Raw genomic sequence first — 72,089 nt, forward strand, 5'->3', positions numbered from 1 at the left:
TCACTTGATTAAAGTTTGTATCTTAATGTAAATTAACCAGAATTAATTCAGGTCAAGGTGACTCTTTTTTCATGGACAATCGTTACTATCCAATAATAGTGAATCATTCTTTTTTACTCACAGTTTGTTTCACTCTTTACCTAAATGCAAAACTTAGATGCATGATTTTTTTATTAGTTGTTAGTGGCTTGGAAGTAGCTGTCAGTAACTGCGAGTACTCTCATATCAGTACTTAGTGTCTTTTTGTTGTTGGGATATACAAGTACCCGGCCACGTCCACTCTGTTTTTTGTTAGATGTATTTATATTCCATCTGATGAGTTAAGCCTTTTTCAACTGATTTTCATAGTTTGTTCTTATGTTGTTCTGTTACACCACTGTCCCAGGTTAGAGGAAGGGTTTGGATCCTGGTAACATCCGCCACATTCTGTATATAGGTGTCTGTCCCAAGTCAGGAACCTGTATTTCAGTGGTTGTCGTTTGTTAGTGTGTTACATGTTCGTTTTTCGTTCGTTTGTTTGTACATTAATTAGACCGGTAGTTTTCTCGTTTGGAATGTTTTACGTTTATCATTTCGGGGCCTTCTATAGCATAGCTGACTATGCGGTATGGGCGTTGCTCATGCTTCAAGGTCGTACTGTGGCCTATAGTTGTTAATTTCTGTTTCATTTGGTCTCTTGTGGAAAGTTGTTTCATTGACCACTTTTTTTTCATATATTAACCAGACTGACGAACAAACGTAGTAAACGTTTTATTCACTCCCACAAACTCAGTTTTCATAAGAGATGATTGCTATAAATGAAAATGTTAAACTGGGTCTTGAAAGGGTATATTTTTCTTATGAAAGTTTATATCTCTATACAAGACTGCTGGTCATATTTAAAAAAACGAACTGATGGGCGTGCTAAGAAACTGGTAAAAAAAAATGGAATAATTGATGTAAAGTTATGTTAAATACCTACAATGCAATGCTTTAAACTGCATTTTCCACATCTAGCTGTTAGATACTTATTCATGTAAAAATGCCAAATTCTAAAAGTCGAGGCCAATAATGAATCTATCATGACATATTTAAGCTAGCGTAATATGGTACTTAGTTGTTATAGAAAGCTGACTATTTTATTTAAAAGGTACAAATGTAATTAAGCTTTTTAAAACAGAGTACTGACTATAAAGTGACACCTTTCTAAAGTTCGTCAGTAGAAAATGAGCTTGAGGCATATATCATATAAATTTTCCTTCGATGTTTCATTAACTAAAATTTTCATTATTTAACTTACATTATGCCATGCGTATTTCTTACGATGAACATAGCTAGTTCATTTATTCACCTCTTAGTTTCATATTTACCTTGGAATGAACTTCCAATCAATTAATAAAATTATATCTGTCCAATTGCAGACAATAGTAGGCGTTATTTTTTTTCTGATATAGTTTTCAATCGAACTGCCTTGATAACATGACTTCAACAACTGTTTCAATTTGTTTGCCGGGCACTATCAATTATGACTGTACTCGGTAATTTCCGCTAAAAAAACCCGAAGTTTACCGAATCATTTCATCATACATCAATCTCATCATACATCAAACATCATCATCACTATCACCGATCATCACCTTCATCAACAAAAAACGTATAATGTTGTGAGCACTTCATATAATGTTGTGAGCACTTCATATAATTTCGTGAGCACTTCATATAATGTTGTGCCCACTGCATATAACTGTTGGACCATTGCGTATAATGTTGTGAGCACTTCATATAATGTTGTGAGCACTTCATATAATCTTGTGATCACTGTATATAATGTTGTGAGCACTGCATATAATGCTGATCATTAACATAAGGCAGTTACGGCGTTCCATTCAAACGTTTATAGTATGAATGGGTAGCCACGGGGTTTCATGGTTTAGATATATATATATATATATATATACAACTCGTCTAAACATCAACCCAACAATGTTAGATATATATATATATATAGATATATATATATATATATATATATATAATTAGTTCATGACCTTGAAAATGATCTCAAGGTCATAGCTTAATTTGACGTTCTAGATTTTGACCTTTGCTTTTATTGCATATGTTTACATGATAAAGCTATGAAACTTTTGGAAAAGGTATCAAACCATTTAACCTTGAAAAAATCAACCGGAAGCGACTTTGTGTAAACCGGAAGTAGCTATTTTTTGTACTTTATATAAGGCAAATAGAACCAGATATTTTTGGAATCAGTGTCAAGTAAATATTCAAATATAATCGTAAGTAACATTTTTAAAACCGGAAGTAACAAATTATATCCCTTATTTTAAAAAAAATGTATGAAAACCATATATTTTTGGAATCAGCGTACTAGAAGCTATCATTTGACGATTGAAATGACATTTTAAACTTAGTTTCACAATTTTTTATATCAAAATACATTGTTTTAATGGAAAGACCTACGTTTTTGTAAAAACGCAGAATAATAAGAACTCTGAAGGGGATAAAATCAGCCGAGCGTGATAATTACTTTCTATTTGTCCGGAGAAATCGACCATTTTCAACGATGAAAATTAGTATTTATCAAACTGGCAGATAACCATCACAATTATTTCTGTAAATTGTGCGGGTAAAATTTCTCAACATTTTCATATTTTTGTAAACAGGTCCAAGTAAAAATTTGGTAAAATCTTTAAAAAACTGAACAAGTCACGTCTAATTAAGCAAAAGTGTTGGGTATCCCCTTCAGAGAGGCCGAGATGAAACGATGGTATACTGGTTTTTGTTTGTTTGTCTAATTTAGCTAACCAATACAAAGTATTGGCCATAATTGTTTCGAAAAGGCATGACAGAGTGATGGGGTATGATCTGTTGTATGCATGACAGTTGTTGCCCTTTCGATTTTGATGTGTTTTGTCCTTTGATTTTGCCATGTGATTAGGGACTTTCCGATTTTTGTGAATTTACTTTTCACTATGCAACTTACTGTCTAGCGCACGGACTTAAATTAAAATTGAAATCATAACAATGACCGTGTACTATACGTATTTACAACATACAACTATTACAGTGCTGGTTGCTTTGTTGGCCTGTACATATACAAACCGTTCTGTAAGTGTTTGAAGGTTAATTCTTATTGTAGAAATCTGCGTAAGATGCACTCTTTTTTATTTATAAATATCACTTTTATACCATCATTCTTTTATTTATTAATATTACTTTTACTTATGTATCTTGGTCCGAAACAACAATTATTTCGTAGTGCATTTCCTTTGGAACATAAATGAAAATTTTTAAAAATCCTCCTGCGCTTTCTCAATGAAATTTTTACAATGTTTTGTACTACTTTTGGGACAAAATAAATCAAAATTTAATATGTTGTATTGTTGTTCTCCTCTCATATTTAATGTGTTTCCCTCAGTTTTAGTTTGTTACTAATTTTATATATTTATAAATAATTATTATAAAGACCAACCTAAAAGCAAATAAGACATAAAGTACCAATGAAAGAGTATTCACAGACCCTGAGATATATTGAAAACAAATAGGAATACATACATATGTTCATTTAAGATATTTGTTTTATGGCGCTAGCTCAGCATACGTTTTCTAAGGTAATTAACTCTCTGCACGGTGAGATTGTTTAAGACATTATCTATGAGGGCCTGAATATTTCGTGATTTTACCACGGGTCGGCCCTTTATTGTCAATATTTTACTCTGAGCCCCATGAATTATTTCGATTCTAATATGACAAATACGGCCATTCGTTTGGATCGAAGCGCTATATGGTGAATCAAGTATTTTCCATCCCAATAAATAAACGCACTATTAAATTGGCGTAAAAATGAGGAGCTAACTGAATTAGTGACATGCTTAAAATTTTTCGTTTTGGATGAATTCAAATGATAATTCACATGTATGTCTGATGAGTTTTCAAAAATGGCTAATACCACATTTCAGCATTGCTTGTTAACGTTTCCTTGCTTTGATGATTTTTGGTGTCAGAAGCGTGTATTTTACTGTAAAATGCTTATATTTTTCACGTCATCTTTCTGTGACGTCGAGAAGCACATTCATAAAAAAACATATGACGTGGGAGTACGATCGGAACAGCCCTTGAAATACATTTATATTTACCACGGGTGTGTACTCAAAGCGTTTGAAGGATGTCATGTTAGAATTTATATTGTATTTTTATAATCCTCATGTGTATGTTCGATAGACATCTTTAATAGCTAGGAACGTCTCTTTGAAATACTTTTTTCTTATCCCCAGTCGACAATCAAGTTCAGCGTCGAATGTTCTTTGCATTGTACATATTAAAAAGGGAAAAACTTTGAGGAAAAAAATCAAAAGCGTTAACACATCAAACGAATGGATAGCAACTGTCATATTCCTGACTTGATACAGTCATTTTTTTATGTTGAGAATAGTGGACTAAACCTTGTTTTATTTCTATCTAAACCCCTCCCTTGTAAAACAGTTGCATCAATTTCCATCACATTGACAACGTCGCGTGAACAAAACAAATAGACGCAATAGGTAAAAATTTCAAAAATTGGAGTATATGAGTGAACATTGCGTATTCATCTTAATCATTCATCATATACATAAGTTTGTTGTTGATCTGATTGTCATTTGTATTTGTGTATTCAATATACACCAGTTCCAGATTATGATATCAAAATGACATTGGAAACCGAACTGCAGTACTGGTCATGCATCTCATGAAGTGTCGTCTGATTTTCAGAACCAGTTTGATTATTTTTGGGTTTATGCAAAAAATAAAAGACATTAACGAGAGGCAAACTATACCAGGGAACACCAAAACTAATTGATCGAACAAAAAAACGGACAATGCAATAGCTAAACAATAAAAAGACAGAGACAAATAATAGTACAAACGACACAACATATAATACTACATACTAAGCAACGCGAACCCCAACAATACTGGAGGTGATTTTATGTACTCTGGAAGGGTAAGCAGATCTTGCTTCACATATGGCACCCGTCGTAATGCTCATAATATTAAAAACCCGGTAATTCTGTAGGTAAATTCATGGTGAACAGGGAAGTGGATTGTAGTTACGACATACGAATCATATCCGATATCATCTGTGAAAGGGTTATTCCATAAACGGTGATGCCGTTCGTAAGAAATAGAAAATAACACGTTTAATGATTTATTGCGTCCGAAGTCTTTTCTGGATTTACCTTCATCAGGAACGCTGAAAGCCAAACATTTGAAATCCGAAGATAGATAAGTACCGAAAATTGTTGAAGAGCTATATGTAAAAAATACCTAAATTAATAGGAAAATTCATCTAAAGTCAACTTTGCCTGATGGAGTTGAAATGTAAACTTTACCAAGGGATGATTTCAATTTCACCATTTGTAACTCTTTGTTGAATACCTTCAATGTGAGCAGCAACACTCTATCAAAAAAAGCATGATAGTAAATCCATGCGAGGGAATATCGTATCAATTGGAAAAATGTATACGCCGTATGCAGGCGATGTTGAATTGTTTCTTCATAAAAATGGAAACTTCACAATTGGGAAGCTGAAATCATCTCTTTTGTCGTAAAGTTTTATATTTTTTGCTGTATAAAATTTTAATCGTAATTAAAATTAAAATTAAAACTGCCTTAACTCACTGAAGAATATTGCAATTTTATGAGGATATGATGACATAAAAGTGACAATCATGATTTAAACATAACATCATCATTTCAGTATATATTGAATCAGATATACGTTTGTAGAATTTCACGAATTTTTGCGCCAGTCCCAATTCCAACAAATGGTTTCCAGTTGCAAAGTTTCAAGTTTCTTTAATTATATGGATTTGAATTTTATCAATGATAGGATCAAATTAAAAATAGCATATATAACAAATCCCGAATGTGCCATTAGTTTCTTACATGACAACTTAACATATTTGTCATTTCTATTACAATAAGTAAAAATCTGTCATTCAATAAACTATGGCTGATGCATTGTAAATTGAAGATAACCGTCTCCGTTATATCCATCTAAGCAGTCATGACGTCCTATTGTTCGACATGACGTAAATGTCTTTGATTAATATTTTTCAGTTTCATCTATTTTCTGAACCCACCAGTGTTCAGTATGGGCGTACAGTTCGTTTCCAAATTGATTTCGAAAATAGTTACCCGGATTTCTAGGAACCTGAATCAATTGGCCATCCAAAAAGACTTTTGTTGGCTTTATTCCATTTGTTGCTAGTAATCCTGAAGTCAGAGTAGATTTCTCATACATTTCAAGTAACCAGTTTGTGCTATTTATAAGCAAACACCGCCATGGTTTACTAACAATTTTCACTTTGTATTTTTCTTGAGATTAACGGCCCAAGCTGCTCCAGAGACAAAAAAATTGTTGATAGGAATTTAAAATCTGCATCCGTTTCCCAAGGAATGACTTTATTGAATTTTACAGGCCCAAGTATAGTCCCACCATCTGCCTCAAAAACAATATTATACCTCTCACAAAGTTTCACGATGAATTTGATCATATCAGTAAGTTCTCGTAGACAGCAAGGCGATGCCATGAAGCCTGTATTTAATTGGCATTTTTGTTTTTGATCTTTACAAACAACCTTGATGTCAACTTCGTCAGCAATTTTCAAACGGAAAAGATGCCATTTATTGGTAAAAAGTGACCAGCTAGTCGCTTCTGCTGACTTCTCTCGTTTTTCCACATAAAACATTGAGTCTGGACAAACAACAGACTCAAACTTATTTTGTGAAATACGTAAAAAGAAATCATGAAAAACTGTTATAGCGGTCATGTTAGTGTCAAAATTATATTTTTTCAAAAGATTTGTCTTTAAAATAAATGGACCACTTATATAATCACAGAACACACATTCATGCAATGATTCGTCTTACCCCTTATGATACACTAACGAATAATTTGCATATGAACTTTGATAACAAACTAATTTCTAAATGCCTTTTTGGTCACGTGATGCTCCGCCTGCTATAACAACGTCTAATGATTCTATTTCCCGAAATAATCGTTCTAGCCGAGCATCTATGATAAATGAAGTCACTTTTCTCGCAATAAGAGTGTACTCTGTTTTTACATTTTGTATAAGTAAGTTACAAAGTTTTCCTTCTGAATCTGTTTGTGTATAATTGACAAAGATGAAATTGCTGTTTCGCTCTAACCTAGACACGTTTAAGCCTCGGTCACACCTTACCGGATAGCTCGAACGGACGCCTAACGGATAACTTTTTTTCAATCCGTTCATGTCCGTTATAAGACGTCCGTTCTTATCCGTTAGGCGTCCGTCCATATCCGTTGCATGTCCGTGAAGCGTCCGTTTTATCCGTTGACGTCCGTTTTGTCCGGTGGAAAATTTTGAGCATCTTCAAAAACTTGAACGGACGTCCAACGGATAAAATGTCCGTTGAATGGACGTTCGGCGTCCGTTTTGTATGGTACTTGTCCGTTTTGTATCCGTTACGTGTCCGTTATGCATCTATTTGAGATCCGGTAGACCAATGCACCAACGGACGTCTACCGGACGCCTAACGGACGCCTAACGGATAAAACGGATGTGAAACGGACATTAACGGAGGGATAACGGATAAAACGGATGCCTACCGGATGTAAAACGGACAAATGCCAATTGAAATTTCGCATGGTTTATTGCCTTTAATTTTTGAATGGTTTATTGCCTTTAATTATCAGATTATTTTGTTCATCCGTTTTATCTGTTACGCTTCCGTTAGGTGTCCGTTTATCCGGTACTCGTCCGTTGGATGTACGTTCGACGTCAGCTCTGTCCGGTACGTATCCGTTTCACGTACGTTCAATGTCCGTTGTGTGTCCGTTGGGCATTCGTTACATGTCCGTTAGAACACCAACGGACTCCCAACGGATAAAAAATTTGTCAACGGATTATTTTTTTTTATCCGTTAGGCGTCCGTTCGGGCTATCCTGTAAGGTGTGTCCGAGGATTAACATTGTTAATTTTTCCAATTATAATTTTGATATTCTTATTGATTTTACATACGCTTTCAATAGACGATTGTAAAGAGTGTTCCTCTGGTTTTAAAACGATAATTATTGTCACTAACTTAACTAAAGATGTCGAATATGAACATTTATCTGTTTTAAATCCTTTATCTAATTGATAAATGTCGTTACAAATATGTTTTGAAGTTTTTGTCTTTCGTTTTAACTTCTGTTCATTTATATTTGTTTTCTTTAGCAAATATTTCATAATTGACACTGCGTTATTAATGGCGTCTCTTGTTTTTGATCCTCGGACATGCATTTTAGCTTTTTGTATTGCCTTGAAAAGTTCAATTAGATATCCTTTGATAATTGACGAGTCAATCCACAATTTGCCTGTTGTACTACCATCATTTATTTCGTCATTGCGATGAGTGTCATCCGTTTGTCTGATGGTCACATTCAAGTCGCTGTATAATTTAGTATACAGAACATACAATAGATTGACATATATAAGACTGAACATGATATATCGTATAATACAGCCATCGTTGTGGTCAGTTAAGACCTGAAAAAAATAATCTTATAGCAAAATGAATATGCCAAAAAATATTTAAATAGTATTCCGAAATCATACATCTGCAATGCATTGAGGATAATAACATTACGACCAACTGTAACATTGTTCGATCTGAAGAAGATCTTATAAGAAATCGATTAATATCAACCTATACATGCTAAATGTCTGTGCTTAGTGCGTTAACTTATGATCGAGGTACCTTTGATAACTATTTATGACAATGATTACAATAAACCAATCTTTCAATGTTACCACTGTCGTACTTTCTTAACACAAAATAAAACGTACATCAATTAATGTAATCTTTAACAACTAAATGTTTTTTTTTTAATTCCAAAGACTTGACATTTGATAACATTTTAATTGCAAAATTTCTCATTAACACACATTTTGTGTTTTATGTTAGATATGCTAATTAAAATTACCTGTTATAATAGGCCAATAGAACATTAGAAAACTCGAGACTCATACATTATAGGTTATATGGTTTGCTACTGACCCCCCTACGGATCCATAGAGGGTAAGTATAATCCATAGGGGGTGAGGCCGTAGGGCAAGTCCCCTATGGATTTTATTTACCCTCTATGGATCCGCAGAGGGTCAGTAGTTAACCGTATAACGAATTTATCGCACGCTAGACTTTTTCTGCTTCGTTTTGTTGAAAAATAAACAATGAAACACAACAACATTAATAGATGAAGTCACCATTAACGCGTCATGAACCCCGTATGAAATTTCCAAACCCATTCAGTCGCGTAGGGGGTCACCACGTGACGGCGTTAAACCAATCACAACGTGATAATTTAACGGCGGTGTGATAAACAGACATATCGAAAACAGAAAAAAAAATGTTACAATTGTAACTGCACTTTGTTTGTATCCCCTTTTTTTAGAGATACTTACCTTATTTGATGAATTACTTATTTTAATGGAGTAGGGGAGATTTTCACTTTCATACACTGTGTGCAAAATAAGTATTAAATAAACTAATCATAGATACCAGGATTAAAATTTCATATAACGCTAGATGCGCGTTTCGTCTACAAATGACTCATCGATGACGCTCGAATCCAAAACGTTGAAAAGGCCAAATAAAGCATAAGAATGAAATTGAAGAGCATTGAGGTACAAACATCCTAAAAGATTTGCCAAAGACACCTAAGGTAATCTGTTCATAAAAGACAAGTAGCTATCAATATTTTGAGGCCACATATAATATCAGAGACTCGAACAAAGTCTCGGAGGAATTGTCTTTATTAGAATAACTGAAATGCAGCTACAAATACATTTATACTTTATTAATTTATAAATCATATAAATTAACTATAAATATAAGAAGATATATATAAATATTATTCACAATGTATTTCACAAAACATTATGTGTTTACATTCACATTTTTGTATTGATATATTTCTATTTACAGGCGTTTAACATCAGAATCATAGTAAGTATAGAACACCAAATCAAAAGAAATGATGCCATTTCATATGGCTTACATACTATTTGATCTATCGTAGCTGCTTTACTTGTTTACAAGCTTATATATATAGGAAGATGTGATGTGAGTGCCAATGAGACAACTATCCATCCAAAAAACAATTTAAAAAAGTACACCATTATAGGTCAATGTAAGGTAATGTCAATTATAAGTTTGATTTATAGCATGTCATGCATTATTTTCTTTTTTATATGCGTTTGTTCGTGGTAGCCAAATACTATACACAGTTATAGTTATATTGTATACTAAGCTTTTCACCTTTTTACCATTTTGCATTTATGGTCTGCTTTTATTCTTCTGCTTTTTTCAGTTTAAACATATTTTATTGTTCAAAACAAATGGATTAGACACAAGATTTTCTGCTTCTTTCGTTCTGCTTTTTTATAATTGGAAATGCATGTATTTATATGTTGCATTATGTATTGTAGTTTATAAGATCATCTTTTTTAAAAGATGTGTAAATAAACTCTTGGAGAATAGATACATAGCTTTTGTTTTAATATAATAAGTTTGGTAGCTCAAGATGACGGCAATATTTCCCATATTTATTTAAAATACTGTACCGTTATATAAAATCAATTGCTAGTAGATGGACAATAAAGGCATCAGTAGTATACCGCTGTTGAAAATTCAAGAATCGATTGAGAGAGAAAAAATCAGGGTTAATAAAAAACTATGTTCATATGCATCAATTCCATTCAGGGGAAAAGTCACTGAGCTTTGAAGGTTAATTAACAGGTTAGCAGGTAAGTTATATGTAACTAGCCTGTAAATTGTAGGTAAATTGGACAGGTAATGCATCAAATTAAAATAAGTTGGTTTTTTTTGTAAAAAGAAAACTGTGAAATGTAAATGCAAAGAACACTGAATTAAACTAAAATCATACAATGTATTGGTAGAAAGCGATATGCAAGTTTACGTCTGATCTTCTGATTTCTATGAATTAGTACATTCATGTGAAAAATAAGTTTGCTCATTATTATTTAAATCATAAAATTCTAAAATCTATTTATTACTTCTAAAAGAGGGACGAAAGATACCAAAGGGACAGTCAAACTCATAAATCTAAAACAACTGACAACGCCATGGCTAAAATCAAAAAAGGCAAACAGAAAAACAATAGTACACATGACACAACATAGAAAACTAAAGAATAAACAACAGGAACCCCACCAAAAACTAGGGGTGATCGCAGGTGCTCCGGAAGGGTAAGCAGATCCTGTTCCACATGTGACACCCGTCGTGTCTAAACTGTTGAGCAAGTTATCTTGCAATTCTTCATTTGAATATTTGTTCTCGCTATATTTTCCCCGAAACAGCTCTATTGAACCCTTTGAGAGTAAAACAACTTTACAAAATTTGATTTGTGCCAATAGTGCCTCTCTAATTATTTCTCCTTTCAATGTACATATTTATTGTTTTATTTGAGATTATCCCAGACACAACCAAATTTTAGAATTTCTCAATTCAAAGACACGTTTCTGACAAAAAGTTTCTGGGCACTTTCAAGAGCTGCATGCCTCTCAGTAACATGTGAATTGCATAGCCATTCGGAGAGTGTGTTTCTTGTCCACATTTGCAATAAGAAGTTCCTGTATGAAGTAAGCCTTATAATATTGAAGGAACAAGTCGACAAGAAGAGGGACACAATTCGTTCCATTTGAAAGTCGACAGTCTGTTACAAAGCACGTCCTTCAAACGTAACAAATATGTTTTATATCTACGTTGGTATTTTTTTATATACAAATATGTATAGCCCGTTTAATATGTGAAAAAATAAATATCAGTTTAGATTGTCCAAACATTATTTGAAAACCTGTTTGAGCTGTGTCTGCCAGCCTGTACGACATACAGACATGTATGAACAGAATGCATACTGTACATTTTCAGGAACTTTTATGTTTTTACAATGACAATTAACAAGTATAATAAACAGCAGACACTCGGATTAATTATACATGGGATTAAGTAATGCTTATTTTATCATGCATAATAATTTTTTTGCGCTCATGTTCATATTTAAATTATACAGTTTTAAATATTTTAACAGCTGCATTTACGGTCGCATTACATAGAGGTGATAAAATTTACCAGCAAGATAGTATCATTAAATACAGCGTAGTCATTGATAATGTTGGAAATGCATACGACCCCTCTACGGGTATCTTTACTGTACCAATGGACGGTATTTACTCGGTGTCTATTAGCATGATGTCAGGCCATGTAACCCCTCACACTACGCTAAGGAAGAACGGAGCAATTTTGGTGTGGTTATACACTAATAAAAACAATAATATGGCATCCCAAACTATCAACATGCATATGTTAGCAAATGACAGGATTTGGGTACAAATGAATATCAAGACGTCGAATCTATTTGATGTTTATAACACTTTTAGTGCAGTGTTACGTTCATGCTGCCAAATACAAAATGATGATATTGATTTTACTGATGTAATAATAGATGATCCTAAATAGTCATTAAGTTTGACATTTTGTTAAAGGTAGTCTTGTTTTAAGCAATAGAAATAAGTTGTTATTGTTAGTCTTATTTAAGAAGTAATAATCTTACAAAGGCATTCAATTTTTTTTTAACGACCTTATACCTTATACCTAAAATTGCATTCGACTTTTTTTTTTAAATATCATAATACTTCTACTATGACTTCAACATGACGATACATATCAATCTAAACGAATATTAAGTGGAGTATGGGTCAAATGTCAATGAGACAACTAAAACGACACACACAATCGATTGGTGTTATCATTATAATTTTTTTAATTAATTAATTGATAGTTGAATTAACCTTAAAAAAAAACAAAAAACATAAAGACAAATTACGATACCAACATGACAGTTTGATGTGAATATTTCCTGCTTTGTATTTAATCTTGTGATTAGTCTTTTTTAAAGCATGTTTGCAAATTCAAATTTTGCAGCTTATCTACTTATAATATGATACTTGCATTTGCTTTGCGTAAAAACATGTTGTTTGTCTATTGTTTTCTTCTCTTGCTTGACATCGAAACCACATTCGTAGAAACCAAAAACAAGCACATGCAGAATATAAAAAACAATTGTTCAGAAAACAATTGAAGGTCTTCCCACATCAAAGAAATTTTTATAAGTTTCTTAGACTGATGCGATAAATAATTGTTTTTCATATGCTTTAAAGTGAACTAAAGGAGATAACGTGCTACTTCCAGTGAAATGTTACTTCCGGTTTCATAAGATAGCTTCTTCCAAACTGATTCCAAAAATATATAGTTTTATATACTTTTGCCTTTAAACCCGGATATGATTGACCACTTCCGGTTTACAGAAAGTCATTTCTAGTCTTAAGTGATAAGTAAATGTATATAAATTACAGACTATATAAATTCTAAGTACTTTTATATTTAAAAAGTACGAAAAAAAGCTATTTCGGGTTTTCTAAAGGTCACTTCCGGTTGTCCTTTTTCTAGGTAATATGTCACTTAACCTTTTGTTAAAGATCATAAGGCTTTATAATGCAAAGTTAATAAGTTAAAGTAATGATAATCAATTAACCTTCTAATTAGACATTTCATGGGCACTAACTCCTATAAGATGCCATTTGATTAGTTCAGACCAAATGTAACATATCTTCATTACAATTTAGCAAACATTTTGCACTTGTTTTTTTTAAATATATCTTTTAAAGTGTTTGAGAAAATGAAGAAAAAAAAAGGAAAGTCAAAATTTAGAATTTGACCTTGACCTTTGACCTTGACCTCATTTTCTGGGTTAGGACCCAGGGACCTCAGGTAAAAAGGTTCAAGGGTTATATGGTTAAAGGTTTATGAGTTAAAAAAAACCATACCAACAAATTTATTTTGTTAAGGTAGATAACTCCTATAAAATTTCGATCCAAATTAGCCAAAAATTCATGAGGATGTAACGAACAATTTAGAAAAAGAATTTTGTCAATATCTTATTTTGTTACGAAGGAGATGCACTCACTTGATAAACAGTGAATAGGGGGATAACTCTTACAAAGTAAATGGTTCGTGTGAAATTTAAAAGCGTATAAACTATACGATACAATATGAAAAATATCTAAGTGACATCTTGCGAAACAAAAATTTCAGAATGTGGCGGGAAAAAAATAAATAATAATCAGAACCAATACAATAGGTCTATCAACAGAGAAGTCGAAGGACCTATTAATGACATTGTTGTTTTTGATATCGATTAAGTATCAAGCATACCGGCCAATTTTGTATCAACAAATTCAATATTATATGAAATGAAAATAAAATAACAATTTTACGCTTACAAAACTTGGTTTTAGTTCATCGGTAATATGAATGCAGTTTTTGATAATTCATTGATAAATTGACGTGGACTGACATGAACATGGCAAAATGTAAAGTCGTTGCAATGATTCATGATGGCAATACTTAATATTTTAGAACAGTAAGAAAACAAGTTTATACCTTACAAAACTTTGTCAAAGTTGTTGGGTTTTATGAATGTGGTATGGATAATTCATTGATAAATTGACGTGGACTGACATGAACATGTGAAAATGTCAAGTCGTTACACTGATTTATGATGACAATGCCTAATATTTTAGAATATTAAGACCTGTCTATGATCTAGAAAATATCAGAAGTGAGATAAGAGAAAAAATAAACGAATTGCCAATAGATAAAAATGTTCCTGCACTGTCAATCCTCTAATTTCATATATCGGTTATGTAAAACCAGATCCAGTTCCGTCCCAAAAATGCGGGAAACACATCATTTAGAAGAGGAACACAACGGAACAATAGAAACACTGAAATGCAACAAAACAGACGCCAACATACATAGACAGAGATAGCTTATGACAACTGCCATTTTCCTGACTGGATACATAAACCAAATGGAGAACGATACAAAATTGACTTTAAAACTACTAAGTTGAACATAAATTGAAAATTGAAGGATAAAGAGAAAAATATAGGCAATGCAGACCATGGTTTACCTATCAACTGATACATTGTAAAGTATATTAAATAGTTGTATAAATGATTTAACATATAATCAGTAGAACTATCAGACAATTCAGTTTTACGTTGCTTAAAATTTATATAATGGTTTCGAGAAATATTTATTTGCATTCGATTTCAGCATCGGTTGCGTTTCGGAGAAAAGATGGACAAGGCAAATATCTTATTTTGTAGAGCTGTGTACACTCTGCTTTGTGACAAGTTGCAATTAAACAACTGACATTTTTTTTGATAAATACGGAATATAGAAATTTGTAAAAAGATTGCAAATAAGTGTTCAGAAAAGGGATCGTCAAACCAGTAGCAATATATCGTTGTATCGACCTCATACAAAGGCTATATTTGTATAATATCAATTAAACTATTTAGGCGGTAGTTCGGATCATAAGTTTTTAATTGTTGTATGCTGTGTTGACCTTTAAGAAGAATTGTTTTAAAATCTTTTAATATTGCTACTGGTTTGACGAAGTCCGAGGTCGATATACCTCTTTGGGTCGATATATCCTGTATTGACCTCATAGAAAGGCTATATTTGTTATATTATTAATTTCAGACCATTATGCATATTTGTATCAAAATAGTCATTAATAGTCATTAGACCGTTGGTTTTCACGTTTGAATGGTTTTACACTAGTAATTTTGGGGCCCTTTATAGCTTGTTGTTCGGTGTGAGCCAAGGCTCCGTGTTGAAGGCCGTACTTTAACCTATAATGGTTTAATTTTTAAATTGTTATTTGGATGGAGAGTTGTCTCATTGGCACTCACACCACATCTTCCTATATCTATTTGATTTTGTTTGAATTTTATAGATATCATAGTGTCTGATGACAATAACAACATATTAGTTGTTATTTTTTTATACTTTTTTTGTTTGTTTGACATCTTATGTATTTGAAGATTTTTTTTCGTCAAATAATCGATCACAATTAAATATCATTTCTTTCAAAACATTTAACGATATCATGAAATTCATTACATGACGTCACAAATTAAATCGGGTTTTAGATATTCTAAAAATAACCGTGCAATATGCTCTGTGCAATATGCTTTTTGCTATCCGCCGTTTTTCTCTACCTTCGAAAATATAGTTTAACATGTGACTATCCCTAAACGAATCAAATTTGTTAAAATATACGAATTAATAATATACGGATCTATAGTCAGAGTTATGCGGATGGTTACGGTGATGATTGTGTTAATTATCATTTTGTCTGTAGATATGACATACATTTTGACTTTCATTTACCATAACGACCTGATGGTTTCATAGTTAATATGTATCAACAATCGATTAAGTTAGAAATGTTGGTTTGATAATTTTATAATGACGAGTCACTAATGTTCAATGTCGGATGACTAATATTGCAAGTTTACAAGAATGATAAACATAAAGTGTAATGAGAATGTTTTACTATACTAAATTCACACCTAGATGTCAATGTGACACAAGGTTACCGTACGGATAATTATAGATTATCGTTGGTCATCTCAACAATATTAATCTTCTCGCTTGAGCCGGTACATCGAAGGTGAGAAAAGCAATCGAGATAAAAATTAATGATAATATGGTTATCGCTTTTTTACCTATGAAGACGTTGTTAATTATATCGACAACGCACGTGCTCCCTTAGTTTAAAGTGATACATTTTCAGATCACTCGACTCCGCTGAGAAATGATATTATTAGTCAGTGAGATCAAAGGAAAATTTCGTAACATAGCGATTATGATATTTAACACTACATTGATACATTATGAAAGCGGCAAACTAAAAATGTGTATTTTAGTTAAAACAGGCGAATGTCTAGTGAGGAAGCAGAAACTTATTACCAATGTGCCAGGAGTCGAAACTGGAAGTAAAATTTAACTGTCTCGTCTGTGTTTTGGTAAAATGATTTTTGTATCGCTCCACTGTTGCGTTGTTGTTCTATTGTCAATTTCGAATATTTGTTTCTTTTTTCTGCTTATGTTCTTTGTTTAAAGAACGTCTGTTTGATATTTCCTTTTTTTGTAGAAAAAAATTTGTGTTTTCAAAGAGATTATAATAATATTACAATGTTGACCATTTTGACTGCTTTACCCAATTTCAAGAATTTATTTGGACATGCTCACATATGGTCGGTTTCTTTTCCTCATATATGTCTGTCATTTAAATGAAATTATATTCGACTTGACGAGTCACTAATATTCAATTTCGCATGGCAAATATTGCAAGTTAACAAAAGTGATATAATAAAATTGAAAACGGAAATGGGGAATGAGTCAAAGAGACAACAACCCGAACATAGAAAAAAACAACAACTGAAGGTCACCAACATGTCTTCAATGTAGCGAGAAATTCCCGCACCCGGAGGCGTCCTTCAGCTGGCTCCTAAACAAATATATACTAGATAAACATACATTTGAGAGATGAAATTTGTTATCAAATTCGATTGCAAGTAAGGAACATGATATTTGTTTTCCATTTGTTATATGGTTTGCTTAAGGTGCTGACCTGCTTTTCAGGACTTTCCCTGCAGTTTGGTGTTTTTTTGTTCTTTTACTTTTTTCAACTTTTTCACTTGTTGTTATTAAATGCAGTAGACAGTGCTCATACGTCATAAATCGTTTAAGAGAAACCAAATTTGGATAACAAACTAACACTGAGGGAAACACGTCAAATATAAAAGAAGAGCAACGAAAATCAAGTACACAGAATTGCAACAAAATCAAGCAGCAATGCAACATAGTTCTTTTTTTATTTTTTGAAACGCAACCTTTGGTATGATTTTGTAAGAAGGCAACTGTTTGTTTGTCCAAATTATTGGAAACAACGTGGTGTAATCAAACTTTATCCGTTGTTAGATATAACAAGATGCCTTGTGAATGCCACTGAGAAAACTCTCCATCTAGGTCACAGCTTGTAAAAGTCGACCATTATATGTAAAAGTATAGTATTAAACATTGAGCCTTGTCACTAACCGAACAGACGGCGTGCACAAAGCTGAGTCCACAAATCTAACGTCTTCAAATTACAAAAAACATTTACGACGTCGATATTTTCCCTCAAAAAACGTAAGCGTAACAAAAACACTGGACACTTAGTTTATCACATAATTCTTAACATTCACGTTCAAATATTTTATTTTTTTCGAACAAAAAAGTGCAGTAAATGCACATTTTGAAAATATAAATAAATATTTGCTACGAGCAGTGAAATGGAAATAATTAGCGATTATGACGTGGACCATTTTCAGAAAACAGCGTTAAAATGCCATTTCTGTAAAATGTAACATAGGACATTTAAAAAATTCAGGTGTTCAGTTTGGACAATCGAATTATTCATACGTTGCAGATTTTATCAAACCTCTGGTTTTGCACATTTCGAAAACGAAGTTATTTTGAAAATAAAAAGATAGCAATTACATATTTTTCTTACCGATTCTTCCATTTTGATTATTATTCCTATCAAATTACTACTTCTTACACATAACGAAGATCATTCCAAGGATATCTACAATGGTCGTTTTTGATTTTTTTTGCGTTAAATTTTATATAATGTCAAAGTCCGAATCTGAACAATACTATCATACGAAAATTTGGGATACAATGTTTTTGTATAAGTTTTAGGTCAAAAACTCTATTTTATGCTAATTTAATGTAACAAGTTACACCTTTTTTTTGCCGTTTTCTATATGTCCGTTTCATGCTTTATAGATTAAATATTAATTTACTTTACTAGTAATGTGGATTATTATGGCGTTCATTCATCATTTTATCAATAAAAAAAAAAAATTCTTTAAAAAATATTATAAATACATATAAATATTATATATATAAAGCTATTGATAAAGCGCATTTGACAGTTGCCGTCAACTTTGTGCACGTCGTCACAGCAAGCTATGAAGGACACCATAGTTATAAGTACTAAACCGATCAAACAGGAAACCAACGGTATATTCTATGTTGCAATGTTTATCATCGGTATAAAGACATCATTCGTAAATATAGCTCAACATGCAGACTTTTTATACGTTCAGGTATTTCACATCCAATTTTTTTATTGAAATATTCTTTATAAAGCACAAAGGTGTCAGTATTCACCTCATAAACTTAAAAAACCTTTGAATAGACTTATTAAGAAGGGATATAATTACGATGCTGTTGTCAAGTCATTAAAGATTGCATATTTTGGCGTTAATATTGAGTCACTGATAAGGTCTTTGCGTCGGAACTAAACACATTTATTCTAAAAACAGTTGATGGCATGACACGGGTTATGTTCTTCTCATATATGTTATGATGGTATGATACTAAACCCCTTACGGGAAGGATTGTGCCTGATGTTCATATGATGAAATCATAATCTTTCAGTCAGTTTAATTCAAGTCTGGAGCTGGCATGTCAGTTAACTGCTAGTAGTCTGTTGTTATTTATGTATTATTGTCATTTTGTTTATTTTCTTTGGTTACATCTTCTGACATCAGACTCGGACTTCTCTTGAACTGAATTTTAATGTGCGTATTGTTATGCTTTTACTTTTCTACACTGGTTAGAGGTATAGGGGGAGGGTTGAGATCTCACAAACATGTTTAACCCCGCCGCATTTTTGCGCCTGTCCCAAGTCAGGAGCCTCTGGCCTTTGTTAGTCTTGTATTATTTAAATTTTAGTTTCTTGTGTACAATTTGGAAATTAGTATGGCGTTCATACTCGTATATTTGTTTAGGGGCCAGCTGAAGGACGCCTCCGGGTGCGGGAATTTCTCGCTACATTGAAGACCTGTTGGTGACCTTCTGCTGTTGTTTTTTTTATTTTGGTCGGGTTGTTGTCTCTTTGACACATTCCCCATTTCCATTCTCAATTTTATAACGAGAAACGAGAATCACTTGTGAACCACATCAACAAACGACAACCACTAAACATCAGGTTCTTGATTTAGGACAGCTGCAAATAATTGCAACTAGTTTAAATACTTTTATAGGTGCCATCTTCACCTAATTTAAAACAATAACTTTAAATCACATCAGAGAAAAAACACACTGAAAAACTCAAATGACATAGTATCAAAACCAACTTAACTTAAACTGAACGAATACAATTGATCGATGACACAATGCATATATAAAATTGATAAAGCATGGGGTTAGATGTTAAACAATGTCGGAAAGACAGCCATGCAATCGTTTTGCATGTTGGTGCTTGATCTTATATAGAATTTCACGAGTTTATCGGGGCCTGTTATAGCTGACTATGCGGTATGGGCTTTGCTTATTGTTGAAGGCCGTACAGTGACCTATAGTTGTTAATATCAGTGTCGTTTTGGTCTTGTGTGGATAGTTGTCTCATAGGCAATCATACCACATCTTCTTTTTTATATATATAAAATTGATAAAGCATGGGGGTTAGATGTAAAACAATGTCGGAAAGGCAACCTCTCGATCGTTTTTCATGGTGGTGCTTGATCTTATTTAGATTTTCACGAGTTTGCCATGTTTGATATTGCTTAGCTAATGTACAATTGGTAATACAATCAATAAAATGAAAATAAACATAGTTACGAAAGTTTTTTTTTTACCAACACATTGATTATGATTGAGTTAACTACACATGGATTATTACACCTGTTACGCAGTATCAACATTGTAACTTTCATTGATTTGTTTTTCGCTTATAGTTTCTATCTATTTCACATTTTGTATACATTTTAGATGATTTACACACATGATAAAAATCGTTTAACTACCAGCAATTAATTGCTCACAAATACAAGAATAACTTTAAGAATTACTTTGAAAATATCATGATGGTAGGAAATTTAATTCGTGGTTTAATTTTATTTTTGAATATATAATGTTTTTGATGTGTACGTTTATTGATATCACCAAGTTTTTATTTGGAATTATGTTGCTCAGTCTTCAGCTGTCTATGCTGTGATTATTTTCGAGTTATTAGTTTGAATATCCTATTTGGAATTCTAGCCTTTATTAATTAAGGAAGATAAATATAATCGGAGAAATATTTGTCCTTTTTTGCAAAAGAGTATTCAATATATACAGGACTTTTTATGTAAAGATACTGTTATTCACCCAAATGTCATCAAATTGAGAATGGAAATGGGGAATGTGTCAAAGAAACAACAACCCGACCATAGCAAAAATAACAGCAGAGGATCACCAACAGGTCTTCAATGTAGCGAGAAATATATAAAATAATTTATACTATTTCAGTGATAATGAACTCCATACTAATTTCCAAAATGTACACAAGAAACTAAAATATTAAAAATACAAGACTAACAAGGGCCAGAGGTTCCTGACTTGGGACATGTGTAAAAATGCGGCGGGGTTTAACATATTTATAAGATCTCAACCGTCCCCCTATACCTCTAGCCAATGTAGAAAAGTAAATGCATAACAATACGCACATTTAAAATTCAATTCAACAGAATTCCGAGTCTGATGTCAGAAGATGTAACCAAAGAAAATAAACAAAATGACAATAAAACATAAATAACAACAGACTACTAGCAGTTAACTGACATACCAGGTCCAAACTTCAATTACGTGTTCAATATTAGGCACAATCTTTCCCGTTAGGGATTTAGGTTTTTGTTGTGGTGGCTTTCTGAAGAAAAAAATTAATACAACGTGAAAAAAATCTTGATATGATCGTGTTGCAGGCCGCACAACGTTGATTTTTTAGGTTTTTTCCCAAAAGAAAGGTAAATAAATTAATAAACAAAAAACTAAGTCAGTGACTGTTTGATTATTTTATATTATCCAAATCTTTTATTAACAACATATAGCTTTTTAAGAAAAATCCATGGAGTAGAATTTGAGATTGTACGATTTTAAGGTCTGCCAATTGTATGTGCTTAATATACAAACATTTGACAATATTAAAAGAAATCTATCTGTTATATTTCAAATGTCCTGTACAAATTCATGAAAATGGCAGTAGTTATCTTATTGTTCGTTTCTGAGTGTGTTGAATTGTCGTTTTGGTTTTTTGTTTCTTTTCAGGGTTTCTGTTGTTTCGTTGTTTTCCTCTTATATGAATGTGTTTCCCTTCTTGTTAGTTTGTAACCCGAATTTGTTCTCTCTCAATTTGTTAATGATTTTCGAACAGCGGTATACTACTTTTACCATCATTCGTCAGATAATAAAAGATATACATGCATAGTTTTTTTTATTTGCTTTAGTTGTAGTTCAACGAGCCAAGGTTTCATGCAAAATTTCTGCAACATTTAATGTTCCTTTACCTTAAGCCAATATCAGACCATTCGGTGATATCTGATATGTATTGTTAACTTACACTACACAAAAACCCGTAAAATATTGTTTCATCTCGGTCTCTGTTGAGTGATTTATTAGAGCGTCACTGATGAGTCTTTTATAGACGTAACGCAAGTCTGACTTTTTTTTATCTTTTTCACCTGTTATTGTTTAATTCAGTAGACAGTGTCATACATCATAAATCGTTTAAAAGAAAACAAATTTGGGTAACAAACTAACACTGAGGGAAACACGTCAAATATAAAAGAAGAGCAACGAAAATCAAGTACACAGAATTGCAACAAAATCAAACAGCAATGCAACTTAGTTCTTTCTTTATTTTTTGAAACGCAACCTTTGGTATGATTTTGTAAGAAGGCAACTGTTTGTTTGTCCACATTATTGGAAACAACGTGATATAATCAAACTTTATCGGTTGGTAGATATACGGAGATGAGGTATGAGTGCCATTGAGAAGACTTTCCATCTAGGTCACATCTTGTGTAAGTCGACCATCATATATCAAAGTATAGTATTAAACATAGAGCCTTGTTTCAAACCGAACAGCAAGCTTTGATAGACACCACAGTGGTTAGTGCTTAACCGTTCAAACAGGAAACCAACGGTACAAATACAAGAATAACTTAAAGAATTACCTTGAAAACATCATGATGGTAGGGAATTTAATTCGTGGTTTATTTTTATTTTTTTATATATAATGTTTTGTTTTGCAACAATACATTTTAGACAACTGTCTATTAATTTGATGTGTACGTTTATTGATATCACCCAGTTTTTAATTGGATTTATGTTGATCAGTCTTCAGCTGTCTTTGCTGTATTTTGCATTCTGCTGTTTGTCTTTTTCGTTTTTAACAATTGCAAATTCAAGTTTATCTTCGAGTTATGAGTTTGAATATCCTATAAAGAATTTTTGCCTTCATTAATTTAGGAAGATATATATGATCGGAGAAATGTTTGTTCTTTTTGCAAAAGAGTATTCAATATATAAAGGACTTGTAATGTAAAGATACTGTTATTCACCCAAATGTCATAAAATTGAGAATGGAAATGGGGAATGCGTCACAAGACAACAACCCTACCATAGAAAAATTAACAGCAGAAAGTCACCAACAGGTCTTCAATGTAGCGAGAAATATATAAAATAATATATACTATTTCAGTGATAATGAACTCCATACTAATTTCCAAATTGTACACAAGAAACTAAAATAATAAAAATACAAGACTAACAAGGGCCAGAGGTTCCTGACTTGGGACATGTGTAAAAATGCAGCGGGGTTAAACATATTTATCAGATCTCAACCCTCCCCCTATACCTCTAGCCAATGTAGAAAAGTAAATGCATAACAATACGCACATTTTAAATTCAATTCAAGAGAATTCCGAGTTTGATGTCAGAAGATGTAACCAAAGAAAATAAACAAAATGACAATAAAACTTAAATAACAACAGACTAATAGCAGTTAACTGACATACCAGGTCCAAACTTCAATTACGTGTTCAATATCAGGCACAATCTTTCCCGTTAGGGATTTAGTTTCATACCATCATAACATATATGAGAAGAACATAACCCGTGTCATGCCACCAACTGGTGTTGTTTTTTTTGTGGTGGCTTTCTGAAGAAAGAAAAAATCAATACAACGTGAAAATAATCTTGATATGATCGTGTTGCAGGCCGCACAACGTTGATTTTTTTAGGTTTTTCCCCAAAAGAAAGGTAAATAAATTAATAAACAAAAAACTAAGTCGGTGACTGTTTGATTATTTTATATTATCCAAATCATGTATTAACAACATATAGCTTTTTAAGAAAAATCCATGGAGTAGAATTTGAGATTGTACGATTTTAAGGTCTGCCAATTGTATGTGCTTTATATAAAAACATTTGACCATATTAAAAGAAATATATCTGTTATATTTCAAATGTCCTGTACAAAGTCATGAAATTGGCAGTAGTTATCTTATTGTTCGTTTCTGAGTGTGTTGAGTTGTCGTTTTGGTTTTTTGTTATACTTCAGGGTTTCTGTTGTTTCGTTGTTTTCCTCTTAGATGGATGTGTTTCCCTTATTGTTAGTTTGTAACCCGAATTTGTCTCTCTCAATTTGTTAATGATTTTCGAACAGCGGTATACTACTTTTACTATCATTCGTCAGATAATAAAAGAGATACATGCATTATTTTATTTTTTTCAGTTGTAGTTCAACGAGCCAAGGTTTCACGCAAAATTTCTGCAATATTTACTGTTCCTTTACCTTAAGCCAATATCAGACCATTCTGTGATTTCTGATATGTATTGTTAACTTACACTACACAAAAACCTGTAAAATATTGTTTCATCTCGGTCTCTGTTGAGTGATTTATTAGAGCGTCACTGATGAATCTTTTATAGACGTACCGCAAGTCTGACTTTTTTTTACCTTTTTCACCTGTTGTTGTTATATTCAGTAGACAGTGTCATACGTTTAAAAGAAAACAAATTTGGGTAACAAACATACACTGAGGGAAACATGTCAAATATAAAAGAAGAGCAACGAAATTCAAGTACACAGAATTGCAACAAAATCAAACAGCAATGCAACATAGTTTTTTTTTTTTTTTTGAAACGCAACCTCTGGTATGATTTCGTATAAAGGCAACTGTTTGTTTATCCATATTATTGGAAACAACGTGATGTAATCAAACTTTATCGGTTGGTAGATATACGGAGATGAGGTATAAGTGCCATTGAGAAACTTTCCATCTAGGTCACAGCTTGTGTAAGTCGACCATTATATGTAAAAGTATAGTATTAAACATAGAGCCTTGCTTCAAACTGAACAGCAAGCTATGAAGGACACCACAGTTATAGTGCTAAACCGTTCAAACAGGAAACCAACGGTATAATCTATATTATAACGAAAAACGAGAATCACTTGGGAACCACATCAACAAACGACAATCACTGAATATCAGGTTCATGATTTAGGACAGCTGTAAATAATTGCAGCTAGTTTAAACACTTTTATAGGTGGCATCTTCACCTTACATAAAACAATAATTTTACATCACACCAGAAAAAAAACACACTGAAAAGTATCAATTGAAATGGCTTAACTCACACAAACAAGTTCTTTTAAAAAATACTCAACTTAAACTGAACAAATACAGTTCATCGATGACATAATGCATATCATCATTATTTCATATCTTATCGGGGCCTGTTATAGCTGACTATGCGATATTGGCTTTGCTCATTGTTGAAGGCCGTACAGTGACCTTTAGTTGTTAATATCTGTGTCGTTTTGGTCTTGTGTGGATAGTTGTCTCATAGGCAATCATACCACATCTTCTTTTTTATATATACAGTCCGCCAAAAGTTAAGCACCACCGAAATATTACTGGCAATATTTTTATAACTATTACGAAAAAAATATTAATGTTTGGTGTTATGAAATACCTTCAACATACCCTAAAAAAATCCATTACGACGAAAAAGATTGAACTCCGATAAAGCAGTCAAGCAACCTCTTATTAAAGGTCACATGCGCGTTTACAAATACACTGTTTCTCCAGGTGGTCGTGTTAGTGTTCGTACATTGATCAGTCGACTTCTCAGAGGCAACCGAAGAGCAAGTCTTGGTTTATAGAGACCTGTACTTACAGGTAGGCACTCTACCGTCAGGTTTTAATGGGATATTGACTATCTATGCTTGACGTAAGAAGCTGAGAAAACACTCATTGTTCAGATGGTAGTCAGTTTCTTTTACTGCCAGTAGACGCCATAATACGAATTTCGCGGGGAAACAAAACAGCCTATGACCAAAAACAATGATTGCACAAGGACTGCATTCAGTGAGGTGGTGTTCCAGTACGGGGTTGCTTCTTATACCCTTATAAGCTGGGTACGCATATTCTGCAGGGTAGCATAAACGGACAGACTTTCAAAGATTTGGTGCCTTTAAACATTGTAGTCCCTCATTTTAATAATCCTCCACTTGCGTCTACATTGCCAAGACCCTTGTGCCTGGACGACAACGCTAGAACACAAAGGGGAAGGATTTAAACCGAGTCCAAAGAGCAACAAGCCATTTTCACCATTTTTTAGCCTTCCTTGTTCTCATACATAAACCCTATCAAACATGTCTGAGATGCCATTGGCGGATATCTCAATCACAGAGATCCACCTTCACAATATTTTGTCGATTTAAAAGTGGTATTTGTTGTTTAATGCAACAGATGTTCCTAAACTAAAGCTTGAAGGTATTCACAGAGAATGATACGTCGTGTTATGAAACTGTACCGGAAGTGAGGTTGTTACACATGCTATTGACTCAAATATTGACATTAAATTTGCCGAACATACCAAAGCTTATGTGTAGAAAATTTTAATGATATTGGGTGATCAATTGTTGTAAAAAAATTAAATCACAGTGAAACTTAAAATCTGTTTCTGAATTGTGTAATTAACACTATTTCTATGAACGGAAAACCTACATGCATAGAACCTTCAAAAGTGACTAAAATTACTTTTCTGGTTTGTTTATGGTATACATTAGCAAAATTGCTTTATGATTTTTTAATTTTTTTCGTGGAATAATAGATTTTTGAATTTGAAAAAAAATCGATGCAATAAAAATAGGTGGTGCTTAACTTTTGGCGGACTGTATATATAAAATTGATAAAGCATGGGGGTTAGATGTAAAACAATGTCTGAAAGGCAACCTCTCGATCGTTTTTCATGGTGGTGCTTGATCTTATTTAGATTTTCACGAGTTTGCCATGTTTGATATTGCTTAGCTAATGTACAATTGGTAATACAATCAATAAAATGAAAATAAACATAGTTACCAAGGGTTTGTTTTTCATCAAGATATTGATTATGAATGAGTTAATTTATAAAATATACATGGATTATTACACCTGTTACGCAGTATCAACATTGTAACTTTCATTGATTTGTTTTTCGCTTATAGTTTCTATCTATTTCACATTTTGTATACATTTTAGATGATTTACACCCATGATGAAAATCGTTTAAGTACCAGCAATTATTTGCTCACAAATACAAGAATAACTTAAAGAATTACTTTGAAAACATCATGATGGTAGGGAATTTAATTCGTGGTTTATTTTTATTTTTTAATATATAATGTTTTTGTTTTGCAACAATACATTTTAGACAACAGTTACGGTCTATTAATTTGATGTGTACGTTTATTGATATCACCAAGTTTTTATTTGGATTTATGTTGCTCAGTCTTCAGCTGTCTATGCTGTATTTTACATATTGTCTTTTTCTTTTTTAATAATTGCAAATTCAAGTTTTTTTTCGAGTTATGAGTTTGAATATCCTATTTAGATTTCTTGCCTTCATTAATTTAGGAAAATATATATGATCGTAGATATTTGTTCTTTTTGTAAAAGAGTATTCAATATATAAAGGACTTTTCATGTAATGATACTGTTATGTAAATATATGCATAGACACAAATGTCATGCACACATATTAGCAAATAAGTATTGTCTTACAAATACTTAATGCACAAGAGCCAATTGTGTTAAAAACAATACTTATATATTACTTATTTTCGTACAAAACTATATTGTTTTTATAAATCAATTTCGTTTTGAACGATAAAAAATAATAGAATTTAATTAAATGAAAATTAAATTAATTTATTGAATTAACATATACATGTATTGAGACTCGACAAATCGAGTCGTCCTTGACTCTTATTATGCTAATTTGGGCATGTGACAGCCGAGTAGTAAAAGTCCGTGCAATGTAACGGTCTCTTTTACCTTGAAAACCGAACGGAGAGGACGTTAAAAAATTAAGAGAAATATTCTACATACACTATCAAGAAATGCCTAGAATTGGTCGACGATGAAATGGGAATGGGCGCGCACGAGTGCCCGTTGTTGAAGCGCAACCACCAGAGAGACGACGCGAAAAGAGAAACCGTGCAGTTGCTGCACCAAGAAATCAAAATGTGGGGGCAATTGTTGGTGAAGTACAAGTACAAGCACCTCTTCCTCTACAAATCCAGGCTCATTTGCCAATTGAAAGACAACCTGCCTTGCAAGGTCCAGCACCAGCAATGAACGTACAAGCGCCATTTGCGCAAGTTGAAATACCAGCTCCTGTGCCAATGCCTAATCAAAATGGTGAGATAAATAATGATCCTATGCTTATACCTAATCAGTCAGAATATGATGTTTACGTATCTCAAAATTTGAAAGAAAAAATATGGAATAGAGAATTTATAGATTTGTCATTACTTCTTTATCAAAATTTTATTAGTCAAGATGACAGACCTCAGAATGTTATAAGTTATGATAATGCAGCAGGTTCACTTGTAATTACATCAAACAAAAACAGCAAAGTTAAATCTATTCAAAACATTGAGTCATGGACTGATGCATTTATAAATTATATGAAAATATTTATTCAACGTTTTCCAAATTTAGCTAGTGAATTGACCACTTATATGTCAATCATTAGAGGTACACAAGTGTCTTTTGAGAAGATTTATTGTTATGACCAGCAATTTCGATTAAGAATGGCAAATAATCCTACAAGATCTTGGTCTTCCATTGATGGCATTTTATGGTACACCGTCATAGCTAATGGGGAACCGGAGGGTAATACAATTCAACAGACAAGTGTAGGTAATCGACCATGCTATGATTATAATTTCAAGGGAGCTTGTAATCGTCAAAATTGTTTTTATACCCATTTATGTATGAAATGCGGAATGGCCCACCTTTTCGCTGGCTGTCAACAAGTAAATAGCTACCAGGCATATGCTCGTTCAAAAAATGCAGCCCGAGGCACATATCAAAATACAACAAGAGTTGCTAGACATTTTGCAACTAGAAGTCAAACACATTTTCAAAGAGGAGCAAATTCGAATCAAGGATTTAGACCTCGAGGAAGCAGATTCCCTGCCATTCGAATGGCCGCACCACAAACATTTAACAATTAAATTTTATATTTTTCAGAATCTTTAATTAATCCGTTGGACATATGGTGTCTTGGCTTTACTCCGATCAATATCACAGAATTAAATAAACTTTTTTTCAATTACCCAAATCAACATGATGCAATGATATTATGCAAGGGATTTTCTGAAGGATTTAGGTTAAATTATGTTGGACCCCGATGTAAGATTAAATAAAAAAAATTACATTCAGTCATCCAAAATCCTGGGGTGGCATGGGAAAAAGTCATGAGAGAAGTAAAAAATGGTCGCATAGCTGGTCCTTTTTTGACTAGACCTATATCTAATCTAAGGTGTTCGCCTATAGGTGTAATTCCTAAGAAAACGGGTGGATTTAGATTGATTACGCACTTATCTTTTCCGCCAAATTTGAGTGTAAACGACTTTATTGATGAAAAATTTACTACAGTAAAGTATTCGTCTTTTGACAATGCTATTGATATGATTAAAAGATTGGGTTCAAAAGTTGAAATTGGAAAAAAGGACATTAAATCCGCCTTCAGATTGTTAAAAAAATATCCAGGGGACTTTGATCTATTAGGGTTTAAACTCAATGAATATTATTTCATAGATAAATCATTGCCTATGGGGTACTCAGAATCAAATTGCTTATTTAAAAAATTTTCAACTTTCATTAAATGGGCTGTCATGAATGAGTCCAATTCAGATAATCTTGATCATTATTTGGATGATTTTTTATTTGCTGGTAAAAGTAATAATGAGGATTGTAAAAATCTTATGAATAGTTTTGATAGAGTATGTTGTCGTCTTGGAGTCCCAATTGCTCATGAAAAAACAGAAGGCCCAACAACAAAACTTAGTTATCTAGGTTTACTTATAGACACAGAAAAAATGCTAATACAAATTCCGGAGGACAAAGTATTGGAGTTAAAGTCAAAAATTAAATGGGTATTGGGTAGGAAAAAGATAACTTTAAGGGACCTACAATCTTTGTGTGGGTCATTAGCTTTTGGTGCAAAAGCTCTACCTGCAGGCAGAGCATTTAGCAGACGAATTTATTTGGCAAGTAGTCATGCAAAGAAACAACAACATTATGTCAGAATCACAGAAGGCATGTATCAAGACTTATTGGTATGGGAATTGTTTTTAGACAAATTTAACAGTATTAGTTACATGCTCGACATTGATTGGACTTCAAATTCAGTTTTACAACTATTTACTGACAGCGCTGGTGGTTCAACAAAAGGGTGTGGCTGCTATTTCCAAGGTAAATGGGCTTTTCTTAAATGGCCTGTAGAATGGTCTGGTACTGAAGTTCTTAGGGTATATCATATTTAGAAATGATACCTATTGCACTATCTGTTTACTTATGGGGTAACATTTTTTCAAAAAAAGAAAATTTTATTTAATTCGGATAATAATGCCGTGGTTGAAATTTAAATAAGAAGACGTCAAAATCTATACGAATTATGAACCTTGTTAGACACATAGTATATTGGGCATTATTAGTCAATTTTCACATTAAGGCACAGTTCATTCCTGGTTATACAAATATAATTGCAGATTGTATTTCTCGTACAAAATTTCAGAAATTCAAAAAACTGGCTCTAACAGCAAATACACATCCAGCTACAATTCCGGAGGAATTTTGGAACATTTTAGACCAGAAATAGCAAAGTTATTGGACGCATCGAATTCTCAGAATACATGGAAAACGTATAACAATGGACTAACTTCATTTGTTTCATTTAGATTAAAAGAAGGTTTAGGAAATACATGGCCGTCCAGTATTTCGCATTTAGTCAATTATGTTGCTTATTTATCAAAATTAGGATATGCCCCTGCAACGGTTAAGGTGTACTTGTCAGGTTTAAGCTATTATTTACGAATAAATGAGCTCACTGATTTGACTTCATCGTTCATTATACAAAAAATGTTGAAAGGAATGGACAAACTATATGGCGTAGTGGATAGTCGCAAACCTATAACCTTAGAAATATTAGCTCGATTAATAAACTCGTTGCAATGTGTCTGTTCTTCAGTATATGAATGTACGTTATTTGGATCCATGTTTTCATTAGCATTTTTTGCATTTTTGAGAATCGGTGAAATTACAATTAATAGAAATACGCAACATGTCATTAACAATGATGATGTCAATGTTTCACATCATTCACAATCTGCATATATCACAATTCCCTTTTCGAAAGCAGACCAAAATGGTTTATCTACAACATTTACAGTTGAACGATTTTATCAAGTAGCTATTTGCCCGGTGAGATTGTTATTAAACTTTATTTCAATCAGACACCAAAACAATGGACCACTTTTTTGTCATTTTAACAAAACCGGTGTAACACGATTTCAATTTTCTAGTGTACTATGCAAGACCATGAAATTTATTGATTGTAATCCAAATGAGTACAACACGCATTCATTTCGAATAGGAGCAGCTACACATTTTGCTATGAATGGTCATACTGATGAAGAAATTATGACTTTAGGTCCTTGGAAATCTGCATCCTTTAAACGTTACATAAGAAATGAGCTAACCAAATAACTTATAATTTCAGCTTGTCTTAGTAATGAAATATGGATTATTGGTTCTTCAATAATATGCAGTGCTCGTGATCACTCGGAGAACATACCTTCAGGTAGTCATTTAGGTCTTTTGAAAAATAATAATTGTTTTTTGCGATGGGCAGGCAAATCTGGTATGAAATGGGACGATGTTGTTGGCACAGTTAACAGCATCATTAATTTATGCAACAAAATTCCACATGCGTTGATATTGCATTGTGGTGGGAATGACATAGGAAATGTACCATGTGGTGCTCTGCTATATCACATTAAATTCACAATAGCAATTCTGTCTCGCATGCTCCCAAATTGTTCTCTTATATGGTCAAGCATTCTTCCCAGGCGTTCATGGCGTTACTCAAGTGATGACCATGTCATGGAAGTTACAAGAAAGAGAATAATTAGGGGAGTGAGATCTTATATACTCAAACATGGAGGATACGTTATCAAATATCCAGATTTTGATGATCGTCATCCAGCGCTATATTCTGACGATGGAGTACATCTATCATTTATTGCAAATGATATTTTCTTGAATCAAATTCAGTCAGCACTAGAAACATTCATAAAGTATCCACATTGTGTTATATTTCCTCACGATCACCTCTAATTTAAAATAAACACAGTTCATACTGATATTGGATGAAAATACATGTATTTTATGAAATTTGGTTGTTATAAAAATGTTGATTTCGCAATATTTTTTATTATTTTGATTGTTTAAATGTTGTTGAAAAGTTGATTGTAGAATTGTCATGGGTAAATTTTGATGCGGATTATCATTCTGTACTAAAGTCCGAATGATAATGTTGGCGTAATTTACTTCATTTTATGCAGACTATGGATAGCCCAGCTGCTAATTCTGAAATATTGCTGAATGGACCGCCCTTCAGTACACCAGTTTTGGATCGCCCAGCTGTGATACAATGATTAGTTCAATCGTCATCAACATTTTATTGATTAACAAATATTTTGGTTGTGTACTGTTGTTGTAACAGTTGTTGTTGTTTTATGAATGAATTTTGATTAAATGTTGAAATGACAATTCAATATCCAAACAAAATCAGTGTTTGTTATTTGTTGTACTGAAATACAAATCAAGGCATCAATGGCGTCTGTTTGTCAAATCTGATAATTGGTTAATTTACACCAAGTGATATTTTGGTCAAATGAGATATTCAATAACGATAGGTTACAGACTTCGTTTTGACGGTAAACATAAAACCAAGTAGTGCCTTTCTTAAAATATACAATACAACGTCAAAATAGTCCTAACGTGATCGTGTTGCATGCCGCACAACGTTGATTTTTGACGTTTTTCACAATAAAAAATGTAAATAAATTTTGAGACAAAATATAAAGTTACTTTTGATTATTTTATATTATCAAATTCATGTATTAACAACATATAGCTTTTTAAGAAAATTCCATGTAGAAGAATTAGATATTGTACGATTTTTAGACAAACTTGGAAGGTTTTTCACCGATTTTATGTGATTTCTATACAAACATTCAACCATATTAATATATTAAAAGAAATCTATCTGTTATATTTCTAATATCCTGTACAATTTCACGAAAATGGTAATTGTTGTATGATAGTTCGTTTCAAAGTGTGTTGCATTGTCGTTTTGGTTGTTTGTTGCACTTCAGTGTTTCTGTTGTTTCGTTGTTTTCCTTTTTAATGGATGGATTTCCCTTCGTTTTAGTTTGTAAGCCGAATTTATTCGCTCTCAATTTTTTTTTATACTTTTGAGCAGCGGTGAACTTCTGTTACCATCATTCAGAAGATAATAAAAGAGGCGCAGACATTGTTTTTGTATATTAGGTTGTAGTTCAACGAGCTAAGGTTTAAGGCAAAATTTCTGCGACATTAACTATTCTTTTACCTTAAGCCAATCTCAGACCATTAGGTGATATGTATTGGCAAATAAAACTCCACAAAACCCGTAAATTATTGTTTCTTCTCGGACTCTGTTAAGTAATTTATTCGAGCGTCACTGATGAGTCTTTTATAGATGTTACGAGAGTCTGGCAAAAATATAAAATTTCAATTCTCGTATCTATGATAAGTTTATTTACTATTTATATGTCGGTGTTTTTAACGAGTTCCAGAACTAATATCAAATAATTTATCGGGCTTTTTTTCTATTTACCTGAATAAATAAATATAAATCAACATAGTTTTTACAACTGTTCGTTCCTATATTTAGATATTTCAGTATAAAACCAGAAAACTTTAATCTTCACTACAAAAAGGAAAATATTTCTTTTCCTTTTGTTAATTTTCCCTTTTTGGCTGTGGTGTTCCTATGGTATTGTTGTCATTCGGTGTTTATATATATTCCAACTCATTCGCTCTGCTCGTGTCTGTAGTCGGCTATGTATTGGTTCTTTTTATGATGTTGTCTTATAATTTATCTTAGATCAATATGTGACACTTGAATAAACTATTATTTATCTTATCTATTTTCTCCCATAAAGATGGAGTTCGCGTTGATAGTTTATTTCTGCTTAGTTTGAATATCCTTTTGGTATAAGTTAACTCTCTATTGAATATGCCATTATAGTTACTTTTATAAATAGACGGCAATCCAATAGCAAAATCAAAAATGACCTGTATATAGTATTTAGGCAGGGCAGACAGGACGACAAACCAGACCCTTATCCTAAGCCTAACAAATCCGCCATGAGAAGAAATCAACGAACAGCAGAACACAGAAGGTGGACAAAAAACAACAACAAAACTTTTAACATTGATTCTAACCAAAACATCATATTCTTTTGGAGCATTTTTGCACGTTTCTTTGTGTGACAATGAAGGGCAAATATTAAGTTATATTATTTTTCATTAAAAACAAGAAATTTTAAAACCGTAAAACGCCTGTTTGATGAAATGCTTTAGGAACATATTTTTATATATTCTTGCTACTTCGTACCTATTTTAATGTGTACTCTAGTAACGGTTTGAATTCTATTTCAGAGCAATCCCTATCCATTTCATATAGAAGTGGGTCAGCGACCTAGTTCTTTCTTCTTTTTTTTTTGAAACGCAACCTTTGGTATGATTTTGTAATAGGGCAACTGTTTGTTTGTCCATTATATTGAAAACAACGTGATGTAATCAAACTTTATCGGTTGGTAGATATACGGAGATGCGGTATAAGTGCCACTGAGAAAACTCTCCATCTAGATCTCAGCTTGTATAAGTCGACCATTATATGTCAAAGTATAGTATTAAACATAGAGCCTTGTTTCAAACCGAACAGCAAGCTATGAAGGACACCACAGTGATTAGTGCTAAACCGTTCGAACAGGAAACCAACGGTATAATCTATATTATAACGAAAAACGAGAAACACTTGGGAAACACATCAACAAACGACAACCACTGAATATCAGGTTCATGATTAAGGACAGCTGTACACAATTGCAGCTAGTTTAAACACTTTTATAGGTGGCATCTTCACCTAACATAAAACAATAATTTGACATCACACCAGAGCAAAACATACTAAAAAGTATCAATTGAAATGGCTTAACTCACACAAAAGAGATATTATCAAAACTAACTCAACTTAAACTGAAGGAATACAATTGATCGATGACATAATGCATATCATCATATTTCATATCTTATCGAGGCCTGTTATAGCTGACTATGCGGTATGGGCTTTGCTTATTGTTGAAGGCCGTACAGTGACCTATAGTTGTTAATATCTGTGTCGTTTTGGTCTTGTGTGGATAGTTGTCTCATAGGCAATCATACCACATCTTCTTTTATATATATATAAAATTGATAAAGCATGGGGGTTAGATGTAAAACAATGTCGGAAGTCAACCTTGCGATCGTTTTTCATGGTGGTGCTTGATCTTATTTAGATTTTCACGAGTTTGCCATGTTTGATATTGCTTAGCTAATGTACAATTGGTAATACAATCAATAAAATGAAAATAAACATAGTAACCAAGGGTTTGTTTTTCATCAAGATATTGATTATGAATGAGTTAATTTATAAAATATACATGGATTATTACACCTGTTACGCAGTATCAACATTGTAACTTTCATTGATTTGTTTTTCGCTTATAGTTTCTATCTATTTCACATTTTGTATACATTTTAGATGATTTACACCCATGATAAAAATCGTTTAAGTACCAGCAATTATTTGCTCACAAATACAAGAATAACTTAAAGAATTACTTTGAAAACATCATGATGGTAGGGAATTTAATTCGTGGTTTATTTTTATTTTTTAATATATAATGTTTTTGTTTTGCAACAATACATTTTAGACAACAGTTACGGTCTTTTAATTTGATGTGTACGTTTATTGATATCACCACGTTTTTATTTGGATTTATGTTGCTCAGTCTTCAGCTGTCTATGCTGTATTTTACATTTTGTCTTTTTCTTTTTTAATAATTGCAAATTCAAGTTTTTTTTCGAGTTATGAGTTTGAATATCCTATTTAGATTTCTTGCCTTCATTAATTTAGGAAAATATATATGATCGTAGATATTTGTTCTTTTTGTAAAAGAGTATTCAATATATAAAGGACTTTTTATGTAATAATACTGTTATGTAAATATATGCATAAACACAAATGTCATGCACACATATTAGCAAATAAGTATTGTCTTACAAATACTTAATGCACAAGAGCCAATTGCCAATACTTATATATTACTTATTTTCGTACAAAACTATATTGTTTTTATAAATCAATTTCGTTTTGAACGATAAAAAATAATAGAATTTAATTAAATGAAAATTAAATTAATTTATTGAATTAACATATACATGTATTGAGACTCGACAAATCGAGTCGTCCTTGACTCTTATTATGCTAATTTGGGCATGTGACAGCCGAGTAGTAAAAGTCCGTGCAATTTAACGGTCTCTTTTACCTTGAAAACCGAACGGAGAGGACGTTAAAAAATTAAGAGAAATATTCTACATACACTATCAAGAAATGCCTAGAATTGGTCGACGATGAAATGGGAATGGGCGCGCACGAGTGCCCGTTGTTGAAGCGCAACCACCAGAGAGACGACGCGGAAAGAGAAACCGTGCAGTTGCTGCACCAAGAAATCAAAATGTGGGGGCAATTGTTGGTGAAGTACAAGTACAAGCACCTCTTCCTCTACAAATCCAGGCTCATTTGCCAATTGAAAGACAACCTGCCTTGCAAGGTCCAGCACCAGCAATGAACGTACAAGCGCCATTTGCGCAAGTTAAAATACCAGCTCCTGTGCCAATGCCTAATCAAAATGGTGAGATAAATAATGATCCTATGCTTATACCTAATCAGTCAGAATATGATGTTTACGTATCTCAAAATTTGAAAGAAAAAATATGGAATAGAGAATTTATAGATTTGTCATTACTTCTTTATCAAAATTTTATTAGTCAAGTTGACAGACCTCAGAATGTTATAAGTTATGATAATGCAGCAGGTTCACTTGTAATTACATCAAACAAAAACAGCATAGTTAAATCTATTCAAAACATTGAGTCATGGACTGATGCATTTATAAATTATATGAAAATATTTATTCAACGTTTTCCAAATTTAGCTAGTGAATTGACCACTTATATGTCAATCATTAGAGGTACACAAGTGTCTTTTGAGAAGATTTATTGTTATGACCAGCAATTTCGATTAAGAATGGCAAATAATCCTACAAGATCTTGGTCTTCCATTGATGGCATTTTATGGTACACCGTTATAGCTAATAGGGAACCGGAGGGTAATACAATTCAACAGACAAGTGTAGGTAATCGACCATGCTATGATTATAATTTCAAGGGAGCTTGTAATCGTCAAAATTGTTTTTATACCCATTTATTCGGGTTTAGTTTTCTGTAATAAGTTAATACTTTAGTTTCATTATGAATATATCTTTCACATTCATTTGTTAAAATTTACTGTTTGCAATAGCATGAATCGTTCTATATAATAGTGTTCTGATCCCGGGCATAATACAATGCCGTATTTAGCAAAACCTTTTCAACTTTTGATCTTCAGTGCTGTACAACTTTGTACTTTTTTCACTTTCGATCTTGTATGTCTGGGCGTTATGTACTCGGGTTTAGTTTTCTGTAATTAGTTTTTACTTCAGTTTCATTATGTATATCTCTTTCATATTCATTTGTTAAAATTTACTGTTTGCAATAGTGTGAATTGTTTTATATAATATGAATGTTCTTATCCTGGGCATACAAACAATGCCGTATTTGGCAAAACCTTTTCAACTTTTGATCTTCAGTGCTGTACAATTTTGTATTTTTTTCGTCACTGGTGAGTCTCGTGTGGACTAGACGCGTTTTTGGCGTATTGAATTTTAAACCTGATGCTTTTTGTTATCTATTAATCATGCTTTTCTTTGTCTAATATGTTCTGCTTTTTATTTGTATTGTAGTCCTGTAATATTTTGTTTTCATTTCAATGTTATATTTAACTGTGCCATTAAAGTGCGAGGTTTGGCATGCCTTAAAACCAGGTTCAACCCACCACTTTTATTCCCCTTTAAAAGTGTCCTGTACCAAGTCAGGAAGATGGCCATTGTTATAATATTGTTCGTTTCTGTGTGTGTGTTGCATTTTAACGTTGAGTCGTTTCTGTTTTCTCTTATTTTTGAGATAAGACGTGGCACGGTACTTGTCTATCCCATATTCATGTATTTGGTTTTGATGTTATATTTGTTATTCTCGTGGTGTGTTGTCTGTTGCTTGGTCCGTGTCTGTGTGCTGTTGCGTTTCGGTGTTGTGTCGTTGTTCTCCTCTTATATTTAATGCGTTTCCCTCGGTTTTGGTTTGTTGCCCCGATTTTGTTTTTTGTCCATGGATTTATGAGTTTTGAACAGCGGTATACTACTGTTGCCTTTATTTATGTATGAAATGCGGAATGGCCCACCTTTTCGCTGGCTGTCAACAAGTAAATAGCTACCAGACATATGCTCGTTCTCAAAATGCAGCCCGAGGCACATATCAAAATACAACAAGAGTTGCTAGAAATTTTGCACCTAGAAGTCAAACACATTTTCAAAGAGGAGCAAATTCGAATCAAGGATTTAGACCTCGAGGAAGCAGATTCCCTGCCCTTCGAATGGCCGCACCACAAACATTTAACAATTAAATTTTATATTTTTCAGAATCTTTAATTAATCCGTTGGACATATGGTGTCTTGGCTTTACTCCGATCAATATCACAGAATTAAATAAACTTTTTTTCAATTACCCAAATCAACATGATGCAATGATATTATGCAAGGGATTTTCTGAAGGATTTAGGTTAAATTATGTTGGACCCCGATGTAGGATTGAATAAAAAAAATTACATTCAGTCATCCAAAATCCTGGGGTGGCATGGGAAAAAGTCATGAGTGAAGTAAAAAATGGTCGCATAGCTGGTCCTTTTTTTACTAGACCTTTATCTAATCTAAGGTGTTCGCCTATAGGTGTAATTCCTAAGAAAACGGGTGGATTCAGATTGATTACGCACTTATCTTTTCCGCCAAATTTGAGTGTAAACGACTTTATTGATGAAAAATTTACTACGGTAAAGTATTCGTCTTTTGACAAAGCTATTGATATGATTAAAAGATTGGGTTCAAAAGTTGAAATTGGAAAAAAGGACATTAAATCCGCCTTCAGATTGTTAAAAATTTATCCAGGGGACTTTTAGGGTTTAAACTCAATGAATATTATGATAAATCATTGCCTATGGGGTACTCAGAATCAAATTGCTTATTTGAAAAATTTTCAAATTTCATTAAATGGGCTGTCATGAATGAGTCCAATTCAGATAATCTTGATCATTATTTGGATGATTTTTTATTTGCTGGTAAAAGTAATACTGAGGATTGTAAAAATCTTATGAATAGTTTTGATAGAGTATGTTGTCGTCTTGGAGACCCAATTGCTCATGAAAAAACAGAAGGCCCAACAACAAAACTTAGTTATCTAGGTTTACTTATAGACACAGAAAAAATGCTAATACAAATTCCGGAGGACAAAGTATTGGAGTTAAAGTCAAAAATTAAATGGGTATTGGGTAGGAAAAAGATAACTTTAAGGGACCTACAATCTTTGTGTGGGTCATTAGCTTTTGGTGCAAAAGCTCTACCTGCAGGCAGAGCATTTAGCAGACGAATTTATTTGGCAAGTAGTCATGCAAAGAAACCACATCATTATGTCAGAATCACAGAAGGCATGTATCAAGACTTATTGGTATGGGAATTGTTTTTAGACAAATTTAATAGTACTAGTTACATGCTCGACATTGATTGGACTTCAAATTCAGTTTTACAACTATTTACTGACAGCGCTGGTGGTTCAACAAAAGGGTGTGGCTGGGATTTCCAAGGTAAATGGGCTTTTCTTAAATGGCCTGTAGAATGGTCTGGTACTGAAGTTCTTAGGGTATATCATATTTAGAAATGATACCTATTTTCAAAAAAAGAAAATTTTATTTAATTCGGATAATAATGCCGTGGTTGAAATTTTAAATAAGAAGACGTCAAAATCTATACGAATTATGGACCTTGTTAGACACATAGTATATTGGTCATTATTAGGCAATTTTCACATTAAGGCACAGTTCATTCCTGGTTATACAAATATAATTGCAGATTGTATTTCTCGTAAAAAAAATCAGAAATTCAAAAGTCTGGCTCTAACAGCAGATACACATCCAGCTACAATTCCGGAGGAATTTTGGAACATTTTAGACCAGAAATAGCAAAGTTATTGGACGCATCGAATTCTCAGAATACATGGAAAACGTATAACAATGGACTAACTTCATTTGTTTCATTTAGATTAAAAGAAGGTTTAGGAAATACATGGCCGTCCAGTATTTCGCATTTAGTCAATTATGTTGCTTATTTATCAAAATTAGGATATGCCCCTGCAACGGTTAAGGTGTACTTGTCAGGTTTAAGCTATTATTTACGAATAAATGAGCTCACTGATTTGACTTCATCGTTCATTATACAAAAAATGTTGAAAGGAATGGACAAACTATATGGCGTAGTGGATAGTCGCAAACCTATAACCTTAGAAATATTAGCTCGATTAATAAACTCGTTGCAATGTGTCTGTTCTTCAGTATATGAATGTACGTTATTTAGATCCATGTTTTCATTAGCATTTTTTGCATTTTTGAGAATCGGTGAAATTACAATTAATAGAAATACGCAACATGTCATTAACAATGATGATGTCAATGTTTCACACCATTCACAATCTGCATATATCACAATTCCCTTTTCGAAAGCAGACCAAAATGGTTTATCTTCAACATTAACAGTTGAACGATTTTATCAAGTAGCTATTTGCCCGGTGAGATTGTTATTAAACTTTATTTCAATCAGACACCAAAACAATGGACCACTTTTTTGTCATTTTAACAAAACCAGTGTAACACGATTTCAATTTTCTAGTGTACTATGCAAGACCATTAAATTTATTGATTGTAATCCAAATGAGTACAACACGCATTCATTTCGAATAGGAGCAGCTACACATTTTGCTATGAATGGTCATACTGATGAAGAAATTATGACTTTAGGTCTTTGGAAATCTGCATCCTTTAAACGTTACATAAGAAATGAGCTAACCAAATAACTTATAATTTCAGCTTGTCTTAGTAATAAAATATGGATTATTGGTTCTTCAATAATATGCAGTGCTCGTGATCACTCGGAGAACAGACCTTCAGGTAGTCATTTAGGTCTTTTGAAAAATAATAATTGTTTTTTGCGATGGGCAGGCAAATCTGGTATGTAATGGGACGATGTTGTGGGCACAGTTAACAGCATCATTAATTTATGCAACAAAATTCCACATGCGTTGATATTGCATTGTGGTGGGAATGACATAGGAAATGTACCTTGTGGTGCTCTGCTATATCACATTAAATTCACAATAGCAATTCTGTCTCGCATGCTCCCAAATTGTTCTCTTATATGGTCAAGCATTCTTCCCAGGCGTTCATGGCGTTACTCAAGTGATGACCATGTCATGGAAGTTACAAGAAAGAGAATAATTAGGGGAGTGAGATCTTATATACTCAAACATGGAGGATACGTTATCAAATATCCAGATTTTGATGATCGTCATCCAGCGCTATATTTTGACGATGGAGTACATCTATCATTTATTGCAAATGATATTTTCTTGAATCAAATTCAGTCAGCACTAGAAACATTCATAAAGTATCCACATTGTGTTATATTTCCTCACGATCACCTCTAATTTAAAATAAACACAGTTCATACTAATATTGGATGAAAATACATGTATTTTATGAAATTTAATTGTTATATAAATGTTGATTTCGCAATATTTTTTATTATTTTGATTGTTTAAATGTTGTTGAAAAGTTGATTGTAGAATCGGAGATAACTGAATTGTCATGGGTAAATTTTGTCGCGGATTATCATTCTGTACTAAAGTCCGAATGATAATGTTGGCGTAATTTACTTCATTTTATGCAGACTATGGATAGCCCAGCTGCTAATTCTGAAATATTGCTGAATGGACCGCCCTTCAGTACACCAGTTTTGGATCGCCCAGCTGTGATACAATGATTAGTTCAATCGTCATCAACATTTTATTGTTTAACAAATATTTTGGTTGTACTGTTGTTGTAACAGTTGTTGTTGTTTTATGAATGAATTTTGATTAAATGTTGCCATGACAATTCAATATCCAAACAAAATCAGTGTTTGTTATTTGTTGTACTGAAATACAAATCAAGGCATCAATGGCGTCTGTTTGTCAATTCTGATAATTGGTTAATTTACACCAAGTGATATTTTGGTCAAATGAGATATTCAATAACGATAGGTTACAGACTTCGTTTTGACGGTACACATAAAACCAAGTAGTGCCTTTCTTAAAATATACAATACAACGTCAAAATAGTCCTAACGTGATCGTGTTGCATGCCGCACAGCGTTGATTTTTGACGTTTTTCACAATAAAAAATGTAAATAAATTTTTAGACAAAATATAAAGTTACTTTTGATTATTTTATATTATCAAATTCATGTATTAACAACATATAGCTTTTAAAGAAAATTCCATGTAGAAGAATTAGAGATTGTACGATTTTTAGACAAACTCTGAAGGTTTTTCACCGATTTTATGTGATTTCTATACAAACATTCAACAATATTAATATATCAAAAGAAATATATCTGTTATATTTCTAATATCCTGTACAATGTCACGAAAATGGTAGTTGTTGTATGATAGTTCGTTTCAAAGTGTGTTGCATTGTCGTTTTGGTTGTTTGTTGCACTTCAGTGTTTCTGTTGTTTCGTTGTTTTCCTTTTTAATGGATGGATTTCCCTTCGTTTTAGTTTGTAAGCCGAATTTATTCGCTCTCAATTTTTTTTTATACTTTTGAGCAGCGGTGAACTTCTGTTACCATCATTCAGAAGATAATAAAAGAGGCGCAGGCATTGTTTTTTTATATAAGGTTGTAGTTCAACGAACTAAGGTTTAAGGCAAAATTTCTGCGACATTAACTATTCTTTTACCTTAAGCCAATCTCAGACCATTAGGTGATATGTATTGGCAAATAAAACTCCACAAAACCCGTAAATTATTGTTTCATCTCGGACTCTGTTAAGTAATTTATTCGAGCGTCACTGATGAGTCTTTTATAGATGTTACGAGAATTTCAATTCTCGTATCTATGATAAGTTTATTTACTATTTATATGTCGGTGTTTTTAACGAGTTCCAGAACTAATATCAAATAATTTATCAGGCTTTTTTTCTATTTACCTGAATAAAGGAATATAAATCAACATAGTTTTTACAACTGTTCGTTCCTATATTTAGATATTTCAGTATAAAACCAGAAAACTTTAATCTTCACTACAAAAAGGAAAATATTTCTTTCCCTTTTGTTAATTTTCCCTTTTTGGCTGTGGTGTTCCTATGGTATTGTCGTCATACGGTGTTTATATATATTCCAACTCGTTCGCTCTGCTCGTGTCTGTAGTCGGCTATGTATTGGTTCTTTTTATGATGTTGTCTTATAATTTATCTTAGATCAATATGTGACACTTGAATAAACTATTATTTATCTTATCTATTTTCTCCCATAAAGATGGAGTTTGCGTTGATAGTATATTTCTGCTTGGTTTGAATATCCTTTTGGTATAAGTTAACTCTCTATTGAATATGCCATTATAGTTACTTTTATAAATAGACGGCAATCCAATAGCATAATAAAAAAATGACCAGTATATAGTATTTAGGCAGGGCAGACAGGACGACAAACCAGACCCTTATCCTAAGCCTAACAAATCCGGCATGAGAAGAAATCAACGAACAGCAGAACACAGAAGGTGGACAAAAAACAACAACAAAACCTTTAACATTGATTCTAACCACAAAATCATATTTTTTTGACTATTTTTGCACGTTTCTTTGTGTGACAATGAAGGGCAAATATTAAGTTATATTATTTTTCATTAAAAACAAGAAATTTTAAAACCGTAAAACGCCTGTTTGATGAAATACTTTAGGAACATATTTTTCTATATTCTTGCTACTTCGTACCTATTTTAATGTGTACTCTAGTAACGGTTTGAATTCTATTTCAGAGCAATCCCTATCCATTTCATATAGAAGTGGGTCAGCGACCTAGTTCTTTCTTCTTTTTTTTTTTGAAACGCAACCTTTGGTATGATTTTGTAAGAAGGCAACTGTTTGTTTGTCCATTATATTGGAAACAACGTGATGTAATCAAACTTTATCGGTTGGTAGATATACGGAGATGCGGTATGAGTGCCACTGAGAAAACTTTCCATCTAGATCACAGCTTGTATAAGTCGACCAGTATATGTCAAAGTATAGTATTAAACATAGAGCCTTGTTTCAAACCGAACAGCAAGCTATGAAGGACACCACAGTGATTAGTGCTAAACCGTTCGAACAGGAAACCAACGGTATAATCTATATTATAACGAAAAACGAGAAACACTTGGGAAACACATCAACAAACGACAACCACTGAATATCAGGTTCATGATTAAGGACAGCTGTAAACAATTGCAGCTAGTTTAAACACTTTTATAGGTGGCATCTTCACCTAACATAAAACAATAATTTTACATCACACCAGAGCAAAACATACTGAAAAGTATCAATTGAAATGGCTTAACTCACACAAAAGAGATATTATCAAAACTTACTCAACTTAAACTGAAGGAATACAATTGATCGATGACATAATGCATATCATCATATTTCATATCTTATCGGGGCCTGTTATAGCTGACTATGCGGTATGGGCTTTGCTTATTGTTGAAGGCCGTACAGTGACCTTTAGTTGTTAATATCTGTGTCGTCTTGGTCTTGTGTGGATAGTTGTCTCATAGGCAATCATACCACATCTTCTTTTTTATATATATAAAATTGATAAAGCATGGGGGTTAGATGTAAAACAATGTCTGAAAGGCAACCTTTTGATCGTTTTTCATGGTGGTGCTTGATCGTATTTAGATTTTCACGAGTTTGCCATGTTTGATATTGCTTAGCTAATGTACAATTGGTAATACAATCAATAAAATGAAAATAAACATAGTTACCAAAGGTTTGTTTTTTACCAACACATTGATTATGAATGAGTTAATTTATAAACTACACATGGATTATTACACCTGTTCCGCAGTATCAACATTGTAACTTTCATTGATTTGTTTTTCGCTTATAGTTTCTTTCTATTTCACATTTTGTATACAGTTTAGATGATATACACACATGATAAAAATCGTTAAACTACCAGCAATTATTTGCTTACAAATACAAGAATAACTTAAAGAATCACCTTGAAAACATCATGATGGTAGGGAATTTAATTCGTGGTTTATTTTTAAATTTTAATATATACACATGGAAAAAAGTATTGCAACACCTTGATTTTTTAAAACTTGGAAAATCAACCTATTTTTTTGGATGAAATATAGTAAAATATTTGTTAAATATTATTGAAACATAGTTTATGATAACATTTGCATTTAAACGAACAAAAAAAGTTTAAAAAAAAAATTTATATAACCACAATTTTGATAACAAAATGAAGTGTTTTTTGTACAAAAAAATACATTTTACAACTATGACTGTAGTCGAACATTACAATGTCAGACATTTAAAAATAATCTTCCGATGACTGTTCACATCATGAGTAATCGTTATACGCCAAAGAATTAGTACTTTGTGCGAAGCCTCCATTCAAACGGATAACCGCATCATAACGTTTTCTGATTCCTGCCATAAATCGACTAATTTGTTTCTAAGGTAGCAGCAACCATTTCTGATGAAGGGCATTGTTTATTTCAAGATGTGTTTGAACTGTGGTGTTCTTTCGCGCACTTTACGCCCAATAGTGTCCAATATATGCTCGATATGGTTCAAATCCGGGCTACGATCGGGTCAAGAGAGATGAACCGAATTATATAGAAACAATGAATCTTCCTCCACGATGCTAATTTTCAACTTTGGCTAGCTCTGCACTACATTGGATAAGGAAAACTGTGTGTCTGTTCGTAAGGAAAGGTATCTGAAATGGTCTTATCGTACAATAACCAATAGCGATGAGTCGATCTCGAACAGTTCTTGTTAAAAGGCTTCTGTATACCCACCACTCTCTTTTTAGGATTGTATTGTATGCAGTGGGTTTCCTTCTGATAAACCTTCATTATGCCTAATTTTTCCTAGCAAATGGTATAGGGGGTCTTCTTTATCTCGGAAGGTCTTTAACAACGTTTATTGCCTGATTTTTATTCTCAAAACGACTTATAGTGGAATGATTATGACCAACAATACATGCAGTTGTAACAGCGACATCCCTGGTCGCTCATGATGATAATATGCCATCTTGCTGCAGTTAAGAGTTGTCGAGGACCCAGTACAAGGTGTCAATCACATAACTTCAAAAACTTGGTTATTTAAAGTGTTGAAAACAATGAGGATTAAAACACCTGTTTTGCTGTTTACGGGTACAGTAGTTGCATGTGCAGATAAGAACTTATCGATTCGATATTTATTGATTAAACTCAGGTGATACTTAAATAATGTTTAACTTATTCTATTTTACCAAATTATATCACAAAAAAATAAAAAGTGTTTTTTTAATTTGAATTTGAATTTGGTGTTGCAATACTTTTTTCCAGGTGTATATAATGTTTTTGTTTTGCAACAATACATTTTAGACAACTGTCTATTAATTTGATGTGTACGTTAATTGATATCACCAAGTTTTTATTTGGATTTATGTTGCTCAGTCTTCAGCTGTCTATGCTGTATTTTGCATTCTGCTGTTTGTCTTTTCCGTTTTTAACAATTGCAAATTCAAGTTTATTTTCGAGTTATGAGTTTGAATATCCTATAAAGAATTCTTGCTTTCATTAATTTAGGAAGATATATGTAACACTCAGAAACGTGTCCTTCCCCTTAAACGTGTCCGACTTTCCCAAACATGTCTAGTTGAAAACTGCGCCAAAGCGTGTCAATTGTATAAACGCCCAAACGTGTTCATTTCTCAACTAACCCCCAAACGTGTCCAATCCCCAAAACGTGTCCACATCAAGCGTTATTTGGTTATTTCAGTAACGTATACTTATTCTCATTTAAAATATACCTAAGGTACGTTAGGACTTTTTCAAACCGGAAGAATTAGAATGGGTTAAAGTGGGGGCGTCATTTCGACTATATCGTATGTAAATTGTAAATTGTAAGCAGACATGTTGAGTTTAAATTCGCAATCAACAGTCTAAATTTAATTTATTCAGTAGAACTGAAAAAACATTCAAACGTGTATGTTTTCTCTAATTTGCATGAAATACTTGCAACTGGACAATACGCAACAAGCACGGCTACAGTTTATCTTAACAATATAGAACAGTAAAAACATTAAAACATGTATGTTCAAATGTAAAAAAAACAAAAACAGGTAGCCTATGTTCTCCCTAAATATATAGAACTGCAAAACATTAAAACTTGTATGTTCTCTCTAAATATGCATGACATACTTGCAACTGGACAATACGCGATCATCAGTTTAAAGTTCATTTTAAAGTTAATTTGTACAGTACAACTGTTAAAACATTAAAACTTGCAAAACTATTGTGCGCTCTAAATATGCATAAAGTACTTGCAACTGGACAAGACATAATTAACAGTCTATAGTTTATTGATACACTACAAAATAAATTTGCAATCAAAACAGGCGTTAATCACATAACAGTCATATTCATAAAAAAAAGAATCTATAAAACTAATGCATGAAATATTTGGCACTGAACGTTATGTTTCTTATCGTGTGTCTATAATGATGGTGGAAACCTTAAAAAACCGGATAACAAGTTTATAATTTGATGAGCTTTTGAAATACACACAAACTATTGACAAAAGTGAGGAAAAAAATGCTGTTAAAAGCCCGCAATGCAATATTCGGATAAATATAAATGGCATCATTGGAGTTTATAAGTACAAACTAATTTACAAAGTTAACGATTAATTCAACTCCAGAACTATCTGTATGTTCACTCTAAATGAAAATGAAATACTTGCAACTGGACAATAAGCAACTGCAGTCAAAGTTACTTAATACTAACAGATTAATTTTGCAATTATTATAATAATGAAAAACCTACATCGGACTTTCTTAATCTGATAAATGACAACTTCATCAAGTGTTTCTACCATTTTAGAATTGCCGTAAACGTTATCAGCGATTTTATATAGGAGATACATGTATTAACGCTAAAAGACATGAGACGTTCTTGCGTTAAAAATTGGACACGTTTTGGCCAATAACATTTATCAGACACGTTTGGGGTTATGAAATCGGACACGTTTGGGGAATATTGTACATTTCAGACACGTTTATTGAGAAAAGACACATTTGGGAAAATCAGACATGTTTTGGGGGAAGGACACGTTTGGGAGTGTTACATCTATATGATCGGAGAAATGTTTGTCCTTTTTGCAAAAGAGTATTCAATATATAAAGGACTTTTTATGTACTGTTATTCACCCAAATGTCATCAAATTGAGAATGGAAATGGGGAATGTGTCTAAGAGACAACAACCCTACCATAGAAAAATTAACAGCAGAAGGTCACCAACAGGTCTTCAATGTAAGGAGAAATATATTAAATAATATATACTATTTCAGTGATAATGAACTCCATACTAATTTCCAAATTGTACACAAGAAACTAAAATAATAAAGATACAAGACTAACAAGGACCAGAGGTTCCTGATTTGGGACATGTGTAAAAATGCAGCGGGGTTAAACATATTTATAAGATCTCAACCCTCCCCTATACCTCTAGCCAATGTAGAAAAGTAAACGCATAACAATACGCACATTTAAAATTCAATTCAAGGGAATTCCGAGTCTGATGTCAGAAGATGTAACCAAAGAAAATACACAAAATGACAATAAAACTTAATAAACAACAGACTACTAGCAGTTAACTGACATACCAGGTCCAAACTTCAATTACGTGTTCAATATCAGGCACAATATTTCCCGTTAGGGATTTAGTATCATACCATCATAACATATATGAGAAGAACATAACCCGTGTCATGCCAGCAACTGGTGTTTTTTTTTGTGGTGGCTTTCTGAAGAAAATAAATCAATACAACGTGAAAATAATCTTGATATGATCGTGTTGCAGGCCGCACAATGTTTATTTTTTAGGTTTTTCCCCAAAAGAAAGGTAAATAAATTAATAAACAAAAAACTAAGTCGGTGACTGTTTGATTTTTTTATATTATCCAAATCATGTATTATCAACATATAGCTTTTTAAGAAAAATCCATGGAGTAGAATTTGAGATTGTGCGATTTTAAGGTCTGCCAATTGTATGTGCTTTATATACAAACATTTGATCATATTAAAAGAAATCTATCTGTTATATTCCAAATGTCCTGTACAAAGTCATGAAAATGGCAGTAGTTATCTTATTGTTCGTTTCTGAGTGTGTTTAATTGTCGTTTTGGTTTTTTGTTTCACTTCAGGGTTTCTGTTGTTTCGTTGTTTTCCTCTTAGATGGATGTGTTTCCCTTATTGTTAGTTTGTAACCCGAATTTGTTCTCTCTCAATTTGTTAATTTTTTTCGAACAGCGGTATACTACTTTTACCCTCATTCGTCAGATAATAAAACAGATACATGCATTATTTTTTATTTTTTTTAAGTTGTAGTTCAACGAGCCAAGGTTTCATGCAAAATTTCTGCAACATTTACTGTTCATTTACCTTAAGCCAAAATCAGACCATTCGGTGATTTCGGATATAGTATTGTTAACTTACACTACACAAAAACCCGTAAAATATTGTTTTTATCTCGGTCTCTGTTGAGTGATTTATTAGAGCGTCACTGATGAGTCTTTTATAGACGTAACGCAAGTCTGACTTTTTTTCTATCTTTTTCACCTGTTGTTGTTAAATTCAGTAGACAGTGTCATACGTTTAAAAGAAAACAAATTTGGGTAACAAACTAACACTGAGGGAAACATGTCAAATATAAAAGAAGAGAAACGAAATTTAAGTACACAGAATTGCAACAAAATCAAACATCAATACAACATAGTTTTTTTTTTATTTTTTGAAACGCAACCTCTGGTATGATTTTGAAAGAAGGCAACTGTTTGTTTGTCCATTATATTGAAAACGACGTGGTATAATCAAACTTTATCGGTTGGTAGATATACGGAGATGCAGTATGAGTGCCACTGAGAAACTTTCCATCTAGGTCACAGCTTGTGTAAGTCGACCATTATATGTAAAAGTATAGTATTAAACATAGAGCCTTGTTTCAAACTGAACAGCAAGCTATGAAGGACACCACAGTTATAGTGCTAAACCGTTCAAACAGGAAACCAACGGTATAATCTATATTATAACGAAAAACGTGAATCACTTGGGAACCACATCAACAAACGACAACCACTGAATATCAGGTTCATGATTTAGGACAGCTGTAAATAATTGCAGCTAGTTTAAACACTTTTATAGGTGGCATCTGAACCTTACATAAAACAATAATTTTACATCACACCAGAAAAAAAACACACTGAAAAGTATCAATTGAAATGGCTTAACTCACACAAAAAAGATCTTTTAAAAAATACTCAACTTAAACTGAACAAATACAGTTCATCGATGACATAATGCATATCATCATTATTTCATATCTTATCGGGGCCTGTTATAGCTGACTATGCGATATTGGCTTTGCTCGTTGTTGAAGGCCGTACAGTGACCTTTAGTTGTTAATATCTGTGTCGTTTTGGTCTTGTGTGGATAGTTGTCTCATTGGCAATCATACCACACCTTATTTTATATATATATAAAATTGATAAAGCATGGGGGTTAGATGTAAAACAATGTCGGAAGTCAACCTTGCGATCGTTTTTCATGGTGGTGCTTGATCTTATTTAGATTTTCACGAGTTTGCCATGTTTGATATTGCTTAGCTAATGTACAATTGGTAATACAATCAATAAAATGAAAATAAACATAGTAACCAAGGGTTTGTTTTTCATCAAGATATTGATTATGAATGAGTTAATTCATAAAATATACATGGATTATTACACCTGTTACGCAGTATCAACATTGTAACTTTCATTGATTTGTTTTTCGCTTATAGTTTCTATCTATTTCACATTTTGTATACATTTTAGATGATTTACACCCATGATGAAAATCGTTTAAGTACCAGCAATTATTTGCTCACAAATACAAGAATAACTTAAAGAATTACTTTGAAAACATCATGATGGTAGGGAATTTAATTCGTGGTTTATTTTTATTTTTTAATATATAATGTTTTTGTTTTGCAACAATACATTTTAGACAACAGTTACGGTCTATTAATTTGATCTGTACGTTTATTGATATCACCAAGTTTTTATTTGGATTTATGTTGCTCAGTCTTCAGCTGTCTATGCTGTATTTTACATTTTGTCTTTTTCTTTTTTAATAATTGCAAATTCAAGTTTTTTTTCGAGTTATGAGTTTGAATATCCTATTTAGATTTCTTGCCTTCATTAATTTAGGAAAATATATATGATCGTAGATATTTGTTCTTTTTGTAAAAGAGTATTCAATATATAAAGGACTTTTTATGTAATAATACTGTTATGTAAATATATGCATAAACGCAAATGTCATGCACACATATTAGCAAATAAGTATTGTCTTACAAATACTTAATGCACAAGAGCCAATTGCCAATACTTATATATTACTTATTTTCGTACAAAACTATATTGTTTTTATAAATCAATTTCGTTTTGAACGATAAAAAATAATAGAATTTAATTAAATGAAAATTAAATTAATTTATTTAATTAACATATACATGTATTGAGACTCGACAAATCGAGTCGTCATTGACTCTTATTATGCTAATTTGGGCATGTGACAGCCGAGTAGTAAAAGTCCGTGCAATTTAACGGTCTCTTTTACCTTGAAAACCGAACGGAGAGGACGTTAAAAAATTAAGAGAAATATTCTACATACACTATCAAGAAATGCCTAGAATTGGTCGACGATGAAATGGGAATGGGCGCGCTCGAGTGCCCGTTGTTGAAGCGCAACCACCAGAGAGACGACGCGGAAAGAGAAACCGTGCAGTTGCTGCACCAAGAAATCAAAATGTGGGGGCAATTGTTGGTGAAGTACAAGTACAAGCACCTCTTCCTCTACAAATCCAGGCTCATTTGCCAATTGAAAGACAACCTGCCTTGCAAGGTCCAGCACCAGCAATAAACGTACAAGCGCCATTTGCGCAAGTTGAAATACCAGCTCCTGTGCCAATGCCTAATCAAAATGGTGAGATAAATAATGATCCTATGCTTATACCTAATCAGTCAGAATATGATGTTTACGTATCTCAAAATTTGAAAGAAAAAATATGGAATAGAGAATTTATAGATTTGTCATTACTTCTTTATCAAAATTTTATTAGTCCAGTTGACAGACCTCAGAATATTATAAGTTATGATAATGCAGCAGGTTCACTTGTAATTACATCAAACAAAAACAGCAAAGTTAAATCTATTCAAAACATTGAGTCATGGACCGATGCATTTATAAATTATATGAAAATATTTATTCAACGTTTTCCAAATTTAGCTAGTGAATTGACCACTTATATGTCAATCATTAGAGGTACACAAGTGTCTTTTGAGAAGATTTATTGTTATGACCAGCAATTTCGATTAAGAATGGCAAATAATCCTACAAGATCTTGGTCTTCCATTGATGGCATTTTATGGTACACCGTCATAGCTAATGGGGAACCGGAGGGTAATACAATTCAACAGACAAGTGTAGGTAATCGACCATGCTATGATTATAATTTCAAGGGAGCTTGTAATCGTCAAAATTGTTTTTATACCCATTTATGTATGAAATGCGGAATGGCCCACCTTTTCGCTGGCTGTCAACAAGTAAATAGCTACCAGGCATATGCTCGTTCTCAAAATGCAGCCCGAGGCACATATCAAAATACAACAAGAGTTGCTAGAAATTTTGCACCTAGAAGTCAAACACATTTTCAAAGAGGAGCAAATTCGAATCAAGGATTTAGACCTCGAGGAAGCAGATTCCCTGCCCTTCGAATGGCCGCACCACAAACATTTAATAATTAAATTTTATATTTTTCAGAATCTTTAATTAATCCGTTGGACATATGGTGTCTTGGCTTTACTCCGATCAATATCACAGAATTAAATAAACTTTTTTTCAATTACCCAAATCAACATGTTGCAATGATATTATGCAAGGGATTTTCTGAAGGATTTAGGTTAAATTATGTTGGACCCCGATGTAGGATTGAATAACAAAATTTACATTCAGTCATCCAAACTCCTGGGGTGGCATGGGAAATAGTCATGAGTGAAGTAAAAAATGGTCGCATAGCTGGTCCTTTTTTGACTAGACCTATATCTAATCTAAGGTGTTCGCCTATAGGTGTAATTCCTAAGAAAACGGGTGGATTTAGATTGATTACGCACTTATCTTTTCCGCCAAATTTGAGTGTAAACAACTTTATTGATGAAAAATTTACTACAGTAAAGTATTCGTCTTTTGACAATGCCATTGATATGATTAAAAGATTGGGTTCAAAAGTTGAAATTGGAAAAAAGGACATTAAATCCGCCTTCAGATTGTTAAAAATTTATCCAGGGGACTTTGATCTATTAGGGTTTAAACTCAATGAATATTATGATAAATCATTGCCTATGGGGTACTCAGAATCAAATTGCTTATTTGAAAAATTTTCAAATTTCATTAAATGGGCTGTCATGAATGAGTCCAATTCAGATAATCTTGATCATTATTTGGATGATTTTTTATTTGCTGGTTAAAGTAATACTGAGGATTGTAAAAATCTTATGAATAGTTTTGATAGAGTATAATGTCGTCTTGGAGTCCCAATTGCTCATGAAAAAACAGAAGGCCCAACAACAAAACTTAGTTATCTAGGTTTACTTATAGACACAGAAAAAATGTTAATACAAATTCCGGAGGACAAAGTATTGGAGTTAAAGTCAAAAATTAAATGGGTATTGGGTAGGAAAAAGATAACTTTAAGGGACCTACAATCTTTGTGTGGGTCATTAGCTTTTGGTGCAAAAGCTCTACCTGCAGGCAGAGCATTTAGCAGACGAATTTATTTGGCAAGTAGTCATGCAAAGAAACCACATCATTATGTCAGAATCACAGAAGGCATGTATCAAGACTTATTGGTATGGGAATTGTTTTTAGACAAATTTAACAGTATTAGTTACATGCTCGACATTGATTGAACTTCAAATTCAGTTTTACAACTATTTACTGACAGCGCTGGTGGTTCAACAAAAGGGTGTGGCTGCTATTTCCAAGGTAAATGGGCTTTTCTTAAATGGCCTGTAGAATGGTCTGGTACTGAAGTTCTAAGGGTATATCATATTTAGAAATGATACCTATTGCACTATCTGTTTACTTATGGGGTAACATTTTTTCAAAAAAAGAAAATTTTATTTAATTCGGAAAATAATGCCGTGGTTGAAATTTTAAATAACAAGACGTCAAAATCTATACGAATTATGAACCTTGTTAGACACATAGTATATTGGTCATTATTAGGCAATTTTCACATTAAGGCACAGTTCATTCCTGGTTATACAAATATAATTGCAGATTGTATTTCTCGTAAAAAAAATCAGAAATTCAAAAGTCTGGCTCTAACAGCAGATACACATCCAGCTACAATTCCGGAGGAATTTTGGAACATTTTAGACCAGAAATAGCAAAGTTATTGGACGCATCGAATTCTCAGAATACATGGAAAACGTATAACAATGGACTAACTTCATTTGTTTCATTTAGATTAAAAGAAGGTTTAGGAAATACATGGCCGTCCAGTATTTCGCATTTAGTCAATTATGTTGCTTATTTATCAAAATTAGGATATGCCCCTGCAACGGTTAAGGTGTACTTGTCAGGTTTAAGCTATTATTTACGAATAAATGAGCTCACTGATTTGACTTCATCGTTCATTATACAAAAAATGTTGAAAGGAATGGACAAACTATATGGCGTAGTGGATAGTCGCAAACCTATAACCTTAGAAATATTAGCTCGATTAATAAACTCGTTGCAATGTGTCTGTTCTTCAGTATATGAATGTACGTTATTTAGATCCATGTTTTAATTAGCATTTTTTGCATTTTTGAGAATCGGTGAAATTACAATTAATAGAAATACGCAACATGTCATTAACAATGATGATGTCAATGTTTCACATCATTCACAATCTGCATATATCACAATTCCCTTTTCGAAAGCAGACCAAAATGGTTTATCTACAACATTAACAGTTGAACGATTTTATCAAGTAGCTATTTGCCCGGTGAGATTGTTATTAAACTTTATTTCAATCAGACACCAAAACAATGGACCACTTTTTTGTCATTTCAACAAAACCGGTGTAACACGATTTCAATTTTCTAGTGTACTATGCAAGACCATGAAATTTATTGATTGTAATCCAAATTAGTACAACACGCATTCATTTCGAATAGGAGCAGCTACACATTTTGCTATGAATGGTCATACTGATGAAGAAATTATGACTTTAGGTCCTTGGAAATCTGCATCCTTTAAACGTTACATAAGAAATGAGCTAACCAAATAACTTATAATTTCAGCTTGTCTTAGTAATGAAATATGGATTATTGGTTCTTCAATAATATGCAGTGCTCGTGATCACTCGGAGAACAGACCTTCAGGTAGTCATTTAGGTCTTTTGAAAAATAATAATTGTTTTTTGCGATGGGCAGGCAAATCTGGTATGAAATGGGACGATGTTGTTGGCACAGTTAACAGCATCATTAATTTATGCAACAAAATTCCACATGCGTTGATATTGCATTGTGGTGGGAATGACATAGGAAATGTACCATGTGGTGCTCTGCTATATCACATTAAATTCACAATAGCAATTCTGTCTCGCATGCTCCCAAATTGTTCTCTTATATGGTCAAGCATTCTTCCCAGGCGTTCATGGCGTTACTCAAGTGATGACCATGTCATGGAAGTTACAAGAAAGAGAATAATTAGGGGAGTGAGATCTTATATACTCAAACATGGAGGATACGTTATCAAATATCCAGATTTTGATGATCGTCATCCAGCGCTATATTCTGACGATGGAGTACATCTATCATTTATTGCAAATGATATTTTCTTGAATCAAATTCAGTCAGCACTAGAAACATTCATAAAGTATCCACATTGTGTTATATTTCCTCACGATCACCTCTAATTTAAAATAAACACAGTTCATACTGATATTGGATGAAAATACATGTATTTTATGAAATTTGGTTGTTATATAAATGTTGATTTCGCAATATCTTTTATTATTTTGATTGTTTAAATGTTGTTGAAAAGTTGATTGTAGAATTGATGATAACTGAATTGTCATGGGTAAATTTTGTGGCGGATTATCATTCTGTACTTAAGTCCGAATGATAATGTTGGCGTAATTTACTTCATTTCATGCAGACTATGGATAGCCCAGCTGCTAATTCTGAAATATTGCTGAATGGACCGCCCTTCAGTACACCAGTTTTGGATCGCCCAGCTGTGATACAATGATTAGTTCAATCGTCATCAACATTTTATTGATTAACAAATATTTTGGTTGTGTACTGTTGTTGTAACAGTTGTTGTTGTTTTATGAATGAATTTCGATTAAATGTTGCCATGACAATTCAATATCCAAACAAAATCAGTGTTTGTTATTTGTTGTACTGAAATACAAATCAAGGCATCAATGGCGTCTGTTTGTCAATTCTGATAATTGGTTAATTTACACCAAGTGATATTTTGGTCAAATGAGATATTCAATAACGATAGGTTACAGACTTCGTTTTGACGGTACACATAAAACCAAGTAGTGCCTTTCTTAAAATATACAATACAACGTCAAAATAGTCCTAACGTGATCGTGTTGCATGCCGCACAACGTTGATTTTTGACGTTTTTCACAATAAAAAATGTAAATAAATTTTGAGACAAAATATAAAGTTACTTTTGATTATTTTATATTATCAAATTCATGTATCAACAACATATAGCTTTTTAAGAAAATTCCATGTAGAAGAATTAGAGATTGTACGATTTTTAGACAAACTTGGAAGGTTTTTCACCGATTTTATGTGATTTCTATACAAACATTCAACCATATTAATATATTAAAAGAAATCTATCTGTTATATTTCTAATATCCTGTACAATCTCACGAAAATGGTAGTTGCTGTATGATAGTTGGTTTCAAAGTGTGTTGCATTGTCGTTTTGGTTGTTTGTTGCACTTCAGTGTTTCTGTTGTTTCGTTGTTTTCCTTTTTAATGGATGGATTTCCCTTGGTTTTAGTTTGTAAGCCGAATTTATTCGCTCTCAATTTTTTTTTATACTTTTGAGCAGCGGTGAACTTCTGTTACCATCATTCAGAAGATAATAAAAGAGGCGCAGGCATTGTTTTTTTATATTAGGTTGTAGTTCAACGAGCTAAGGTTTAAGGCAAACTTTCTGCGACATTAACTATTCTTTTACCTTAAGCCAATCTCAGACCATTAGGTGATATGTATTGGCAAATAAAACTCCACAAAACCCGTAAATTATTGTTTCATCTCGGACTCTGTTAAGTAATTTATTCGAGCGTCACTGATGAGTCTTTTATAGATGTTACGAGAGTCTGGCAAAAGATAAAATTTCAATTCTCGTATCTATGATAAGTTTATTTACTATTTATATGTCGGTGTTTTTAACGAGTTCCAGAACTAATATCAAATAATTTATCGGGCTTTTTTTCTATTTACCTGAATAAATAAATATAAATCAACATAGTTTTTACAACTGTTCGTTCCTATATTTAGATATTTCAGTATAAAACCAGAAAACTTTAATCTTCACTACAAAAAGGAAAATATTTCTTTTCCTTTTGTTAATTTTCCCTTTTTGGCTGTGGTGTTCCTATGGTATTGTCGTCATACGGTGTTTATATATATTCCAACTCGTTCGCTCTGCTCGTGTCTGTAGTCGGCTATGTATTGGTTCTTTTTATGATGTTGTCTTATAATTTATCTAAGATCAATATGTGACACTTGAATAAACTATTATTTATCTTATCTATTTTCTCCCATAAAGATGGAGTTCGCGTTGATAGTATATTTCTGCTTAGTTTGAATATCCTTTTGGTATAAGTTAACTCTCTATTGAATATGCCATTATAGTTACTTTTATAAATAGACGGCAATCAAATAGCAAAATCAAAAAATGACCTGTATATAGTATTTAGGCAGGGCAGACAGGACGACAAACCAGACCCTTATCCTAAGCCTAACAAATCCGCCATGAGAAGAAATCAACGAACAGCAGAACACAGAAGGTGGACAAAAAACAACAACAAAACCTTTAACATTGATTCTAACCAAAACATCATATTTTTTTTAGTATTTTTGCACGTTTCTTTGTGTGACAATGAAGGGCAAATAATAAGTTATATTATTTTTCATTAAAAACAAGAAATTTTAAAACCGCAAAACGCCTGTTTGATGAAATACTTTAGGAACATATTTTTCTATATTCTTGCTACTTCGTACCTATTTTAATGTGTACTCTAGTAACGGTTTGAATTCTATTTCAGAGCAATCCCTATCCATTTCATATAGAAGTGGGTCAGCGACCTAGTTCTTTCTTCTTTTTTTTTTGAAACGCAATCTTTGGTATGATTTTGTAAGAAGGCAACTATTTGTTTGTCCATATTATTGGAAACAACGTGATGTAATCAAACTTTATCGGTTGGTAGATATACGGAGATGCGGTATAAGTGCCACTGAGAAAACTCTCCATCTAGATCACAGCTTGTATAAGTCGACCATTATATGTCAAAGTATAGTATTAAACAAAGAGCCTTGTTTCAAACCGAACAGCAAGCTATGAAGGACACCACAGTGATTAGTGCTAAACCGTTCGAACAGGAAACCAACGGTATAATCTATATTATAACGAAAAACGAGAAACACTTGGGAAACACATCAACAAACGACAACCACTGAATATCAGGTTCATGATTAAGGACAGCTGTAAACAATTGCAGCTAGTTTAAACACTTTTATAGGTGGCATCTTCACCTAACATAAAACAATAATTTTACATCACACCAGAGCAAAACATACTGAAAAGTATCAATTGAAATGGCTTAACTCACACAAAAGAGATATTATCAAAACTAACTCAACTTAAACTGAAGGAATACAATTGATCGATGACATAATGCATATCATCATATTTCATATCTTATCGGGGCCTGTTATAGCTGACTATGCGGTATGGGCTTTGCTTATTGTTGAAGGCCGTACAGTGACCTATAGTTGTTAATATCTGTGTCGTTTTGGTCTTGTGTGGATAGTTGTCGCATAGGCAATCATACCACATCTTCTATTTTATATATATAAAATTGATAAAGCATGGGGGTTAGATGTAAAACAATGTCGGAAAGGCAACCTTTTGATCGTTTTTCATGGTGGTGGTTACCAAAGGTTTGTTTTTACCAACACATTGATTATGAATGAGTTAATTTATAAACTACACATGGATTATTACACCTGTTCCGCAGTATCAACATTGTAACTTTCATTGATTTGTTTTTCGCTTATAGTTTCTTTCTATTTCACATTTTGTATACAGTTTAGATGATATACACACATGATAAAAATCGTTAAACTACCAGCAATTATTTGCTTACAAATACAATAATAACTTAAAGAATTACCTTGAAAACATCATGATGGTAGGGAATTTAATTCGTGGTTTATTTTTATTTTTTAATATATACACATGGAAAAAAGTATTGCAACACCTTGGTTTTTTAAAACTTGGAAAATCAACCTATTTTTTTAGATGAAATATAGTAAAATATTTGTTAAATATTATTGAAACATAGTTTATGATAACATTGGCATTTAAACGAACAAAAAAAGTTTTAAAAAAAAAATTTATATAACCACAATTTTGATAACAAAATGAAGTGTTTTTTGTACAAAAAAATACATTTTACAACTATGACTGTAGTCGAACATTACAATGTCAGACATTTAAAAATAATCTTCCGATGACTGTTCACATCATGAGTAATCGTTATACGCCAAAGAATTAGTACTTTGTGCGAAGCCTCCATTCACACGGATAACCGCATCATAAAGTTTTCTGATTCCTGCCATAAATCGACTAATTGTTTCTAAGGTAGCAGCAACCATTTCTGATGAAGGGCATTGTTTATTTCAAGATGTGTTTGAACTGTGGTGTCCTTTCGCGCACTTTACGCCCAATAGTGTCCAATATATGCTCGATATGGTTCAAATCCGGGCTACGATCGGGTCAAGGAAAATGAACCGAATTCTATAGAAACAATGAATCTTCCTCCACGATGCTAATTTTCAACTTTGGCTAGCTCTGCACTACATTGGATATGGAAAACTGTGTGTCTGTTCGTAAGCAAAGGTATCCGAAATGGTCTTATCGTACAATAACCAATAGCGATGAGTCGATCAAGAACAGTTCTTGTTAAAAGGCTCCTGTATACCCACCGCTCTCTTTTTAAGATTGTATTGTATGCAATGGGTTTCCTTCTGATAAACCTTCATTATGCCTAATTTTTCTCCTAGCAAATGGTATAGGGGGTCTTCTTTATCTCGGAAGGTCTTTAACAACGTTTATTGCCTGATTTTTATTCTCAAAACGACTTATAGTGGAATGATGATGACCAACAATACATGCAGTTGTAACAGCGACATCCCTGATCGCTCATGCTGATAATATGCCATCTTGCTGCAGTTAAGAGTTGTCGAGGACCCAGTACAAGGTGTCAATCACATAACTTCAAAAACTTGGTTATTTAAAGTGTTGAAAACAATGAGGATTAAAACACCTGTTTTGCTGTTTACGGGCACAGTAGTTGCATGTGCAGATAAGAACTTATCGAGTCGATATTTATTGATTAAACTCAGGTGATACTTAAATAATGTTTAACTTATTCTATTTTACAAAATTATATCACAAAAAAATAAAAAGTGTTTTTTTAATTTGAATTTGAATTTGGTGTTGCAATACTTTTTTCCAGGTGTATATAATGTTTTTGTTTTGCAACAATACATTTTAGACAACTGTCTATTAATTTGATGTTTACGTTTATTGATATCACCAAGTTTTTATTTGGATATATGTTGCTCAGTCTTCAGCTGTCTATGCTGTATTTTGCATTCTGCTGTTTGTCTTTTCCGTTTTTAACAATTGCAAATTCAAGTTTATTTTCGAGTTATGAGTTTGAATATCCTATAAAGAATTCTTGCTTTCATTAATTTAGGAAGATATATGTAACACTCAGAAACGTGTCCTTCCCCTTAAACTTGTCCGACTTCCCCAAACATGTCTAGTTGAAAACTGCGCCAAAGCGTGTCAATTGTATAAACGCCCAAACGTGTCCATTTCTCAACTAACCCCAAACGTGTCCACATCAAGCGTTATTTGGTTATTTCAGTAACGTATACTTATTCTCATTTAAAATATACCTAAGGTACGTTAGGACTTTTTCAAACCGGAAGAATTAAACTGGGTTAAAGTGGGGGCGTCATTTCGACTATATTATATGTAAATTATAAGCAGACATGTTGAGTTTAAATTCGCAATCAACAGTCTAAATTTAATTTATTCAGTAGAACTCAAAATCATTCAAACGTGTATGTTTTCTCTAATTTGCATGAAATACTTGCAACTGGACACTACGCAACAAGCACGGCTACAGTTTATCTTAACAATAAAAACTGTTAAAACATTAAAACATGTATGTTCAAATATAAAAAAACCAAAAACAGGTAGCCTATGTTCTCCCTAAATAGAACTGCAAAACATTAAAACTTGTATGTTCTCTCTAAATATGCATGACATACTTGCAACTGGACAATACGTTAAATAGATATAGGAAGATGTGGTGTGAGTGCCAATGAGACAACTCTCCATCCAAATAACAATTTAAAAATTAAACCGTTATAGGTTAAAGTACGGCCTTCAACACGGAGCCTTGGCTCACACTGAACAACAAGCTATAAAGGGCCCCAAAATTACTAGACTAAAGTGTAAAACCATTCAAACGGGAAAACCAACGGTCTAATCTATATAAACAGAACGAGAAACGAGAAACACGTATATATTACATAAACAAACGACAACTACTGTACATCAGATTCCTGACTTAGGACAGGTGCAAACATTTGCAGCGGGATTAAACGTTTTAATGGATCCAAACCTTCTCCCTTTTCATTTTTAAAGTTAATTTGTACAGTACAACTGTTAAAACATTAAAACTTGCAAAACTATTGTGCGCTCTAAATATGCATAAAGTACTTGCAACTGGACAAGACATAATCAACAGTCTAGAGTTTATTCATACACTACAAAATAAATTTGCAATCAAAACAGGCGTTAATCACATAACAGTCATATTCATAAAAAAAAGAATCTATAAAACTTATGCATGAAATATTTGGCACTGAACGTTATGTTTCTTATCGTGTGTCTATAGTGATGGTGGAAACCTTAAAAAAACGGATAACAAGTTTATAATTTGATGAGCTTTTGAAATACACACAAACTATTGACAAAAGTGAGAAAAAAAATGCTGTTAAAAGCCCGCAATGCAATATTCGGATAAATATAAAAGGCATCATTGGAGTTTATAAGTACAAACTAATTTACAAAGTTAACGATTAATTCAACTCCAGAACTATCTGTATGTTCACTCTAAATGAAAATGAAATACTTGCAACTGGACAATAAGCAACTGCAGTCAAAGTTACTTAATACTTACAGATTAATTTTGCAATTATTATAATAATGAAAAACCTACATCGGACTATCTTAATCTGATAAATGACAACTTTATCAAGTGTTTCTCCCATTTTAGAATTGCCGTAAACGTTATCAGCGATTTTATATAGGAGATACATGTATTAACGCTAAAAGACATGAGACGTTCTTGCGTTAAAAATTGGACACGTTTTGGCGAATAACATTTATCGCACACGTTTGGGGTTATGAACTCGGACACGTTTGGGGAATATTGTACATTTCAGACACGTTTAGGGTGAAAAGACACGTCTGGGAAAATCGGACATGTTTGGGGGGAAGGACACGTTTGGGAGTGTTACATATATATGATCGGAGAAATGTTGCAAAAGAGTATTCAATATATGAAGGACTTTTTATGTACTGTTATTCACCCAAATGTCATAAAATTGAGAATGGAAATGGGGAATGTGTCTAAGAGACAACAACCCTACCATAGAAAAATTAACAGCAGAAAGTCACCAACAGATCTTCAATGTAGCGAGAAGTATATTAAATAATATATACTATTTCAGTGATAATGAACTCCATACTAATTTCAAAATTGTACACAAGAAACTAAAATAATAAAAATACAAGACTAACAAGGGCCAGAGGTTCCTGACTTGGGACATGTGTAAATATGCAGCGGGGTTAAACATATTTATAAGATCTCAACCCTCCCCCTATACCTCTAGCCAATGTAGAAAAGTAAATGCATAACAATACGCACATTTAAAATTCAATTCAAGAGAATTCCGAGTCTGATGTCAGAAGATGTAACCAAAGAAAATACACAAAATGACAATAAAACTTAATAAACAACAGACTACTAGCAGTTAACTGACATACCAGGTCCAAACTTCAATTACGTGTTCAATATCAGGCACAATCTTTCCCGTTAGGGATTTAGTATCATACCATCATAACATATATGAGAAGAACATAACCCGTGTCATGCCAACAACTGGTGTTTTTTTTTGTGGTGGCTTTCTGAAGAAAAAAAACCAATACAACGTGAAAATAATCTTGATATGATCGTGTTGCAGGCCGCACAACGTTGATTTTTTAGGTTTTGTTCCCAAAAGAAAGGTAAATAAATTAATAAACAAAAAACTTAGTCGGTGACTGTTTGATTATTTTATATTATCCAAATCATGTATTAACAACATATAGCTTTTTAAGAAAAATCCATGGAGTAGAATTTGAGGTTGTACGATTTTAAGGTCTGCCAATTGTATGTGCTTTATATACAAACATTTGACCATATTAAAAGAAATATATCTGTTATATTCCAAATGTCCTGTACAAAGTCATGAAAATGGCAGTAGTTATCTTATTGTTCGTTTCTTAGTGTGTTGAATTGTCGTTTTGGTTTTTTGTTTCACTTCAGGGTTTCTGTTGTTTCGTTGTTTTCCTCTTAGATGGATGTGTTTCCCTTATTGTTAGTTTGTAACCCGAATTTGTTCTCTCTCAGTTTGTTATTTTTTTTCGAACAGCGGTATACTACTTTTACCATCATTCGTCAGATAATAAAAGAGATACATGCATTATTTTTTATTTATTTTTTAAGTTGTAGTTCAACGAGCCAATGTTTCATGCAAAATTTCTGCAACATTTACTGTTACTGTTACCTTAAGCCAATATCAGACCATTCTGTGATTTCTGATATGTATTGTTAACTTACATTACACAAAAACCCGTAAAATATTGTTTCATCTCGGTCTCTGTTGAGTGATTTATTAGAGCGTCACTGATGAATCTTTTATAGACGTACCGCAAGTCTGACTTTTTTTATCTTTTTCACCTGTTGTTGTTATATTCAGTAGACAGTGTCATACGTTTAAAAGAAAACAAATTTGGGTAACAAACTAACACTGAGGGAAACATGTCAAATATAAAAGAAGAGCAACGAAATTCAAGTACACAGAATTGCAACAAAATCAAACAGCAATGCAACATAGTTTTTTCTTTTTTTTTGAAACGCAACCTTTGGTATGATTTTGTAAGAAGGCAACTGTTTGGTTGTCCATATTATTGGAAACAACGTGATGTAATCAAACTTTATCGGTTGGTAGATATACGGAGATGCGGTATAAGTGCCACTGAGAAAACTCTCCATCTAGATCACAGCTTGTGTAAGTCTACCATTATATGTAAAAGTATAGTATTAAACATAGAGCCTTGTTTCAAACTGAACAGCAAGCTATGAAGGACACCACAGTTATAGTGCTAAACTGTTCAAACAGGAAACAACGGTATAATCTATATAATAACGAAAAACGAGAATCACTTGGGAACCACATCAACAAACGACAACCACTGAATATCAGGTTCATGATTTAGGACAGCTGTAAATAATGGCAGCTAGTTTAAACACTTTTATAGGTGGCATCTTAACCTTACATAAAACAATAATTTTACATCACACCAGAAAAAAAACACACTGAAAAGTATCGATTGAAATGGCTTAACTCACACAAAAAAGATCTTTTAAAAAATACTCAACTTAAACTGAACAAATACAGTTCATCGATGACATAATGCATATCATCATTATTTCATATCTTATCGGGGCCTGTTATAGCTGACTATGCGATATTGGCTTTGCTCATTGTTGAAGGCCGTACAGTGACCTTTAGTTGTTAATATCTGTGTCGTTTTGGTCTTGTGTGGATAGTTGTCTCATAGGCAATCATACCACATCTTCTTTTTTATATATATAAAATTGATAAAGCATGGGGGTTAGATGTAAAACAATGTCGGAAAGTCAACCTTTCGATCGTTTTTCATAGTGGTGCTTGATCTTATTTAGATTTTCACGAGTTTGCCATGTTTGATATTGCTTAGCTAATGTACAATTGGTAATACAATCAATAAAATGAAAATAAACATAGTTACCAAAGGTTTGTTTTTTACCAACACATTGATTATGAATGAGTTAATTTATAAACTACACATGGATTATTACACCTGTTCCGCAGTATCAACATTGTAACTTTCATTGATTTGTTTTTCGCTTATAGTTTCTTTCTATTTCACATTTTGTATACAGTTTAGATGATATACACACATGATAAAAATCAATAAACAACCAGCAATTATTTGCTTACAAATACAAGAATAACTTAAAGAATTACCTTGAAAACATCATGATGGTAGGGAATTTAATTCGTGGTTTATTTTTATTTTTTAATATATACACATGGAAAAAATATTGCAACACCTTGATTTTTTAAAACTTGGAAAATCAACCTATTTTTTTGGATGAAATATAGTAAAATATTTGTTAAATATTATTGAAACATAGTTTATGATAACATTGGCATTTAAACGAACAAAAAAAGTTTAAAAAAATAAAATTTATAATACCACAATTTTGATAACAAAATGAAGTGTTTTTTGTACAAAAAAATACATTTTACAACTATGACTGTAGTCGAACATTACAATGTCAGACATTTAAAAATAATCTTCCGATGACTGTTCACATCATGAGTAATCGTTATACGCCAAAGAATTAGTACTTTGTGCGAAGCCTCCATTCAAACGGATAACCGCATCATAACGTTTTCTGATTCCTGCCATAAATCGACTAATTTGTTTCTAAGGTAGCAGCAACCATTTCTGATGAAGGGCATTGTTTATTTCAAGATGTGTTTGAACTGTGGTGTCCTTTCGCGCACTTTACGCCCAATAGTGTCCAATATATGCTCGATATGGTTCAAATCCGGGCTACGATCGGGTCAAGGAAGATGAACCGAATTCTATAGAAACAATGAATCTTCCTCCACGATGCTAATTTTCAACTTTGGCTAGCTCTGCACTACATTGGATATGGAAAACTGTGTGTCTGTTCGTAAGCAAAGGTATCCGAAATGGTCTTATCGTACAATAACCAATAGCGATGAGTTGATCTCGAACAGTTCTTGTTAAAAGGCTCCTGTATACCCTCCACTCTCTTTTTAGGATTGTATTGTATGCAATGGGTTTCCTTCTGATAAACCTTCATTATGCCTAATTTTTCCTAGCAAATGGTATAGGGGGTCTTCTTTATCTCGGAAGGTCTTTAACAACGTTAATTGCCTGATTTTTATTCCCAAAACGACTTATAGTGGAATGATGATGACCAACAATACATGCAGTTGTAACAGCGACATCCCTGATCGCTCATGTTGATAATATGCCATCTTGCTGCAGTTAAGAGTTGTCGAGGACCCAGTACAAGGTGTCAATCACATAACTTCAAAAACTTGGTTATTTAAAGTGTTGAAAACAATGAGGATTAAAACACCTGTTTTGCTGTTTACGGGTACAGTAGTTGCATGTGCAGATAAGAACTTATCGAGTCGATATTTATTGATTAAACTCAGGTGATACTTAAATAATGTTTAACTTATTCTATTTTACCAAATGATATCACAAAAAAATAAAAAGTGGTTTTTTAATTTTAATTTGAATTTGGTGTTGCAATACTTTTTTCCAGGTGTATATAATGTTTTTGTTTTGCAACAATACATTTTAGACAACTGTCTATTAATTTGATGTGTACGTTTATTGATATCACCAAGTTTTTATTTGGATATATGTTGCTCAGTCTTCAGCTGTCTATGCTGTATTTTGCATTCTGCTGTTTGTCTTTTCCGTTTTTAACAATTGCAAATTCAAGTTTATTTTCGAGTTATGAGTTTGAATATCCTATAAAGAATTCTTGCTTTCATTAATTTAGGAAGATATATGTAACACTCAGAAACGTGTCCTTCCCCTTAAACTTGTCCGACTTCCCCAAACATGTCTAGTTGAAAACTGCGCCAAAGCGTGTCAATTGTATAAACGCCCAAACGTGTCCATTTCTCAACTAACCCCCAAACGTGTCCAATCCCCAAAACGTGTCCACATCAAGCGTTATTTAGTTATTTCAGTAACGTATACTTATTCTCATTTAAAATATACCTAAGGTACGTTAGGACTTTTTCAAACCGGAAGAATTAAACTGGGTTAAAGTGGGGGCGTCATATGTAAATTATAAGCAGACATGTTGAGTTTAAATTCGCAATCAACAGTCTAAATTTAATTTATTCAGTAGAACTGAAAAAACATTCAAACGTGTATGTTTTCTCTAATTTGCATGAAATACTTGCAACTGGACAATACGCAACAAGCACGGCTACAGTTTATCTTAACAATAGAACAGTAAAAACATTAAAACATGCATGTTCTCCCTAAATATATAGAACTGCAAAACATTAAAACTTGTATGTTCTCTCTAAATATGCATGACATACTTGCAACTGGACAATACGCGATCATCAGTTTAAAGTTCATTTTAAAGTTAATTTGTACAGTACAACTGTTAAAACATTAAAACTTGCAAAACTATTGTGCGCTCTAAATATGCATAAAGTACTTGCAACTGGACAAGACATAATCAACAGTCTATAGTTTATTCATACACTACAAAATAAATTTGCAATCAAAACAGGCGTTAATCACATAACAGTCATATTCATAAAAAAAGAATCTATAAAACTTATGAATGAAATATTTGGTACTGAACGTTATGTTTCTTATCGTGTGTCTATAATGATGGTGGAAACCTTAAAAAAACGGATAACAAGTTTATAATTTGATGAGCTTTTGAAATACACACAAACTATTGACAAAAGTGAGGAAAAAAATGCTGTTAAAAGCCCGCAATGCAATATTCGGATAAATATAAATGGCATCATTGGAGTTTATAAGTACAAACTAATTTACAAAGTTAACGATTAATTCAACTCCAGAACTATCTGTATGTTCACTCTAAATGAAAATGAAATACTTGCAACTGGACAATAAGCAACTGCAGTCAAAGTTACTTAATACTAACAGATTAATTTTGTAATTATTATAATAATGAAAAACCTACATCGGACTATCTTAATCTGATAAATGACAACTTCATCAAGTGTTTCTCCCATTTTAGAATTGCCGTAAACGTTATCAGCGATTTTATATAGGAGATACATGTATTAACGCTAAAAGACATGAGACGTTCTTGCGTTAAAAATTGGACACGTTTTGGCGAATAACATTTATCGGACACGTTTGGGGTTATGAAATCGGACACGTTTGGGGAATATTGTACATTTCAGACACGTTTAGGGAGAAAAGACACGTTTGGGAAAATCGGACATGTTTGAGGGGAAGGACACGTTTGGGAGTGTTACATCTATATGATCGGAGAAATGTTTGTTCTTTTTGCAAAAGAGTATTCAATATATAAAGGACTTTTTATGTACTGTTATTCACCCAAATGTCATAAAATTGAGAATGGAAATGGGGAATGTGTCTAAGAGACAACAACCCTACCATAGAAAAACTAACAGCAGAAGGTCACCAACAGGTCTTCAATGTAAGGAGAAATATATTTAATAATATATACTATTTCAGTGATAATGAACTCCATACTAATTTACATTGTACACAAGAAACTAAAATAATAAAAATACAAGACTAACAAGGGCCAGAGGTTCCTGACTTGGGACATGTGTAAAAATGCAGCGGGGTTAAACATATTTATAAGATCTCAACCCTCCCCCTATACCTCTAGCCAATGTAGAAAAGTAAATGCATAACAATACGCACATTTAAAATTCAATTCAAGAGAATTCCGAGTCTGATGTCAGAAGATGTAACCAAAGAAAATACACAAAATGACAATAAAACTTAATAAACAACAGACTACTAGCATTTAACTGACATACCAGGTCCAAACTTCAATTACGTGTTCAATATCAGGCACAATCTTTCCCGTTAGGGATTTAGTATCATACCATCATAACATATATGAGAAGAACATAACCCGTGTCATGCCAACAACTGGTGTTTTTTTGTGGTGGCTTTCTGAAGAAAAAAAATCAATACAACGTGAAAATAATCTTGATATGATCGTGTTGCAGGCCGCACAACGTTTATTTTTTAGGTTTTTCCCCAAAAGAAAGGTAAATAAATTAATAAACAAAAAACTAAGTCGGTGACTGTTTGATTATTTTATATTATCCAAATCATGTATTAACAACATATAGCTTTTTAAGAAAAATCCATGGAGTTGAATTTGAGATTGTACGATTTTAAGGTCTGCCAATTGTATGTGCTTTATATACAAACATTTGATCATATTAAAAGAAATCTATCTGTTATATTCCAAATGTCTTGTACAAAGTCATGAAAATGGCAGTAGTTATCTTATTGTTCGTTTCTGAGTGTGTTGAATTGTCGTTTTGGTTTTTTGTTTCACTTCAGGGTTTCTGTTGTTTCGTTGTTTTCCTCTTAGATGGATGTGTTTCCCTTATTGTTAGTTTGTAACCCGAATTTGTTCTCTCTCAATTTGTTAATTTTTTTTCGAACAGCGGTATACTACTTTTACCCTCATTCGTCAGATAATAAAAGAGATACATGCATTATTTTTTTATTTTTTTTAAGTTGTAGTTCAACGAGCCAAGGTTTCACGCAAAATTTCTGCAACATTTGCTGTTCCTTTACCTTAAGCCAATATCAGTCAATTCGGTGATATCTGATATGAATTGTTAACTTACACTACACAGAAACCCGTAAAATATTGTTTTTATCTCGGTCTCTGTTGAGTGATTTATTAGAGCGTCACTGATGAGTCTTTTATAGACGTAACGCAAGTCTGACTTTTTTATCTTTTTCACCTGTTGTTGTTAAATTCAGTAGACAGTGTCATACATCATAAATCGTTTCAATGAAAACAAATTTGAGTAACAAACTAACACTGAGGGAAACACGTCAAATATAAAAGAAGAGCAACGAAATCACAGTACACAGAATTGCAACAAAATCAAACAGCAATGCAACATAGTTCTTTCTTTATTTTTTGAAACGCAACCTTTGGTATGATTTTGTAAGAAGGCAACTGTTTGTTTGTCCAAATTATTGGAAACAACGTGATGTAATCAAACTTTATCGGTTGGTAGATATACGGAGATGAGGTATGAGTGCCATTGAGAAAACTTTCCATCTAGATCACAGCTTGAGTAAGTCGACCATTATATTTCAAAGTATAGTATTAAACATAGAGCCTTGTTTCAAACCAAACACCACAGTGATTAGTGCTAAACCGTTCTAACAGGAAACCAACGGTATAATCTATATTTTAACGAAAAACGAGAATCACTTGTGAACCTAATCAACAAACGACAACCACTGAACATCAGGTTCATGATTTAGGACAGCTGCAAATAATGGCAGCTAGTTTAAACAGTTTTATAGGTGACATCTTCACCTTACATAAAACAATAATTTTACATCACACCAGAAAAAAAACCACTGAAAAGTATCAATTGAAATGGCTTAACTCACACAAAAGAGATAATATCAAAACTAACTCAACTTAAACTGAACAAATACAACTAATCGATGTCATAATGCATATCATCATATTTCATATCTTATCGGGGCCTGTTATAGCTGACTATGCGGTATGGGCTTTGCTCATTGTTGAAGGCCGTACAGTGACCTTTAGTTGTTAATATCTGTGTCGTTTTGGTCTTGTGTGGATAGTTGTCTCATATGCAATCATACCACATCTTCTTTTTTATATATATAAAATTGATAAAGCATGGGGGTTAGATGTAAAACAATGTCTGAAAGGCAACCTCTCGGTCGTTTTTCATGGTGGTGCTTGATCTTATTTAGATTTTTACGAGT

General features: G+C 32.7%; 2 protein-coding genes and 1 pseudogene across 2 annotated transcripts; 2 read left to right on the plus strand and 1 right to left on the minus strand.

Annotated features, from left to right (window-relative positions):
* Window positions 1–6,129: 6,129 nt before the first annotated feature.
* LOC134716447 (uncharacterized) lies at window positions 6,130–16,351 on the minus strand (annotated as a pseudogene).
* Window positions 16,352–28,344: 11,993 nt separating this feature from the next.
* LOC134713750 (uncharacterized) lies at window positions 28,345–32,501 on the plus strand. The gene is made up of 2 exons (XM_063575037.1): window positions 28,345–28,508; window positions 31,879–32,501. The coding sequence occupies exons 1-2, from the start codon at window positions 28,442–28,444 to the stop codon at window positions 32,493–32,495; spliced, it is 684 nt and encodes a 227-aa protein (XP_063431107.1). The 5' UTR covers window positions 28,345–28,441; the 3' UTR covers window positions 32,496–32,501.
* Window positions 32,502–39,680: 7,179 nt separating this feature from the next.
* LOC134716448 (uncharacterized) lies at window positions 39,681–56,784 on the plus strand. The gene is made up of 3 exons (XM_063579446.1): window positions 39,681–40,260; window positions 52,534–52,773; window positions 56,139–56,784. The coding sequence occupies exons 1-3, from the start codon at window positions 39,681–39,683 to the stop codon at window positions 56,753–56,755; spliced, it is 1,437 nt and encodes a 478-aa protein (XP_063435516.1). The 3' UTR covers window positions 56,756–56,784.
* Window positions 56,785–72,089: the final 15,305 nt, after the last annotated feature.

Source organism: Mytilus trossulus, chromosome 4, assembly GCF_036588685.1.
Source record: "Mytilus trossulus isolate FHL-02 chromosome 4, PNRI_Mtr1.1.1.hap1, whole genome shotgun sequence".
Taxonomy (NCBI): Eukaryota; Metazoa; Mollusca; class Bivalvia; order Mytilida; family Mytilidae; genus Mytilus; species Mytilus trossulus.

Bases quoted from the DNA above. Each gene is read 5' to 3' on its own strand.
- LOC134713750 (XM_063575037.1), top strand. From the start codon at position 28,442: ATGAACGTACAAGCGCCATTTGCGCAAGTTGAAATACCAGCTCCTGTG. The intron at 28,509-31,878 runs GTGAGATAAATA...TTATAATTTCAG, and splicing joins GCCAATGCCTAATCAAAATG to CTTGTCTTAGTAATGAAATA.
- LOC134716448 (XM_063579446.1), top strand. From the start codon at position 39,681: ATGAATGAGTCCAATTCAGATAATCTTGATCATTATTTGGATGATTTT. The intron at 40,261-52,533 runs GTAAATGGGCTT...CCGTTGTTGAAG, and splicing joins GTGTGGCTGGGATTTCCAAG to CGCAACCACCAGAGAGACGA. The intron at 52,774-56,138 runs GTGAGATAAATA...TTATAATTTCAG, and splicing joins GCCAATGCCTAATCAAAATG to CTTGTCTTAGTAATGAAATA.